General features: G+C 37.7%; 3 protein-coding genes and 1 long non-coding RNA gene across 5 annotated transcripts; 2 read left to right on the top strand and 2 right to left on the bottom strand.

The window, feature by feature from the left end:
• The first annotated feature begins 25,000 nt into the window (after positions 1-25,000).
• On the top strand, positions 25,001-25,607 carry LOC145074879 (uncharacterized). The gene is made up of 2 exons (XR_013692151.1): positions 25,001-25,068; positions 25,342-25,607. It is a non-coding gene; the product is annotated as an uncharacterized LOC145074879 (long non-coding RNA).
• An 8,714-nt stretch (positions 25,608-34,321) lies between these two features.
• Positions 34,322-35,494, bottom strand: LOC145074409 (small ribosomal subunit protein eS25-like). The gene is made up of 4 exons (XM_079020788.1): positions 35,362-35,494; positions 35,184-35,258; positions 34,703-34,837; positions 34,322-34,614 (listed from the first exon to the last, which is right to left on the bottom strand). The coding sequence occupies exons 1-4, from the start codon at positions 35,362-35,364 to the stop codon at positions 34,501-34,503; spliced, it is 327 nt and encodes a 108-aa protein (XP_078876914.1). The 5' UTR covers positions 35,365-35,494; the 3' UTR covers positions 34,322-34,500.
• Positions 35,495-54,849: 19,355 nt separating this feature from the next.
• LOC145073655 (uncharacterized) lies at positions 54,850-55,684 on the top strand. The gene is made up of 2 exons (XM_079020176.1): positions 54,850-55,146; positions 55,281-55,684. The coding sequence occupies exons 1-2, from the start codon at positions 55,053-55,055 to the stop codon at positions 55,553-55,555; spliced, it is 369 nt and encodes a 122-aa protein (XP_078876302.1). The 5' UTR covers positions 54,850-55,052; the 3' UTR covers positions 55,556-55,684.
• Positions 55,685-55,723: 39 nt separating this feature from the next.
• LOC145073653 (uncharacterized) lies at positions 55,724-58,913 on the bottom strand. Of its 2 annotated transcripts, none has more exons than XM_079020175.1 (7): positions 58,778-58,913; positions 57,422-58,211; positions 57,247-57,338; positions 57,046-57,105; positions 56,882-56,951; positions 56,569-56,772; positions 55,724-56,233 (listed from the first exon to the last, which is right to left on the bottom strand). In XM_079020175.1, the coding sequence occupies exons 2-7, from the start codon at positions 58,154-58,156 to the stop codon at positions 55,850-55,852; spliced, it is 1,545 nt and encodes a 514-aa protein (XP_078876301.1). In that variant the 5' UTR covers positions 58,157-58,211; positions 58,778-58,913; the 3' UTR covers positions 55,724-55,849. The 2 variants fall into 2 exon arrangements, with proteins under 2 accessions (XP_078876301.1, XP_078876300.1); XM_079020174.1 differs by lacking the exon at positions 58,778-58,913 and adding an exon at positions 58,431-58,607.
• Between the last annotated feature and the right edge of the window lie 13,176 nt (positions 58,914-72,089).

Raw genomic sequence — 72,089 nt, 5'->3', positions numbered from 1 at the left:
CCAGCGACCCTGCGGATCAAGGATGGCCGTCAGGGCAAGGCAGAGGCTCCAGTGGTGAGGAGTCGGGCATTTCAGTTGACTGCCGAGGAGGCACGCGCCGCGCCCGATGTGGTGACGGGTATGATTCCTTCCTTCTATCTTTTATTTTACGTTGTTATGATATTGATATGTGCTCCGTGTGTATACATGTGTATTAGGATCGTTCCATGTGAACGACATCCCGGTTCAGGTATTGTTCGACTCGGGTGCATCCCGATCGTTCGTTTCTCTTGCTCTTAGCAAGAGATTCCATGAGACTTCAGGCGAGTTAGATTGCCCGTTAGAGGTAGAGATTGCCGATGATCGATCGGTGCGAGCATCGGTGGTGTTTCGAGATTGTGTCCTGCGACTGTTTGAGGAGTGTTACCTGGTAGACTTGGTTCCCATTCCATTGCGTGGGAACAAGGTGATTATTGGTATGGATTGGTTGAGCCCTAATGGGGCAGTGATAGATTGCGCACAGCAGCTAGTGCGAGTCAAGACCCCTAGCGGGGGAGAGTTAGTGATTCATGGAGAGCGGCCGCAGTGTGGACCCACTGTATGTTCAGCAGCGAGGGCTAGGCGCTACCTTCAGCAGGGATGCGCGGGTTATGTCGCGTACGTGATGGACACCCGGGAGGCGGGTAAGGCGACCGTGAGCGAGGTCCCGGTGGTTCGAGATTTTGCTGATGTTTTTCCGGAGGAACTACCTGGGATACCTCCGGAGCGACAGGTGGAGTTCAGGATTGACCTCGTTCCCGGTGCGGCTCCGATAGCCAAAGCACCGTATCGGTTGGCTCCTCCCGAGATGCAGGAGTTGTCTACGCAGCTGCAGGAGCTGCTGGACAAGGGATTTATTCGGCCGAGCAGTTCGCCCTGGGGAGCCCCGATTCTGTTTGTGAAGAAGAAGGATGGGTCGCATCGGATGTGTATAGATTATCGGGAGCTGAACAAGGTAACGGTGAAGAACCGTTACCCGCTTCCGAGGATTGATGACCTCTTTGACCAGCTTCAGGGAGCATCTTGGTTCTCCAAGATTGATTTGCGTTCGGGTTATCATCAGATGAGGGTCAGGGAGGAGGATATGCAGAAGACCGCGTTTCGGACGCGCTATGGCCATTACGAGTTTGTGGTGATGCCGTTTGGGCTCACCAATGCTCCTGCCGCGTTCATGGACCTCATGAACCGTGTATGCAGACCGATGCTGGACCGGTCTGTGATAGTCTTTATCGATGATATTTTGGTTTATTCCAAGACCCGGGAGGAACATGAGGAGCATTGAGAGAGGTGTTAGAGACCCTGAGGAGGGAGAGCTTGTATGCCAAGTTCTCCAAGTGTGAGTTTTGGTTGCGCGAGGTGCAATTTCTGGGGCACCTCGTCAACCAGAACGGGATTCTAGTCGATCCGGCCAAGGTCGAGGCCGTGATGAGATGGGAGGTTCCGAAGTCCCCATCTGAGATTCGGAGCTTCCTAGGATTGGCAGGCTACTATCGGAGATTTATCCAGGATTTCTCCAAGATAGCCGTGCCCCTGACACGGCTGACGAAGAAAGCCGTGGTCTTTCGGTGGGGACCCGAGCAGCAGGTTGCATTTGAGACGCTGAGACAGAGATTGTGTGAGGCGCCGATCTTAGCCCTGCCGGAGGGCGTAGAGGATTTCGTGGTTTATTGCGATGCGTCCATTTCTGGGTTGGGCGCGGTGCTGATGCAAAGGGGGCATGTCATTGCTTACGCTTCGAGGCAGCTCAAGCCTCACGAGGCGAACTACCCGACGCACGATTTGGAGTTGGGGGCGGTGGTATTTGCCCTCAAGATTTGGCGACATTACCTCTATGGGGTTCGGTGTACCATCTACACGGACCACAAGAGCTTGAGGTACCTCATGGACCAGCCGAATCTGAACATGAGGCAGCGTCGGTGGTTGGATGTGGTGAAGGATTATGATTGCGAGATCCTTTACCACCCGGGAAAGGCCAATGTGGTGGCCGATGCGCTTAGCCGCAAGACGGCGCCGATCAGGGACGCATGTTTGAGGATGACTGTGGTGACTCCCCTGTTGGAGCAGATTCGGGAAGCTCAACAGGAGGCTATCAAGGAGGAGCATCGGAAGAGCGAGCGCGTAGTAGGTCAGGTTTCCTCCTTCGATTATGATAGCCGAGGGTTATTGACACTACACCATAGGGTGTGGGTGCCGTATCGCGGGGGCGTGCGCCAGATTTTGATGGAGGAGGCGCACAAGTCCCGATTCTCTATTCATCCCGGGGCGACGAAGATGTATAGGGATCTTCGTCTAGACTATTGGTGGCCCTGCATGAAGCGGGATGTGGCATGGTACGTCGAGCGGTGCTTGACCTGCAGGAAGGTCAAGGCCGAACATCAGAGGCCGCATGGCAAGATGCAGCCGTTGGACATTCCACTGTGGAAGTGGGAAGATATCACGATGGATTTTATCACGAAGCTTCCCAGGACCGCGCGTGGAGTGGATTCGATTTGGGTCATCGTGGATAGATTGACCAAGAGTGCTCACTTTATTCCGATTCCGGAGAGCATATCGGCCGAGAAATTGGCCGACATCTATATCAGGGAGATTGTGGCACGGCATGGGGTGCCAGTATCGGTGATCTCGGACAGGGATGTGCGTTTTACGTCCAGGTTTTGGAAGAGATTCCATGACGAGTTGGGCACTCGTCTGCATTTCAGCACCGCCTTTCACCTGCAGACAGATGGACAGAGTGAGCGGACCATCCAGACTTTGGAGGACATGTTGCGGGCGTGTGTTCTGGATTTCGGTGGTAGCTGGGATACCTATCTTCCTTTGGCTGAGTTCTCCTACAACAACAGCTATCACGCGAGTATCGACCGCCCTCCCTTCGAGATGTTGTACGGTCGGAGGTGTAGGACCCCGATATGCTGGGGTGAGGTTGGCCAGAGAGTTATGGGAAGCACCGAAGTGGTGCTCAAGACGACTGAGAGGATACAGCAGGTCCGGAGCAGGCTTCAGACTGCTCAGAGTCGACAGAAAAGTTATGCCGACAAGCGTCGATCTGATTTAGAGTTCCAGGTCGGGGATATGGTCCTCCTGAAGGTGTCACCGTGGAAAGGCGTCATCCGATTCAGGAAGCGGGGCAAGTTGGGCCCGCGATTCATCGGACCGTTCAGGGTCTTAGCCCGGGTGGGCAAGGTAGCATATAGGCTGGATCTGCCAGCCGAGCTTAGCCAGATCCACAGCACTTTCCATGTTTCGCAGTTGCGGAAGTGCCTAGTGGACGATTCTGCAGTAGTACCTTTGGAGGATATTCAGGTTGATAACAGCCTGAACTACATCGAGCGCCCAGTCGCAATCCTCGACAGGAAGTCGAAGGATTTAAGGAACAAGAGGGTGGAGCTAGTGAAGGTGCAATGGCAGCACCACAAGGGTTCAGAGTGGACTTAGGAGCCGGTAGACGAGATGATGGAGCACTACCCCGAGCTGTTTCAGGATCAGGCAGCAGACTTCGAGGACGAAGTCTAAAATAAGTGGGGGAGATTTGTAGCACCTGGTTTCCGGTATGTGAATTTTATTTGAGCATTGCCCTAATTTAGCCTTAGACTCGGCGAGTCATAGGGTCCGACTCGCCGAGTAGGGACGAGACTCAGGACGCGTTTTAAGTAGGCGACTCGACGAGTCCATATCCTGGACTCGGCGAGTCACCGCTGCGGGATGAAACCCTAAGTTTCAAGGGTTTGCACCCTATTTAAACTCTCATTCCGCCCCAACTCGTCCCCATTCACCCCCAGAACTCCCCCTACATCGTTTTCCCTTGTTTTCTTGAGAGTTTGAGGTGTTCTTGGTGTGTTCTTGAAGGTTTTGAAGAGTAAGAGGAGTAGATCAAGAAGAGGAGAAGGAGATCAGCCATCCTTGTGTCATTTCAACATTTCCTTTGAGGTATAACCCGTTTTCCCCTTGATTCTATGCTTAAAACTTCATTTGGGTCCTTCTTGGTCAATTCCCCAAGTTTGCATGGTCATTATATGTTGTAATAAGGCGTTTGGCCTTTGGATCTATGTAAGATTGAGCTCCAGGAGCTCAGATCTGTTAGCTTTTTGGCCTCATGAGGCTTGTTAGCCCTAGATCTACCATTTTGGGACATTTTGAGCCTTATAATCCATTTTGGTGAATATCCACACGTAAAGTTGGAAACTTTACGTGTGATTCGTGTCCTAGAAGTCCAGATCTATGAATGGCATGGTCTGGAACCGAGCAAATCGGTATATTTAAGGAGTGCATGGCGACGACTCGGCGAGTCGCATAGGCGACTCGGCGAGTCTGGTCGCGAGTCACCAAATTGGTCCCTTCTTCATGTGTCGAGTTGAGCCTTGAGTCACAGGGGGTGACTCGGTGAGTTGGGAGCTGAACTCACCCATGTTAGGACTCGGCGAGTCAATGCCCTGACTCGGCGAGTCCAAGGCAATCTTCATAGCTCAAGAACAGACTCGGCGAGTTGTTCATACAACTCGGCGAGTCTTAGCATAAAGTGTTCATCGGATAAAGATGAACTCGACGAGTTGTTCATACAACTCGGCGAGTAGGATGAAGGTGTTGAATGGCAATTAGAAGGCGAACTCGTCGGGTCATAGCCCGACTCGACGAGTAGAACCAGGGACCCAGGACATTGGTTTGCTAGGGACTCGGCGAGTGGTGATCCACTCGGCGAGTCGGGTCAACTGAAAGTTGACTCCAGCTTTGGCTTAGAGTTAATCCAGGGGTAAAATGGTCATTTTACCTAAAGGACAGTTAGCGGTGTTTGATTGAGTATGTCGTGGAAATTGCAGCCGGAGGACTACCGGAGCAGCAGCAGTCAGTTAGTTCCCGATCAGTTCAGCAGCTACTTTGAGGTGAGTTACCTTCCAGTAGCGGTGGGTCTAAGGCCACAATGCCGACCCACCAGTAGGAGTTGTATGATAGATGATTGTCTTTGTGATATCATCTAAGTTTGCTAGTACCTGACATGTTATATGCTAGCATGATATGCTGTATGTGGTAGTATTAGAGTTTGGTTGTTCGGACCGAAGGGTAGTCAGACACCCCAGATACGTTTGACAGTATGTGACGATATGTATGCATGCTGACTTGTTATGTTATATGTGATCGTAGTAGTAGGGGTGAAATAGTCCCCGAGGATCGGTTGTTAGGACCGATGGGTAGTCAGCACCCCAGAATGGCTTGACACGGGTAGGTCGGCACCCCAGAATGGCTTGACACGGGTGGGTCGGCACCCCAGAATGGCCGTACCGGGTAGTCAGGCACCCCAGAATAGCCTGGCAGTATATATGTTATGTGTTTGTATGGTATGCGGTACGTTGGGGGAAACTCACTAAGCTTTGTGCTTACGTTTACAGTTTTGTTTTCAGGTACCTCTGCATCGAAGGGGAAGGAGCCGGCGCGGTAGCGACACGTCATACACACACTCTTCGGTTTCCGCATTTATGAGATTTACTGGGATTGTACTCTGATATTTTGATGGGATGTACGGTTTGGCTTTTGAGAACATGGTTGCAATGTGTTATGGTGTGAACAAACAATGTTTCTTTTTATTTAGACAATGTTTTTATTTATTAGTGTTTTCTAAGTAATATCAAAAAAAAAAAAAAAAAAAAAAAAAAAAAAAAAAATTGGGTCGTTACAGTTAGCAAACTTATCAATCTTTGAGAGTTCAGTAGGCACCAAGTAGGGGAATAGCTTCATCCTCTCGGTGAATGCGGTGGCATACTCATCAACACTCATCTTCCCTTTCTTTAGGTTCTGAAACTCGTTGTTTAGGTCTATCAGATCTATCTCCGAGCAGTACTGCATTTTCAACTGTTCCAAGAACTCTTCCCATGACATCCTTAAGGCTTCTCCTCGTGGCATCGTGTCTACCAATAGCTTCCACCAGCTCAAGACTCCAGTTTTCAATTGTCTTACGGCGAAGACGGTCTTCTGGTTCTCGCTGCAGTCGCAGCTCTCAAACACCATTTCCATCTCGGAGATCCAATCCATAATCTCAACAGGCTTTGGGCTTCCTGAGAGACTTGGTGGTTTCGCACCCAAGAAATTCTTGTACATCCGCCCATCCTTGTTGTTTCTCCCTTCTGGGCCATCCTTTGCTCACCTTGAGTCCCTACTTGACTCACGTGGCGGCTGTAGTTCCCTTCCTCAGATTGCTCGGGAACTGGCTCCGTCAGTTCAACATGTACGGTAGGTTCGTCCCTATTTTCGTGGAGCATCTCTCTCTTTTCCTCCCTTTGTTCAGCTAGCATAGCCCGAATCATGGCTTGAACTCCAGCCATGGTGACTGGCTTAGACACAACTTCTTCTACAACAGGTATTTGTTGAACCACTGGGGGTTGGTTTCTGTTCCCATTTGCGTTTACGTTTCCGCTATGGGTTCTTGTCATCGTAATCTATACACCGAATAAGGTGAATCTAGACCTTTACTTAGGATTGACGTTTTAAATCATCCTTATCACTCCGAAACGTTTACATGCTAGTTCTAATATCGTAGTTAAACGCTTAGAATCCTAAACACATAAGGTTTCCAGATCCGGTCGACAACAGACCATAGATCCGAACAAATAACAACATATCAGGCACAAGCATTTAGCACATAAAAGCATTTTAGGCACAATACCTATAATAATCTAGTGCTCACACCTCACAATCATCGCTTAGCATTCTAAGTTTAAGTCTAGAAATAAATCCATATTCCTAGTTCGCTTAAACTAATGCTTTGATACCAACTGTGACATCCCCATTTTCACGGCCAGAAAAGACCGATTTTGTTTATGCTTTATAAAAATCAGAGTACTTCTTTTAATAAAAACGTTGCGGAATTTGTTCCCAGAAAAACATGATAAATACGTTAATAAAACATTTTCGAAGAAACGTATTTATTTCATTTTAAAACGTTTGGGATGTCATCGTTAATACATAAACATAAGCATAAACAGAACTTACAATTATTTACACTAGTGATCTACATCTCTTTAATCTCTCAGTGTAATGTCATTTCATATCGACACCTATGATATAAATAAACTGAGTGGGTCAGGTTGGGAAACCTGGTGAGTACATAGGGTTTTCAACCCACAATAATATAATTATTATGTTTAAACAATCAAACAATCAACCCAATTACTCATCCCCATTATCTTCTTTACTCTTAAGGATTTATCCTAAGAGTCATCTATACTGCATTCGTTTATCCTGAAGTCCCTTACTTCCAGGGTTATAGGACTGGCACTAAATCCATAGCTGCCAATGCGCGTTCGTAAAGCACTAATTCCATAGCTGCTATAGTTTATTCATCGGGTACTAAATCCATAGCTACCAGTGTTTATCTAATAGGTACTAAGTCCATAGCTACCAATTCCTAACAGGTACTAAATCCATAGCTACCAGCGTCTAACTAATAGGTACTAAGTCCATAGCTACCAATTCCTAACAGGTACTAAATCCATAGCTACCAACGTCTAACAGGTACTAAGTCCATAGCTACCGGTGTTCGTCCTATAGGCACTAAGTCTATAGCTGCCAATGTATACTCACATCATCTTATATCTCTCATCATTCATCTACCCATCTCATACCCAACATATTCGTATATATAAAATACGTATACAATTTAAATCCTTTAAAACATGTATAAAACGTTCATCCAGCATAGACAACAAGTATTCAGATAATATGCACACATAGCACGTAGTTTATATAAAATACTTCATATCTATGTGTAAGATGAAAGTAACTATGCACTCACTTGATAAGGTGGTGATTCGGCACTCAGACAGCACTTTGTTACTCTTAAAACAATTATCCCTTGACGAAACCTAGTATCATTACCACTGGAGTTTAGTCTAACGTTTGACGAGACTAACTTAATAGTCTATCTATTAATATTATTATATAAGCGTTAAACAATACTTATATAACCCATAATAATATCCCAAACACTCTGTATAAGGTCCTAATAACATTACTATATTGTAACATAAGCTATACTAAAGATAGGATAGGTACAACTCACTTACAGCGGGTTTTCTCGAAAACCAGGCTTTGCTAGAGCAGCGTTCCTGAGCCGAAAGGCTCTTTTATAGGATCCGTCAGGTGCTCCGAGGCTTTCTCCTCGTGCTAGGGAGTTACCCTAGGCTTTGGGGGGTTAGGGAGGCTTAGAGAGAGAGAGTTTAGAGAGAGAAAGAAGAGGGTTGAGGGGTGAGGAAATGAGGGAACCCGACACCTCTATTTATAGGGTGAAATCCTGACGGACTTGCCGAGTCGGTTTACTGACTCGCCGAGTCAGTGCCACGTGTCATCACCTGATGGCTTTCCTTGGGGAGAAAGCCTTGGCCCATATTCAGCCACGTCACCCTTTTTGCAGCAGCACCATGCTGACTTCTAAACCCCGTAAATTTCGCATATGAGCTCTGTTTTTGATGTTATTTATATCCACACATAGGTAAAAACAAGATCTACAACTTTCGTTTAGACTCCGTTGGCTAATTCTCAACCGATCTTAAATTTAACAGTAGGAGGTGATTAGACTGCTAAATAACCGCAAAGAATTCATAACTCCTTCATACGGACTCCGTTTTCGTCTATCTTTTTACCGTTGAGTTCCTATTAATGAGATATTCAACTCTCATTTAGGTCGCATAAGCCAAAAACCACTCGAACTAAAATTCGAGTTTCGGGTCGTGCATTGCTAAGCCGAATCTTAGAATTATCATAACTTCTTCATACGAAGTCAGATTTGGGCGTTCTTTTTATGGATTTTCTCGGTTTAACATATTTTATGACTTTTGTTTAGATCACTAAGGCTACAAAGTCCTCCATCGTAAATTCACTATTTGCGCCTCCCGGTGCCGTGCCGGTTTTGCCGTAAAACTTCGGCGGGTCATAACTTCTTCGTTATAAATCGGATTTCGGCGTTCTTTATATGTACGGAAACCTTGAGACATATTCTACAACTTGGTTAAGACTATTTATTATAAATAATCTTTTGCCGAAAAGTTGTTTTCGGCCCCTATTATCTCTAAATTGACTAGCTCGGATCTACGGGCGTTACAACTGTGACCAACACGGTCATCGGGATACTAATTGCAAACTTCAAAAGAAGGAAAAGGAGGAAAATGTTGTGGAGAAGATAACCAAAGATATTTCTGACATCGATCTTGCTGCAGTTATTTTTCAAGTTAATCTTGTGGAGTCCAATCCAAGGGAGTGGTGGATTGATATGGGAGCTACCCGTCATGTTTGCTCTAATAGGGAATGGTTCAGAAACTTCAAGGTTGTGGTTAATGGTGACAATTTGTTCATTGGAAACTCGGCCACTTCTTATATCCAAGGTGTTAGAAAGATTGTGTTGAAGATGACGTCGGGAAGAGAGCTGACGTTGAATGATGTGTTGTATGTACCCGAAATTCGTAAGAATCTTGTGTCTGGTTGGTTGTTGAACAAGCGTGGTTTTCGCTTGGTGTTTGAGTCAGATAAATTTGTGTTAACCAAAAATGGTGTGTATGTGGGTAAGGGGTATGCTGATAGGGGTATGTTCAAACTATGTGTAATGGCTCTTAAGCCAAATGATAATGAAATGAATAACTCTTCTACTTACTTGCTTGAGTTTTCAAATATTTGGCATGCTAGATTAGGACATGTAAATTTTGATACTCTTCGTCGTTTAATTAAACTCAATCACATACCACACTTTCGCATTGACTCAAAATACAAATACAACACTTGTGTTGAATCAAAATTAACACGAAAATCTTTCATGTCCATTAAAAGGACAATCGAACCACTTGTATTGATTCACACCAATGTGTATGACATGAAATCAATTCCATCTAAGGGTGGAAATAAGTACTTTGTCACTTTTATTGATGACTGCACTAAATTATGTTATGTCTATTTACTTAAAAGTAAAGCTGAGGCTATAGAGAAGTTTAAAGTGTATAAAAGTGAAGTTGAGAATCAACTTAACAAGAAAATTAAAGTACTAAGAAGTGATCGTGGAGGTGAATATGTATCATCATTTGAGGAATTTTGTGCAAATAATGGTATAATCCATGAGTTAACTGCACCTTATTTACCACAACAAAATGACATCGCAGAAAGGAAAAACAGTACCTTAAAGGAAATGATGAATGCTATGTTGTTAAGTTATGGGTTGATGCCCTCAATATGGGGGGGAGCTGTATTGTCGGCTAAGTGCCTTTTAAATAAGGTACCACGAAAGAAATCGAATAAAACACCATATGAATTATGGTCGGGTCTAAAACCATCCTACAAATTCCTTCGAGTGTGGGGGTGTCTTGCAAAGGTCGTGGTACCGGAACCCTAGGTAGTTAAAATAGGACCCAAGACTTTTGATTGCATATTTATTGGATAGGCACAAAATAATAGTGTTTATCGGTTTCTTTTGCATGAATAAAAAATAAAAGACATTCCTAAAGGCATAATAATGGAGTACAGAAACGCATTGTTCTTTGAGAATGTGTTTCCTTGTCTTGCAAAGGCTGAGACAAGTGCTCCAAAATTAGTCGAGCACAACGAATTCTCTCATGAAGAAGAGCTAGAGGAAGCAAAAGAACCTCGTAGAAGTAAAAGGGCACGAGTTGAGAATTCATTTAGAGATGATTTCTACACTTACATGGTTGAAAAAGAGCCTCAAACTTTCAAAGAGGCAGTCACCTCTTCTGAAGGGCCTCAATAGAAAGAGGCGATTAAAGTGAAATGGATTCCATCTTGCAAAACCATACTTGGAAGCTAGTGGATTTAACTCTAGGTTGCAAACCACTAGGATATACATGGATTTTCAAGAAGAGAATGAAAGCGGATGGAACCATTGACAACTATAAGGAAAGACTAGTAATAAAAGGATATAGATAGAAAAGTGGACTTGATTACTTTGACACGTACTCTCCCATCACACGTATTACATCCATTAGATATGTACTTGCAATCGCTTCTATAAGAAATCTTGAAGTACATCAAATGGATGTTAAAACAACTTTTCTAAATGGGGATTTAGAAAAGGAAATGTACATGGAACAACCAGAAGGGTATGTTTCCCCAATACAAGAATCAAAGGTTTGCAAACTAGTGAAGTCATTTTATGGGTTGAAACAAGCCCCAAAACAATGGCATCAAAATTTTGACCATGTGATGAAGGAAAATGGATACAAGATTAATGAGTGTGATAAGTGTATTTATGTTAAAAACACAAGTGATGGTTATGTTATCTTGTACCTTTATGTTGATAATATGCTTATTGTTGGTAGTAACGATAAAATGGTTCGATCAACAAAGAACATGCTAAAGGCAAGATTCGACATGAAATATATGGGTTTGGCAGATGTCATCCTTAGTGTGAAGACCACAAGGACTGCAAATGGACTTACTTTAAATCAAACCCATTATGTGGATAAAATTCTTGAGAAGTGCAACTCCGGTGATACTACTGTAGCTAGGACACCAATTGATGCAAGTCATCATCTAAGTAAAAATAAAGATGAAGGAGTTACACAAGTCGAATATGCAAGCATTATTGGTAGTCTTATGTACCTTATGAGTTGTACCAGATCCGACTTAGCTTTTGCAATAAGTTGACTAAGTAGATATACCAGTAATCCGAGTGTTGAACACTATAAGAGTATTAAAACAATATTACAATACTTAAGGTACACTCACAATTATGGGTTGCACTGTACAAGATATCCCGAGGTGATAGAAGGGTATAGTGATGCAAATTGGATATCTGACATCAAAGACTCCAAGTCAACCACCATATTTTTGTTCACACTTGGAGGTGGAGCTATATCATGGAAATTCTCAAAACAAACAGTTATAGCTAGATCCACCGTGGAATCTGAATTTATAACACTTGATAAAAACGGAGAAGAAGTTGAATGGCTACGATAATTTCTGGAAGATATACCAGGATGGCCTAAACCAGTTTCTGCAATCTCAATCCATTGCGATATTCTATCGGAAATTAGACGGGCGCAAAGTGCTATGTATAATGGTAAGTCTCGATACATCTGTCGAAGACACAACACCATTCGATGACTACTCTTACCTGGAGTTATCTCGATTGACTACATAAGGTCCAAGGATAACATTGCGGATCCGCTAACCAAAGGGTTATACAGGGAGTTAGTTGCAAAATCGTCAAACATAATGGGATTAAAACCCATGAGTGAATAAGTTATTGCGAAGGAAAACCCAAGCTATTTGACTAAAGATCCCAAGATTGAGGTTCAATGGGACAACCTACTTGCATATAACATATGTGGATTAATGTGAGGGTCAATCCCAACCCATTCCTATAAATAACAATGATACATGTTAAGCTTATAGTAGTTGATGATATGTTGGAAATCATCAAGCTTTAGCTTTTAATGATTATGATATAATCACATATGTGAGAGATAAGTGGGGTCGCTTCAAAGGGAATTGAATGAGAAAGTTCCTAAGAGCTCTTACAGAACTAGGTAAGTGTCCACGACCATAACGGACACATCAATGAGAACATAAATAGGTCATGGAATCATATGAGACATGTATTGATTATTTAAACAAATGGCAGAACAGTTCAAGGACATTGAGTCTACTGGTCCGCTAGTAAAATAAATATGTATCTTAAGGGAAGGTTCAAAGGGTCAAACCTTCCTGTCCCGTGTATGATTCAACTGCTGGATTTTTCCTAAAGCAGCTTGGAATTGAAAATGTTGAAACAATTTTCATTCATGTGGGGGATTGTTGGAAAATTAATTTTATTAATTTCCAAAAATGGATTTTCTCCATTTTTTGTAGCACCTGGTTCCCGGTATGTAAATCTTATTGAGAATTTTCCTTCTTTTTAGCCTTGGACTCGGCGAGTCATAGGTCCGACTCGCCGAGTAAGGACGGGACCCGGGACATGTTTAAGTTGGCGACTCGGCGAGTCCATATTCCGGACTCGGTGAGTCACCGTTGTTGGATGAAACTCTAATTTTCAGGGGTTGCACCCTATTTAAACGACGTTTTGTGCCTCATATCAGCCCCCATTGCGTCCAGAACACTCCCTCTCGAAGCTCTAACCCCTCTTTTAGTAATTTGGGTGATTTTGGTGCATTTCTTTGAAGTTTTGGAGAGAAGAAGAAGGTAGATCAAGAGGAGAGGAAGAAGATCCAGCATCTTTGTGCCATTTCAGAACTTCTTGAGGTATTGGACTCGAAACCCTCTCTGTCCCTTCATTATTATCTTGTTGAGAGCTTGTGATAGCCATTTCAAGGCTTCTTTTAGTCTTGACCTTTGTATTAGGAGCTTATAGTGTTGAGAGACTTCGGATATAGGCATGTTTGGGCTCTAAGGGCTCGGATCTGTAGCCTTTATGGACCCTCATTGCTTAAAGACCTTGGATCTACCATTTTAAGTACATTTTGAACCCTAAAATCCGTATGGGTGAATATCCACACGTAAAATTAGAAACTTTACGTGTGATTCGTGTTCTAGGAGTCCAAATCTTTGAATGCCATGGGCTGGAATCGAGCAAATCTGTGTATTTAGTGGGTGCATGGCAACGACTCGGCGAGTCGTTCATGTGACTCGGCGAGTTTGTTTGCGAGTCTCCGAGTTTGTCCCCTTTTCGTAGTGTCAAGTGAACACTGAGTCACGGGGTGTGACTCTGTGAGTCAGAAGCTGAACTCATCTATGGAGGAACTCGGCGAGTCAATGCCCTGACTCGGCGAGTTCAAGGCAATCTCCGTGGATCAAGAACAGACTCGGCGAGTTGTTCATACAACTCGGCGAGTCACAACATAAGATGTTCTTCGGATGAAGATGAACTCGGCGAGTTGTTCATACAACTCGGCGAGTTGTTCATACAACTCGGCGAGTAGGATGAAGGACTTGAACCTCAGTTTAGAAGAAGAACTCGTCGAGTCAACGCCTAACTCGACGAGTAGGGACGGGATCCAGGACAACCGATTGGATAGGGACTCGGCGAGTTGGAGAGCCAACTCGGTGAGTTGGGTCAACTGAAAGTTGACTCTGACTTTAACTTATGACATGATCAGGGGTAAAATGGTCATTTTACCCAATGGACAGTTAGCAGTGATTGATTGAGTATGTTGTGGGATTTGCAGCCGGAGGATTTCCGGAGCAGCAGTAGGCAGTCAGTTCTCGACCAGATTAGCAGCTATTTCGAGGTGAGTTTCCTTTCCAGTAGGAACAGGTCTAAGGCACCAAGGCCGACCCGTGTAGACGAGATGTTAGTACTAGAGTGTGGGCCGAGCCCGTATCTCTGGGTTAAGTCAAGTATGATATATGTGTCAATATGATAGAGTTGCTTATACTTGTTGTCTGTGTGATACTTGTATATTATGGGTTAGCGGTTGAGTGTGGGTAGGGCCCGTATCTCTCCGAGGTTGGAGTGTGGGCTAGGCCCGTATCTCCCAGATAGTAGAGTGTACGTGAGGCCCGTATCTCCCAGCTAGCGAAGTGTGGGCAGGGCCCGTATCTTCCCGAGTGTGGGCGAGGCCCGTAACTCCTAGCTAAACGTTGTTTGTTATATGCTTGCATGGTATGAGGTATTATGGGGGAACTCACTAAGCTTCGTGCTTACAGTTTTCAGTTTTGGTTTCAGGTACCTCCTCAGCTAGGGGAAAGGAGTCGGCGCGGTAGCAGCATGTCACACACACTCTCTTGTTTCCGCAGTTACGAGTTTATTATGGGATTGATACTCTGATATTTTGGTTGATCAAATGTTGTGGTTTTTAATTTGGTTTTCGATGTGAAGTGGTTCAACTAAACAATGTTTTAATTGTTAATGTTTTCTATATAATGTTTTATAAACGAAATTTTGGGACGTGAAATTTTGGGTCGTTACATTTTTAGCACAAATTTTGGACTCTAAATATAATCAAAACGAACTATTGAATATATATATTCTTGTTCTCCTCCGTGATATATTCGTTTCGATATATCACACGTCTAAAACGGATTAAAATGAATAAAAAATTACTTGTCAAAGAAGGGCATTTGGAAGAGAAAATAAAGGAGTTAAGTGAGTTTTAAAATCATTCCACATTGGTGTGAGAATGAAAAGGAAATTGGTTTATAACTACAAAGACTTGCTACTTTTGTAAGACTTATTAAAACCAAGTCTCTCTCTTGCGTGCACACGCGGGATTGCTTTGGCTTCGGGCCACTGAACTTGTGTGCGAGCGCGTGTCCTGCAGACACGAATGCACCACCGGTTGACCAGAAAAGTTCAAGGACATTTTTGCAATTATTTCCTTTTGGTTAACAGTTACAAAACGAATTAAGAATTATTAATCATAAATTTCGGTTTTAATTTCTTGATTAATTGTCTTATTTAATTGTGACAGATACGATTTCGTTTTAATTACATCACTTACATTGGGTAGTATAAATACCACGCCTATGTGACTGATTAGATACACCAAATGAAACGAAATACTCTTCCTCTCTTACGTTTCTGCTTCATCTTTTCTTTATTGCTGCAACCAAGGTATAATCTGAGCCAAGTGAGGGTTCGGGCAATCTAGAAGAAGTGTTTTCTGTTGTTGTATCCTGGGAAACAAACACCTATATAGGGCGAATTTGTTTTAAGGAAACTGTGTTAAATACAGACCTCAATCAACAATTTTAGGGTTTTGTTCTTTCGTACAACTTTTGGGTTATATTTTCCTAACACGTACCACCACATGATACAAACCTTAAGAAAAACAAACCAGACCCCATATTTGAAGCAAACACCGAACAAACTGACAAATCTGAAGCAAACCCAGAAAATCAAACCTGAAGGAAAATTGCTAGAGAAATTAGATCGGAAGAACCTTTACATAAACCAGATTATCACAGATGGTGGAAGAGTCTGGAGAAACCAGAGAGTGTGATGGGATGTCTTTCTATTTCAGCTTCACCGGAGAAGGCATCGGTTTCAATAGCGGTGATGGAGTTAGCTATAATGGATTTTATTGGTGAATCTTCCACGTGGTGGTGTTAGCTCTGGTGGCGATAATGTTAGAGGCGTTGGTGGTTGAAAAATATGAGGTGGTGGCACCTGCCGACGAGATTATCGGCTTCGATGGAAGCTACGATGATGGAGAGGGTGGATGAAGGGGGAAGAGTTCCAGTTTTATTGGAAGGAATAAACGGATTAGGATTGAATGTGTTTGAGTTAGGAGATAAAAAGGTCGAGACATTTGTTTATTATATTATAAAAATAATTAATTAATAAAAATACCAGAAAGAGAAAAACAATCTTTAAGACCAGAAACACAATAAACAAAATAATAAAACCCGTTAAAAAAAATTAAAAACCAATCGTACAACTCCAAACCACATAAACTATTCATATAATTTACCCTCCTTTTAGTTTATTCGTTTTATAAATACATAACATATAGTAATATTTTTCTAACTTGATGACTTAATTGTTTAAATTAATAAATATGTATTATAAGTCTGTTAAATTAGCAATATAATAATAACTAGGGTTTGGACCATCCGCGCGTTGGTGCGGAAGCTCCAGTATGTTAAAAAAACGCAGTTTGACACCATATATACAATGAAGACGATTAAATCATATAAAATGGAGCACAAAAATATCAAAATAAAACATGGATACAAACAATTGACTTGAAAGTGTATCTTTAAGAAATTAATAAAAAAAAGATTATTAAAAAATTATATAAGGGGCCAAAATGTAACTTTAAAATATAGTAAGTGACAAAATTATAATGTATAAAATACTAATAAATTAACTTTAAAATTATAAGGGTTGAAAATTGTTAAATAAAAATTAATTTAGGAGAAATAATATAAATATATATAAATTTTAAAATTATAAGGATAAAAATTGTTATATCAAAAATAGTTTAAGGGTACAAAATATAAAAACAAATAAAAGTAAAGGGTGGAAAATGAAAAAAAAATTAAGGATAAAAGTTGTTACATAAAAATTAGTTTAGGGGTATAAAATATAAAAACAAATAAAAGTAAAGGGTGGAAAATGAAAAAAAATACATCAAAATTAGTAGGGTATAAAATATAAAAACAAATAAAAGTAAAAGGTAGAAAATAAAGAAAAAATTGAAAGTATGAAATTTGCTTACGTGGAATCACATACCAATTTTGGTAATTTATATATATATATATATATATATATATATATATATATATATATATATATATATATATATATATATATATATATATATATATATATATATATATATATAATATCGTATATTTAGCTTTATAATTATGTGCCAAAGTTTAATAGATCGATGTCTTACTGGATCATTTTCCCTATATTTATGGTTACGTGGCATCAAAAGAGCAGCTACGTGTCAGAAAATAAGCATCGTGAATGCACGTGTAACATGAGGGGAAGCGGCTGGTCTCCTATATAAGTGCTTTGTGGTTTCTTTACATTTGTATTCGTTGTGATCCGATTTGAAAATGGGGAAAAGCTTGTTTGTGTTTATGTTGTTCCTTGTTTTTTTCGCTGCAGGTATTTTATTTAATTCCTGTTTCATCTCTTTTGTTTATGAAATATTAGTGTTTTTATGTTCTCTTGTTCCACATTCAAATATGAAGATTTTCGTATACATGTTTCTATCACCTTGATTGTTTTTAACTGTGTAAAATTATATTTTCTTGCTATGAATTAAGATAAAAATCACTAAATCAATGTGACTTTGAGACATTAAATTAATACACGACTGACGATGTTTTTTTTGTTGCAGATGAGACTTTGGTGAGTGTGACAGAAGCAAAAATGTGTAAAACGACGGGCCATATGTTTAGCTGTGCGAATGATTGGAGTTGTAATAGATCTTGCGAAAAACAAGGCTTTGCTGAAGGCAAATGTGATGGTATTCGTCGTCGTTGTACATGTTACAAGCAGTGTTAAACATATATATGCTTTGCGAAACCACTTTTACTATGTAACATTAGTCACGTGACTTTCGCCTATACCATCAGTCATATCTGATGATATATTATTATATCAATAAAGTTTGGCATATATTTATAATATACCTTCAAGTTGCAACTGTCTTATTTTCATCTGGTGTGACAACCTTTCACCAAAGCCCGCTAAAAAAAACTTGATATTCAATGTAATCAACATTACAGTATATTGAATTCCAAGATAATGTGCATAAAAAGATGCCCACAGCCTCGAGAAAAATCAAAACTCAGATTACTCAAAATGGAGAAGTAAACCTCCTGAATGATGACACAAATTAACGAAATTAAGAAACATAGCTTTAGAACTCTAGAAAATCAAACATCATAACACAAAAAATATACATCAGATTAATTAGGTATCTTTAGATGTATATAAGATATCAGAGGTTTAGATAGAAAATATCGCTCCGGAAGTGTCCATAGTCTGAAGTCTCAAACTCTTGTCTTCAATCTTCAAATTCAGGTATCCAGAGATGGTATACAGAATAAATCGGGACAGATGGTGAGAGGTATTCAGAAATTGATTGGAAGATGGATTGGAGGGTATATAAAAATCAGATATCCTTTATCCAGAATTCGGAAATTAAGAATCCATGTGATATCTATTACTATCACACTACTTCATATTATTTTTTTAATTAAATTTAGCTCAAAAATAACGTAGATTTATTCAATAACATTTACATTAATTTAGAAATAAAACTACACTATTCCAAAAAATCGAGAATTATAATAATAATAAAAAAAAAAAAAGACAAACAAACATAAAAATTCCAAAAAATAAAAAAAGAATTATAAAAAATAAAAAAAAATAATTAAAAAAAAAAAGACAAACAAACATAAAAATTCCAAAAACAAAAAACTTAATCTGTTTCTGGTATAAATGCTCGTGGAGACACAGAGTCTTCTCGAAGATTGAAACACGTTTCACTGATATGAATGTCAACTACTCGTATTAAAAATTTCGTCGTTATAAGTACAAACTCTTCAATCGGGATAACTGCGTTGTTCGGATCATACGTGCATATAATTCTACCTTCATGTTCAATAATCATATTATGCATTATAATACATGCATATATCATTCGTTTAATTCTATCCATATCAAATTTGTGTAGCGTATTTCGTTACATGCCATGTCTACTCGAGGATTCCAAATACCCTATTTATATCATTTCTTGCAGATTTTCATCTTTTTGTGAACACCTTTGCCTTTTTAGTTCGATGTACCAACTATGTCTTCATAAAAGTAGAATAATCTTGTAACCTCCCAAGATTTGCCATTTATAGTCCCTGAGGATGGAAGGGTGAAGCCATGAAAAGTCTAAGGGCTAAATTGCAATTATGAGATCAGGAGGAGTACGATGTGTGTACATAAGGGTACGTTGAGCATACTAGGTGCGCCCTAGTACGTTGGGCATATACTTGTGTACATTGGGCGTACTCATGGTAGAAGGAAACCCTAATATTTAGGGTTTGGGGACTATATAACCAACATTATGAGCACAAAACCCTCCCTTACCCAAGCCTCAACTACTTAGAGTCGTTTTCCCCCAACCCTAGCTATTTCCTTGAGTGTTTAAGCTTATTGAGTGTTTCTTAAGTGTTTTAAGAAGAAGGTGTTGCATCAAGGAGTTGGAGAAGAAGATCAAGCTTGTAGATTTGAAGTTGGTTTGTGCCCTAGAAGCTCCATGAGGTAAAAAGCTCGGAGCTTTATACTTGTATGAGATAGATATAGTCATTTTAGCTTTATGGAAGCATTCTTGTCCCAAAAGTCCGAAAATGGTGCATGTTATGATTTGAACGAAATGAGTTGTCCTTTCAGACCTTAGAAGAGGTCCTAACTAATAAAAATGGTGTCCTAATAGCTAGATTGGTCTCATGCATGACGTAGGAAGGTCTTAATGGATTAAGACCATGTGTTAAGAACTTTCTGGACGTCCAAAGTGATAAAGTTCGAGACTTTATAGTCCTATGACACATTTGGTTGATGGATCTGAAATTTAGGCTTAAGTGCTTAAGCCATTAAGCACTTATTGGAGTTTTAAGAACAGGTCGTGTACGCCCCGCGTAAATCCAGTACGCCCAGCGTACTGGGTCAACCACCCCAATGGTGGTCAACATCAGGACGAGTATGCCCCGCGTACGTCCTCTGTTGGGCCTTTGGCAATTGGGCTTCAGGTTTTGGGCTGTTTGTGGACTAGTTGGATTTGGGCCTTTACTGGACTTTATGGATATTATGTTTTAGGCCAAGTTTTGATAATGGATCTTGGAATTAGGCCCAATTAGGGAGTTGGGCCCAATCCGGTAAATTGGGCCAATAATTGGCTTGACATAAGGACCTTCAAGGCTATGGAATTGGCATTGGGCCTTGGCCCAAATAAAGAGAATGGACATGATGAATTGTATGGACTCCCCTTAGTCAAGATTGTTATGTTGTGTATGACTTGGTATTTATTATTTGGATAGTTTGTGATCTTTGGTGAGGCAGCGATTCGGGAGTTCGATTCTTCAGTTCGAATCGGCTTTGCGACGTGAGTTTTCCTCACTATACTCAAGGGTCTAAGGCACCAAGTCCGGCCCTTTTGGATTGCTATCCTGATATTTTATATGCTCGAGTATTGTTATGATCCGTTAGATCAATATCCTGGTAGATAGGATGTTATATGTTGTTATGATCCGTTAAATCAGTATCCTGGTAGATTGGATGTTATATGTTGTTATGATCCGTTAAATCAGTATCCTTGTAAATAAGATGTTATATGTTGTTATGATCTGTTAGATCAATATCCTGGTAGATAGGATGTTATATGTTGCCATGATATGTTAGATCGGTATCCTGGTAGATCGGATGTGGTTATGCTCAGTGACATATAGTTTAGTTTGACTGTCTGTATGCTAGTAGGAGATTACCTGTTATATGTGCACATGATTGATTGGTAGTTGAGGGTATTCCATCCCGAGGATGATAGGACCCTGGTATGTTGTCTTTATAGATTGTTACATGATTATCTGATATAGGTGCACATGTTAGATTGGTTATGGGGGGCATTCCAACCCGATGGTTGTGGGCCGAGAATATTCCATCCCGATGATGATTGGACTCATAGTATGTTGGCATTCCCACCCGATGGTTGAGGGCCTGGGGTATTCCAACCCGATGGTTGATTGGACCCATAATATGTTAGCATTCCAACCCGATGGTTGAGGGCCTGAGGTATTCCATCCCGATGGATGATTGGACCCATAGTATCTGTTATATATGTGTTGTGTGTGGGCATTCCAACCCGATGGTTGTGCGCCGAGAGTATTCCATCCCGAGGATGATTGGACTCGTAGTATGTGGGCATTCCAACCCAATGGTTGAGGGACCGGGGTATTCCATCCCGATGGATGATTGGACCCATAGTATGTTGTTTGTTATTGTATGTGTATCGTTGTGTGTATGGGTATTTTGGGGGTAACTCACTAAGCCTTCGAGCTTACGTTTATCGATTATTGTTTCAGGTACAACGGATGACCGCTGGAAGGCGAAGGCGTGACCGTACACTTCCTCGATTTATGATTTCGATTTCTAGGAACTCTGATGCTTAGACTATTTTGAAAACACTTTGTAATAATTAATGGTATTTTGGATATTTAAAAGTTTTAAATTGGCTTGATTTTTATGGATGTTACAATTTGGTATCAGAGCCTTGGTTTGAGTGAATTGGAGGAACACTCGTGTGAATCCGGTCTCAAATCAAGGAAAGAATCTCAAAATGATTTTAAATGGTTTTCAAAATAAGTAAAAGAGGATGTGAAGTGTACAATCAGTCGGAGCCAGTAAGTAGACCCTAAAATACCATACGGTTATTTGATATTGTGATATGTTAGAACATCATGCTAGTACTAGGCTAGGGATCTTCAGGAATTGCATGATAAATTTGTATGATTACACGATGCCTGCTAGCCTAGGGTTTTCCTTATATAAGATTGACATCATTATTGTAGTTGTTTGTGTATGCATCACGTCTGTACATAATTAAGATCTTATAGCCTGAGAATGTTTGGTTTGGCCTTATGTTCTGTTCTTGTTTAATTGGGGGCTTAGGGTAGGATCAGATATTCAAAATTCTATAGGGTCCAGCGTTATGTATGGCTAGCATACACTAGTGCTACAGGGTTGGTGGAAGTTTCATGGATGAGTGAGTAGTGTGAGGCCGGTAGGTTAGTTATGATATTTAGCATTCCTCTAGGAGTGAGGATTAAGCGCTCGCTATGTTTATGTATATTGTTAGGGTGTTGTGTGATCAATTGGGATTGGCTAGTAATGGAGCACTAGTTGGAAAGAGTTGGTTGTCATCAGATTGATTGTTGGGAAGTCATTTATTGTGAAGGCTTAGTCAAATCTAAGTGGGGGAGAGTTACCCCGGGATGCAAAAGTGGGAGAGGTTTTGAAACGGGGATAAGTTTCACAACCCAACAAGGAGAATGGAGCCCCAGTTCCTACTTGGTTTGAGGGTTGTGTTGGTTGGGGGTTCGGTAAAACCCCCTAGCATAAGAAACACGTCTTTCTTGGTGCTTGATAGCAGAATTTGGGGAACCGGGTTGGGGTTCTAGGCATGAATTGAGTTCAGTTCGAGTGCTCGGTCAAGGGTGTGCTCAACTCTGAGGGTTTTGGATTGATAGATTGAGGGTTTTGTTAGCTGACAAGGCTCGACAATAAATTCAGCACGGGTGTGTGGGTTATTTAGCGTATGTGGTAGATACGTGGGTCAGGGATCAGACCACGGTTTTTCGAGAAGTTGGACGATCGACATGAGGCCTAGGGTTAGGTCGGGGTTAAAGTCCACGGAATGGATCAGGAGTTCGGAACCCTAAGTGGGTGAGAACAGTTTGCATGGGAAAGATCACCAGGAGGGGTGGTCCAGGGAGATGCTTAATAAATTAGAGTTGTCCGGATAGACTGAAGGCCGGTAGAGCGTACCAGTCAGGCTGAAGGCTCGGAGAACGGTCCAAACAGTCTGAAGGCCCGGAGAGGCGGTCCAGACATGTTGAAGGTTCTGAGTGTGGTCCAGATAGACTGAAGGCCTGATGAGGCGATCCAGTCATGCTGAAGACTTTGTATGTGTTTGTAGATCTATGTGTGGGTAATAAGTATGTTGCTATGCTATAGCAATCAGTAGGTTTGTCCCCAAGTATTGAACAAGCTGATAGAGTATGTTGAAGACTTTGTATGGGTTTTGTTAGTAATATGATCAGGTTTTGAGTATATATGTGTTATGGGGTAGCAACTTGTTCTATAAGTGGATAGTGTATGGTAATGTTTCAGCACTGTGACACTTGTTGGTGTTGTGAAGGACATTGTTTATGCCTTCTTGGGCAATGTAGGAGGCGAGTACCTCCAGGATGGAGTGTTGGACATCTGAAGTGGCGACAACGGTGTCGATAGGTTATCAGGAGCATTCCAGTCATGAGCTGAGGGTTGGAGAGGACATACCAGACTCATGCTGTGGGTTCACAAGCAATCCAGACCTATGTTGAGGACCATTCAAGATCATAATATTTTTTAGAAAAGTCTCAATATTTTTGGGACACTTTACTAAATAGTCCTAAATTTTACCGGAAGAAAAAGATCATAATACAACCTGTTTTTTATGATTTCTTTTCCTAAAAGAAAATAAATTGGGACTAAAACCTAATGGATCAAAAATTGTAAGACTTTCATAGAGATTTCTTTATATCTATTAATAACTAAGTCATGTATATATAATGTTTAACGATATAATTTGTTAACTAAAATCATATTATAAACAAAAAATTGAACGGTACGTATATTATCGTTCATTATTTGCACTTTTTGGAATAAAATTTTGAATCTTTTGAGCGGTTAGTATAATGTGTGACTTTACTATATAAAATTTTAATTTTATTATAAGCTAATGTAACGTCACTAAAGATATGTTTTGGATCGGTTATTACATATCCGAATTTATTTTCCTAGATCTGCCACTCGTGTCACTTTGGGGTCGGTTGATATGCCTTCTAACTGAGTTCGAAGATAGGACCCAAGCCACAGTCTCGAGTTAACATGTTTGTTTCCAACCATTGTTTTCTCTCCTGACCTTATTTTTGCTGATTTGGACTTGGTCCCCGATTTTTTTGCTAATTTGGTCCCTATTGTTTTCCCTCCTGACCCTGTTTGCTCTTCATTTTGCTTCTAATGAGCCCCTCACTTGGACTCGGTCCTCATCCATATGTTTCGTGTTCTGTTTTGCTTCTAACTCAGTTTAAACCTTTAACTCAGTGAGTTCTAACCTAATTACCAACTATTAACCCCTTTGTCTTTCATTGCTCAAATGCTGTTGGAATCCGATTGTTCTCACAAAATGTGGGTTTGTAACGTATAAACCTATAGGGGTAGAAACTCCTTTCCATGCGATCATCTACAATGTTGTTTTTAGTTTAGTTGCATTAATGTAATCTCAATTCGTTCCGCATGACGTGAGGAACAATTCTTCTACGACTCTTTCTTCTTGTTGTATTGATCGCGAAGCACTGACTGAGACTTGTGACGGACCTCAAGTTAACAAACAAATAAACTATTAACTTTCTATAAAAACCCAATTAATTACCTACTGTTATATATTTAAGTTTAGACGTGTTCTAATTTTATTATTTAATATTTAATATTTAATATTTATTAATGAATAACATCAAAATATTCATTAATTAAAAATTCATATTAATAATTCAACATGATATAGGAGTACATCAATAACATACCAACATGATTATAATAAGACTTTTACATTGGTAATAAACATTTGCAAAACATTTAATTTGAAAACGTAGAAGGATTGTCCATACTTGTGGTGAGTGGCAAAGAGTATAGGTGGATGATTACGTGTCAGAACATGAGGCATTTAAGCACACGTGTACCACGACAGGAAGCGGCCAGTATGCTATATAAAGGTTTTGTGATTTCTTTACACTTGTAATCAAATTTGAAAATGGGGAAGAGCTTGTTTGTGTTCATTTTGCTAGTTGCTCTCTTTGCTACCGGTATGTAGTTTACAATTGTCTCCAGTTTTACCTTGTTTCATTAATTGTCATTGTGTTTTTATATTCTGTTGTAATTGGATATATGTACATATTCATTCTATCGCTTTTTATTTCATTTTTATTAATTATGTACTTAGGTTATTTGAGATTATTAATGAAGGTTTTGAGTTTTCAGAATGAAATTAGCATTAGGTTGAACGAAGATGATGAAATTAATTAATGTGATTTAAGGTGAATTAATGCGTGACTAATTATGAACTTTTTCTGTTGCAGATGAGACTATGATGAGTGTGACAGAAGCGAAGATGTGTCAAACGACGAGCCATGCATTGAGTTGTGCGACTGACACGACTTGTAATAGCTCGTGCGAAAAGCAAGGTTTTGCTCAAGGCAAATGTGATGGAATACGTCGTCGTTGTACATGTTACAAGCAGTGCTGAACATATGTTCTCTAAAACTACTTACGCTATGTACACTGTCACGCGACTTTCGCCTAAATAAATATCAATAAAGTTTGGCGTTTGTAGCCCTTTACAAAACTTGATATGCAACCTAAATCAACATGTATCGACACATAATGAATTTATATCTTGACAAAGTGAACATAAATGCGAACTTGTTAAAAAGTTGGATTTTAAAAAACAAATAATAGAAGTTATTATTATAAAATGGATACTGATATTACGAACTTGATACGACAAGTTGAATTTTTATTAATTTTTCGTAACATAGTAGGTAAGATACTCTCAAATATGATGATCCGAAATCCAGTTCAAGACATGTATCATTTGGGTCCGTTCGTTACGTTCTGATTTCTTCATCGTCACATGTGCGTTTTGGCTCATTATTCAGTTTTATGACGGCGTCGGTGTCTACGATGAATATTCGAGTGTCGCAATCGATTGACTGAACACACTATGGAATTAATTTTTGTTTTAAGATGTATAAACAACATTTGGAAGTGCATTGCTATTTCTTATATTAACTATGATTAAATGAAAAGAGTTGATGTAAAAATCACAATGTCACAATTATTGTTTTGAGCATATGATAATTAACATTTGAATTGAAAAAACGGCGGAATCAGTTGTTTGTAGTCCCCTACTAAATCAACACATTTGCAAAAAATATGTCCTTCATACCTATTTAAAAAATAAGATGACAGTAGTTTACACCTTTTTTAGAGTTTGAAATGAAGAAAAGAAATGGAGGCAAAATAGTTATTTCAATGGAACTAAGTTTTAGGTACCAACCATGCAAAAAATGTAACATCTAGACTGAATACGTAACTTTTAACAGACCATAGGGATGAATACCGAGAAAATCAGCTAAACTCAAGAACGAAAAATGTAACTTTTTTTTTACTTAAAAAAAAAGTAGCGGAGCACCATCTGTTACAAAAACATTGCGCAAATTTCCTTTCACACAGACCCTAACTTATAAAAGTTATTAGTTGCTTTTTGTTTTTTCTGAGGCAAAATGTCTGCAGTCTGCAGACCACATCTGTAGACCTCTGCAGTAGAAGAGGTGGACCAAACGTCTGCAGTCTGAAAAAAGAAGACTATTTGTTTTTTAACATCTGCGGACTACTAAAATAAACTGAAATCTAAATAAACTGATTTTTTAAACTTCAAAGTGATTTTTTTAATATTTTTTATGACTTTGTTATAAATAATTAACAAATCTATATTAACTTTTATGTATTATTGTATAAAAAATAAAAATAAAAATGGTATTAATTAACGTACATATTTGATAAAAACCAACAACTTTGGTTGCAAAATTATAACTAAACATTATAATTAGTGATCAAAGAGTTTGATACATAAATGGATGGAAATAAACTTCGATTTTTCAATTAAATCCATTAAAAACGTACCATAAATATTTTCTCGAGAAACTAACGATACTGTATTAAATAATATTTTACAAAATTTGGCAAAAAAAATATAAGAATATATTATTATTTTTTTTTCATATTTATATAAACAACTTCAACGACTATTACTGTAATAAATTTTTATTTATAAATTTGTCAAAAATATCATATTTGTATCGTCGAACGTTTTTTATTTTTTTTGAAGTTTTGTAATTTTTTTTTCAAATTGTTTATCATTAATAAAGTTAGAAAATATAAATTAAAAAAAAAACTTAAAAAAAATTAAGATATATATATGTTTTTTTAGGCTAGAAGATATCTGAAGATGTTAGAAGACTCTGGTCCACATCTGCGCCAAGAAAAGGGCGCACAAACATTTTTAAATCTGCAGTCTACAAAAAAAACAAACAGTCTGCATAGGCTAATGTCTGCGTGTGGTCTGCGCGGTGCAGACAGAAGATGCCATGCAAATCTGCAGACAAAAAACAAACACTACCTTAGTCTCTCCTTGCAACAGTTACAAATCAATTTAAATATATAAGTATGTGAGCTGATTTTTTTGTTTTAAAAAGCTTTTCAATACTAAATGTTAAAGCTCCCTCCAATGATTACCTTTTCTGATATTTTCCGATCATAATACATGAGCATTTTGTTGGAAATTATGAAAAAAAAAATAAAGCTATCTACTTACCATCACTTAAACAGATTGGTGGCTCGTGGCTCGTGGTTTCTAGAGAGTAACATAGACTCTGTCCACCTTATTCAAAACATATTAGAGAAGCATGAACCTAAAGAGTTAGATTGATAAACAAAGGTAGCATCAGTGTCCACATCAACAAAACTTTCAATAAACTTCAACATATTGTTGAAAATAGGGGACCTCACCTCAAATTATTTTTAATTATCTTTAACTCAACCTTTAGGAAACAATGCATATTTGAGAACCCCCAAAAAAACATGAAATCGAGCAATCTAAGCATGATAAATATAAAATTTGATTGATTTTACCTTGCAGAAGATGAAGAGCAAACTGCAAACCTTATGTTACAAAAACGAAACCAAATATAAATAAATCGATGCCTCCTTCGGTTCATTATCCGATTTATTATACCTCATTTTGAGCTAAGTAGAAAAGGCATCGCCGAACATAGTCAATCAGGATTTTGATGTTCACACAAGTACGACATATAAACGAAGTGTTTGGATGAGTCATCCATTAAAAAAAAGTGTCAAATTGGAGTTTTGTTCAATAAAATGAACAAAGCATTATGTGCCGGAACAAAGTAATAGCTAGTCATCCGACTGTTACAGAAAGTACTTTATATTCTCACTGCTTATCGTATAAATATGTACGAAACACATAAAGCAAGCAAGTTTACATTCATATGTATAAATGGTTTAAAATGCTTATCATATATCCGATTATTTTGTGACGATTATATGGTAAATTTAAAAATAAAAATAAAAACTCTAATCGAAGCAAGATTGAACAGCTATAAATTGAACCCAAATTCATGATTTTATAGAAAAACATGCACCTATTACATGTAAGGTTGTTTATTATTTGGATAAAAACGAACTATCCAATTGAGTATTTAGATTACACTATTTGGTTCAGATATTCGGATTTTTGAATTGGCTTTTCAACAAAACCGAGTTATTAATTTGGATTTCGGATTTGTTTTGGTTTAAAAAATAAGAATCGAATAGTTCAAAAAACAGGAGTTGCTATTAAAGAACTTGAATTTCACTAGGTTGTTGGTTTTTAGAGCCATCTAAACCATGTGTAAGGTTTATTATTTATTTATTTTAATTTATACATATAATTATATCTATACTGAAAACCAAAGTCGGTATTTTGGTTTTCAACCCTTTTAACTTTTTCACTGTTCAATTTTTTTTTCTTTAATATATTTTACTTTAGTTTTTACCTTTTACTTTTCGAAATAACATTTTCATCCTTATACTTTATAAAATATCAATTTTACCCTTTTATATTTAAAACTTTTATAATATCTTTTTCACCCATTTTATTCTTTAAACTTTATGTTTATCCCGTAATATATATAATTTGACTTTTTATATACACCAACATTTTCTATTCCTCTACTTTGTAAAATTATACTTTTCTCCCCTCTACTTTTAAAATATAACATTTACCCCTCAAAGTTTGAAATTTAAAAAATGTCACTTTCATCTTCTTCGTTTTTAAACTTTTGTGTTTACTCCCGTAATATATATAATTTGATTTTTCTACAGTTACCACCCTTCAATTTTATAATGTCAATTTCACATCCTTTGGATTTGGACTTTATCAAATTCTTTAACTTTAAAAAAAATGTTACGTTTTTACAGTAAAAAGGAACTATGAAATCGTGTTATTGATTTTGTTTATATTTAGTACATTTTGTTTTTCATTTTTCTTACATTATATACCATCTAACTTGTTGAACTTGTTCACATATTACCCTTGCGACCTACTATTGCAGGTAAAAGGGTAATACGTGAACAGTTTTAACAAGTTGGATGGTATATAGTGTACAAACAGAAAATGACTAACCACCTCCTCCATCACCACCGCCACCCTTACCACCTCTGTCGCCACCACCTCGATCATCGCCACCACCACCACCGCTACCACCGCTTTATCCACCACCACCAGCTTCACATTTGTCACTGCCACCACTATCTTGACCTCCACCTCCACCCACCACCACCATCTCTATCACTGCCACCTCAACCTCTTCCACCAACGTTGGTTGTAGTGATGTAGGTGATGTTGGTGGTGGTGACAGAGGCAGTAGTGGTGGAGGTGGCTGTGCTGGTGGTGATGAAGGTGAAGGTAGAGGTGGTGGTGGTGGTGGTGGTGGAGGTAGTGGTAGATGTAGTGGTGGTGGCGGTTACAGAGGTCGTGGCGATGGTAGAGGCAGAGATAGAGGTGGTGGTGGTGGTGGTGGTGGAGGTGGTAAGAAAGGTTCTTTTTTGTTCACATTTAGTCCTTTTCTTTCTCCAATATATATTATCCAACTTTGGACTGGCCATGTGATTTTAAAAATAAAAATTAAAAAAAAAAAAAAAAAAAAGACTCAAACTTGTTGGGTTTTATTTAATCTTTGACAGGTTTAATTATTTAATTAGTATGTTAGTCTTTGTTATTTAGTAAAATAAATACTTTGGGTCTTCAATTGAATGGGTCATGTGGACCAAGTATTAGGAGTTGGAAAAGGGGAAAAACGTGGGCTTGTTCTCATTTAGTTGAGTTTAATTTGTTTAGGTTTCGTTAGGGTATGTAGTAGGCTATAAAAGCCTTTTATTTTCTGAATAATATTAGCAGCAGATTTGAGTCGATAACAAATTCTTCTTCTTTTTCTTTTCTCACATAACATAACAGAGATATATTTTAGTGATTGTTGTTGCAGTGAAGTGAATATAAAGGGTCTGATATTCCAACAAAACTACACTTTTTGGTATACCACAAAGACCAAATTTGCTCTTTACTAAAAAAAAAAAAAAAAAAAAAATCCTAAAACGATATGAAAAAAAACGTTTTCTTTTAATAAAAGGCGCCCTCACAGGTTCTAAGAGATTCATTCGAGTTGTTGGGGCACATTGGGTTAAGGAGTAAATGAAACTGGAAATAAATATAGCCCATTTGTTGGCTCTCTCAGCTAGTCAACTTCAACGCAACGACAAATAGCAATTCACTTTACTCTCCATTCTCGAACGAAACGTAATCTGGTGGTGCAGTCCATCTCTCTATCTTGCTCTAGACCTCCAACCCATTATAAATCAAGTACGCACTTCAAACTTTAATTTAATTCTTGTTTCATAATTTTGAAATCCCAATATTACTTTGGCATTTTTGTGATAAATATTATTATATTTGATTCGGTAATTGTAATTAATTGGTTATATTGTCAAATGCAATAGTTAGGTTTTAACCTAACTTTTGTTTAGTAATTTTAAAATCCTCAAGTAACAATTTCAAATACCTTATTTTGTATCGTGCCATCCAATTGTTGTCTTAACTACAGACATTTTACTTTATTTATACTTTACATTTTTGTTGATATAATGTTAGTGCTTTTATATTCTTTTTGTATCATGTTCAAATATGAATATTTTTCTTATACACGTCGATACTTCATGTTTTGTTTTTTTTTTATTAATTATGTATCTTAGATGACTAATGATGATTTTGGATTTCAAAGTGGATATATTGTAGAAACTATGCCTGCTAGTTGAGATGCAAACATGTAAAATTATATTTTTCTTGCTTGATATGATGGATTGTTTTGTTGAATATGAGATTTTGGTGACTTCAACACAAGAAAAGATATGTGAAACAACGGAGCATGCATTTAGTTGTGTGAATGATGGGCAGTGTGATAGCTCCTGCAAAAAGAAAGGATTTATTAGCGGAAAATGTAATGGTATGCATCGTCGTTATAGGTGTTTGAAGCATTGTGCTTAAACATATGCTCTATATATAAAAATACTTATAATACTAATACAATGTACACCAGTTACGTATGTGACTTAGTTTCGTGTATATCAATAAAGTTTGGAGTTTTTAGTATACCATGCAACTATCCGTGGTTAGACAGAAGTTTATCGAACCTGATATATCAGCATATATTGAGATAATGCATTTTGTGTAGACTTACTATACACAATCAAGATTAATAACATTTTTTTTGTAAAATTCTTAAAAAGGAGTTATAAAAAACAAGTAAGAAATCACAACATTGAAGCACAATAGTTTTGGCATAACAAACATCGATAGTTTGAGGTTTCTATTCATTTTTTGGAAGCAAAATGTAAAAGTGAAGGTAAAATGCAGATCTAGTAGATGTTAGACTATATATGTTCAGGTCTTGGTTTTTGGTCAAAATCACAAGAAAATACATATATAGAGATAGGCATAGTATTTTTGCAGTTATAATGGTTCGGATCCAATTAATGTGTTAGGACATCCATAAGAACTCCATTAGTTGTATTTTTTATACAATTTTATTAGTCAATTATTGAAATCCACAAATTTCAATGCAACATATTTCAAAAAAATAAAACAATTTGTTTAACCTCCACAAGTCAAGTTCAATGCAATATATTTTAAAAAAAATATATATATCTTATGAAAAAGTTCATTTCATATCATCGGATGTCGACAATATAACATCTAACTATGGTTTTGTTTAATCCACGAAAGGCAACCAGACGTGTTCCACAAACTTTTAAAAGTTTTTAGGAGCCTTTAGATTTTAGGTTTTATTGTTTTAAGAAGAAATACGAATAAAAGAAAAAGTTTCGTTCGGAAGTATAAGCTTAAACTTTTAATTGATACAAAAAAAAAAAAAAAAAACTTTGAATACGAAAACCACTTCAAGCATTGTTAACGGAAAAGCTCATGTGTATTCTAACAAATTACTATATTAGCCCTTAGATTAGATATGTTGTGCCTCTTAAATATAAGAATTGATTTCAATTTTTTATATAAATGTACAAAGTGAAGATTAATGGCAATAGGCCTTTTTCTTGCCTACGATCTTGAAAGAAAGTCCACTCAAGCCGATGCCTCTTTCGTTTGCAAAGGAAAGTATGAGAAAATATTGATCGTACAATTTTTTTTTCATTATAATGATCTAGCTTATATTTAAAAGGATTTAAAAATGCAAACCATATGTTGTAGATATAACATCTTATTTATGTAATAAATACAAAGTAAATAGATTATCAACTTACCACCGAATATTTTGAATATATATAAATGTATATCATTACATAGTCACATCCATTGGGTCTGAGTCTAGCATCTCGCTTCTCTTTCGTCTCTCTATCTCGCTCTCGACCTCCAACCCATTCTAATTCTTCCCTATATTAGTTTGACATTTTTTTTCATACATCTTAACATATTTAAATCGGTAACTATAATTAATTATTTATTTTGTCGAATGCAATAGTTAGGTTTCAACCTAACTTTTGTTTGGTAATTTTAAAAGCCCTAAGTAACTAATTCAAACACCTTATTTTGTGTCGTTTCATCCATTGATCCATAGAGTAATATATTGATGTTTACGTAACATGAGGAAAACAACTAGTCTCCTATATATAAAAGGGTGTGGTTTCTTACCTATGTATTGTTTCTTGTGATACTAAAAAAAAATGGGAAAAAACTTATTTGTGTTGATGTTACTCTTTGCTCTCTTTGCTACTGGTATTTAACTTTTATTTCTACTTTACTCTTTTTGTTTATGTAATGTTAGTGTTTTTATATTCTTTTTGTTACATGTTCAAATATGAAGATTTTTCCTATACACGTTGATTATTTTGTTGTAGATGAGACTTTGGTGACTTTGACACAAGCAAAGATGTGTGAAACGACAAGTCATGCATTTAGTTGTGCGAATGATGGGCAATGTAATAGCTCCTGTGAAAAGAAAGGATTCATTAGTGGCAAATGTGATGGTGTTCGTCGTCGTTGTACGTGTTTCAAGCAGTGTGTTTGAACATAATATATTTTCTGTAAAACTATATATAAAACTATACTTAATTTGGTGTATGCCATCGATCATGTATTGAGAGAATAAATTTATATAGACTTAGTATACACAATCAAGATTATTAACATGTTTTTTTTCTGTAAAACTTTTAACAAGAAATTGCAAATTTGAAGCACAATAGACGTTACAAATTGGATATCATCGGTTGTTTGAGGTTTCTATTAATATTTTTGAAGCATAATAATTCTTTAAAAGTGTAGGTAAAATATAGATCTAGAAGATGTTAGACTAGATATGTTCAGGCTTTAAATTTAGATAAATAATATTAGTATTTTGGTCAAAATCACAAGAAAACGCTATGTAAAATATAGTGCTGATCCAATTTATGTGTTAAGGCATCCATAAGAACTACATGAAGATGTGTTCAACGAGATGTTTTTGAAAGCTTTTAAGAGCCTTTAGGTTTTAGATTTTATGAAAGTTTTTAAGAGCCTTAAGTTCCTAAGTATGAGCTTAAAACTTTTAATTCAAACAAAAAATTTTGAATACAAAAACCACTTTATGCATCGTTTATGAAAAAGATCATGTATATTATAACAGATTATTATAGTAGCCATTAAATATGTTGCCTCTCTGAAATATTAGAAATGATTTCAGATTTTTATATTTATGTACGAAGCAAATATTATGGAAGGATGAGAACGCCACTTATGGTTATAAAACAATTCATAACATCATATGATAACAAAAGACATTAATATGGGCCTATTGGCCTTATTTCTTAATCTTTTTATCATGTATAACAAAATAAGCCAAGTGAAAAACTATCAACAAACAACATAAATGAAACAGAAACAAGAAACATTGGGCATTTGGAGAGGGAGAAAAAGCAAAATTTAATCTGAATATAGCATAGTAACAGATGACAAAAATCAAAACAAAAGTATTGCAAAGAGTAAAAAACAGAGCTCCTAAATGTTACAGATGACAAAAATAAGAAGCGGAAATAAGAAAATCATGCCTTTAAGTCTTAAGAGTTGCAGATATCTCTCAAGTATTGGTGGCCCTGGTGTAGATCTGCTGGCTAGCATGAGCAGATACCATCCTGATAGCCCCTCTTGCCATCAAATCCTTGATTGCTTTACGAGCCAATGATCCATTAATCTGAAAGGGGAAACAAAATAAAATGACTCATGTGAAGAACTTGTAAATGTAATAGCAGAAATGATTAGTGAAGATGTGGAAACATTACCCTTAATCTGTCTGATAAGATTGAAGGAGTGATGAGTTTGAACTTTGGAGCTTCGGTAAGAAGCTTGTCATATGTGGCCTTGTCGAATAGAACCATGTTGTTCACCTTCTCCTTTTGCTTTCCTTTGCTCCACTTCTGTAAGTGAAAATGTTAACAATCTTTGACCTAGTTGCGCTTTCTCTTAATCAACACTCAAAGGAGGACAACATATTTCACAAGCATGAATGATTCGTAAAACCAAATTCATATTAGCATTCGTAGGCTACTGACACTACGTTTACAGCGAAATCCATCTCAATTTGTCTTTTGAAAGCTCAGAGTTGGAGATCGATGATCAAACTATGGAGAATTATATTGCTATTATTCGGAAACTCGAATCATGAACAGGAGATTGTAAATCAAAGTATACAAAATCACGAGTAAATTACCACAAAAACATAAAATTTCAAACAGTAGAAGTTTAAGTAAATCGAAAATTGACCTTCTTTTTCTGCTTTCCTCCGCCTGACTTGGCGGGCTTAGATGACGGTGGGGGGGCTTTCTCTTTCTTAGGCGCCTGATACACACAGAAAGAAATTTAAACTCCATGGAAGTGAATATCAAAGACAGAAACTAATATGAGAAACGGAGTGAATGATCAAAAAGTTGTGTTAACTTACCATGGAATCTGTTGATGATTTTGTTACTCTAGGGTTCCAAAGCGCAGAAGATACGATTAGCTGCTGCTGTTGCCGCCGCACGAAATGAGAGTCTGTGTATACTTATAAAATTAGGGTTTTTGAAGGTCGTTACTCAGCCTGCGGTATTCAAGTCGGGTCGGGTTCATATATGGATACAATATCCACAAAAAAAAATATATATATGGTACTCTTTTAGTTTAATTTGTCAGACCCGTATAATATACGGGTTGATTAAAACAAAATGTTAAGTACGAACAATTAAATATAAATTTTATTTGAATTTGAAATTTAAATAAGTAAAAATTATTAGAAAAAAATATGCAAAAAATAAATTAATTAAAATTATGAGTTTAGTGTGTACTAAACGGGTTAATTATAACAAAATATTAAACATAAAGGTTTAAACTGTAAATTTATTTGTAATTGAATTTGAAATTTAAAATTTGATAGTCATTATGGTAGGTTTAATTTATGGAAAGTAAATCAATGATATATTGAAAACGAAAATTAAAGTAATGACAAGTGGAAAATAAATATATTTCAAATTATGACAAAATAACATGTGGCTAATCTTATAAGAGAAGGACATGTGGCAAAGTCATTTTCATTTATTAGAGTAGATTTTCTTAAATAGAAATGTGTAACATTTAATAAATGATTTGTAGGAACAAAAGTAGAAATATTTGGATAGAAGGATTTATAAGAACAAAAGTAGGAGGATGTTTAGGTTGCGGAAAAACATTTTTCATTTTCTGTTTATTGTTTTCCTTTTTCAGTTTTCGTTTTCCAATTTCAGTTTTCATTGAAAATTTTAGAAAACACTTTTAGTTAAAACTTATTTATTTTTCATTTTCAGTTTTAGAAAATCAGAAAACATGTTTAAATGTGTATTTTTCTATCGATTTTCATTTTTAGAAAACGGCAGTGGTAGTAGGATAGCGGTGCGGATGGTGGGGGTGGCCGGGGGAGTGGTGGTGTTGATGATGGCAATGGTGGTGGCGACAGTAGCGGGGTGGCAGCGGTGGTTTTGGCGATAACAATTGTAACAGTGGTGGTGATGGCGACGGCGGTGCTGGTGCTGGTGATGGTAGGTCGGTGATTGTGGTAGCGGTGTTGGGTGTGTAACATCCTGAAATATCAAGAGTATAGTTGAAGGGCTAAAAGAGTAAATTGGGAAAGAGCGACTCGGCGATTCCATGGGTGGACTCGGCGAGTAGAGTCGCGACTTGGTCGCGTGTTAAGTAGCCGACTCGGCGAGTCAGAAAGATGGACTCGGCGAGTAGGCGCTGAGTGGAGAAAACCCTAATTCTCGGGGTTAAGCCATATATACAGAACATAACATCCATTCCCCCAGCCTCTTTACTCATCCTCAAGTCCAGAAACCCTAACCTTCGTATGTGAGTGGATCAAGTTGCATTTGGGAGCTTGGAGAAGCAATTGTTGAGGAATCTTGAAGAGGAAGAGGCTTGGAGCAAGGGGCTTTGCTTGGATTCGAGTTCCATAGCAGTTGGGGCATTCTTTTGAGGTAATATCTCGTCCTTGGGCTGTTACTCTTATGGATTCATCATTTTGGGGGTTTGTGGGGAGCTTATCTTGGTATGTTTTGGAGTTTGGAAGTTAGATATGAGGTTGCTACCTCAGATCTGGAGTGGTGATGGTCTTAATGTGCATAAAGTCCCTGTGTTGAGTGTTGGGTGAAGCTATCATGTCCCAAACCTTATCCCTAATGTGCAAAATGCATAGATCTCTTTGGATTCACGTAAAGTTTGCCAATTTACGTGATGGATGGGTTGTAGGAGGCTAGATCTATGTTTTGGATCAATTGCATGGCCTGGAATGCTTCTGTATGGATTCAGACTGGTGGTACTCGGCGAGTCACATGGGTGGACTCGACGAGTTGCTTGAAGATGAGTTGGAACTCGACGAGTTAGAAGAACAACTCGGCGAGTTGGATGAAGATGGCCTGGAACTCGGCGAGTTGTATGAACAACTCGACGAGTAGGTTGAAGATAGCCTTAGACTCGGCGAGTCTGTTCTTGGACTCGGCGAGTCTTGTCGAAGAGTCCCAATATTTTATGGTTGAGTCGAGAATCGGCGAGTCAAGGGATGACTCGGTGAGTTGTGGGCGAGTGGACTCAGAGTTGTTGGACTCGACCAGTGTTATCGATAGCGATAGCGATGTAATAGCGACAACCTACCTATATGCTACGTAGCGATATCGATGAAATAGCAACGGCTATTTCATTTTAGCGATTGCCTATTAAAAAAATTAATACTAGTTTTACCTACACCTATTTAGCAATTATACATAATAAATAAGCTAAGCACCAATATTCTGGTTAGGTGTACTCAGTTCAAAACCAAATTCCAGCAACATAATTCCACCAATAGCACACTTAGAAACAGAATTCTAGTAGCCTAACAGTCACTTCTTCCAAAAGAGGCCTGCTAGCATCCTTCTCTTAACTTCTTTGGCTTCCTAATGCACCTGGTTGTCTTTGGTCATCATTCTCCTCACCAAGACCAATACAGTTCTCTGGTGCTTCTGTTTCAGTATCTTCTAGACGACTATTTGTCTTGCCAAAAACAACTTTCAAAGAAAAAAAAGTACAGAACGACACAGAATAGAATACTAGAAGGAATTGTAGAATACATGGAATAGGAATATAAGATAATAGGAATGTCACTTGAATCCATTAAAGTACCAAAATCCAAATCGGCGGTGAATTTTTCAGTGGGCAATCAATTTCCCGTCAATCTCTAAATCGGCGTTCCAAAATCCAAATTGACGATCCCAATTGCAAATTGAAGCAATTCCATTCGGTAAAAACACATTCCAATATTCAATTTGGACATGGGATGGGATCGTCAAGTACCGGATAGCGTTTCCCGCCAATTTCCAAGTCGGCGATTGATTCTCCAAATTGGCAATCCCAAATGCCAAATTGGCGAACCCAATCACAAATTGGACCTTTCCGATTGCTAAAAACATGGTTCAACTATCAATTTTGCAATTTGAAAAAAAAAACATCGCTATGTCGCTATTTCCTCGCTACAGCGTACATAGCGACATACCATCGCATCGCCTCGCTATTCGCTATAGCGATCGCTATGATCGCTATTGACAACACTGGACTCGACGAGTCTCGGGGTAACTCGGTGAGTTAGGTCGCGGATTGAGGGAAGTTCTGAGTATGGGGACTCGGCGAGTCATCGGGTTGACTCGGCGAGTAGAGCCAGTCAGGGGTTGACTTTGACCTTGTCCAAAGGTTGACCAGTTGTCTTTCAGGGGTATTTTGGTAATTAAGGGTATTTATTGAGTTGAGTGTGTTGGTGTTCAGTGGAGGAGTTCGTGTCGGAGCTTGGAGCATCAGGATCTTATCCTTTCAGTCGGCAGTTTCGAGGTGAGTTATCCTCACTATATCAACAGGGTCTAAGGCACCAAGGCTGACCCTTATCGGATTGAGATCCGGGTAGTTGTTGTTATGTTGTTGCTGTGATATGTTGCATCCTGAGAGCTAGGATGGTATATGTTAGAGACCTGATTGAAATCGATATCCTGAGAGACAGGGAGATGCTATGCTAGTGACCTGTTAGGTCGGTATCCTGGTTAGGATGATGATATGTTACGTGATCTGTTTGATCTGCTTATTGACTGTGAATTGCTATATGATTGTATGTATATGTGCACATGGTTTGAGGCGGGTCCTGCTTTGTGCTGTAGGCCAAGATACCCAGGGCGGACCGGTTGTTCCGAAGGCCCAACGAGCGGTCCGGATAGGTTGTAGGCCCCAAGAGGGCGGACCAGACGTGCCGAGGCTCGGAGAGTGAACCAGGCAGACTGAAGGCCCGATGTGGGCGGACCAGTCATACTGTAGACTCAGAGAGTTGACCAGGTGGATTGAAGGCCCGGTGCAGGCGGACCAATCACACTGCAGACTCGATGGTTTATGGCTAGACTCAGAGGGTGGACCAGGTGAACTGTAGGCCGGTGCGACGGACCAGTCACACAGTAGACCCGAAGTGCATGGTTGTTTTGTGATCAGATATGTTGTGGCATGTTATGCGTGTATGGTGTATGTGGTTGGTATTTTGGGGATATCTCACTAAGCTTTCGGGCTTACAATTGTGGTGTTATGTTTTTTAGGTTCTTCAGGAGACCGTGGCAAGGCGAAGGCGTGATCGTACCGCTCCTCATGATTTTGTAGTAATGTGATTCTGGGAATACGTTAAATGTTTTGTATTGAAAACCTTTTTGTAAAGATTTAATGGAATCGAGCCGTTTTTGAAAAATTTAAAATTGGTTGTATTTTTCGGTCGTTACAAGTTGGTATCAGAGCCTTGGTTTGAGTGAATTGGAGGAACATTCGTGTGACTCCAGTCTCAAATCGAGGAGAGTTTTCAAAAGAGTATTTAAAATAGTTTTCAAAATTGGTAAGGGAGGACGCGGAGGTACGATCAGCCGGAGCCAGTAAGTAACCCCAAAATATCATGCATGATATTTGTTTTTGAGCTTTGATAGAACAGCATGCTAGTGATAGGCTAGGTATCTTCAGGATTTCATGATAATGTTGCCTGATTTGTGATGCCTGTAGCCTAGGGTTTCCTTGTGGGAGATTTTCAGAGTTCCTCTAGTGGTGAGGGTTGAGATTTACTATGCATGTTTCTCTAGGGTGTTGTGGTAGTACTTCATACAAATATGGGTAGGTGTGGAAGGTAGTATGGGCGCGTACTACTGAAAGCACAGGACCCATACGCGTATCAGGGAAACCATGATCTCTAGGGTTGGGGTGACAGAGTTGGATCCCAGGATAGTGGGAAGAGTCTGAGATTTTGTGTGGTGTTTTTCAGTAAGGAGATTCCGAGGCATGATGAGAGTGGATCCGGATCAGGATCGGGAGCAGGAGAGAGAGTTCCGAGCGGATCGGTACCGCCCGAGGTTATCGGTCAGATGAGCACGTGCGAGTTGGATGCGAGGATTCGTGAGATCCTGCATGATGAGATTGCTGAGTTGTTCCAGGCTGAGTTACCGGAGCTGTTTGGGTCGATCAAGACCGCCATGGTTGAGTATTTTGATGAGCGATATGCAGCTCTCACAGAGACGGCTGCCGCGGCGGCTACAACGGCTATAGCGGCGGCAGGGGGAGGAGCTGGTCGGGGCTTTCAGTATCGGGACTTCGATAATACGAAGCCTCCCACCTTCGATTGAGTTCAAGACCCGATCGTTTGCTATGAGATGGTTATCAGACGTGGAGGGGTGTTTTTTCACGTGTTCATGCCCTGCTGATCAGAGGGTGAGGTGTGCTTTGAACCTGTTGAGGCTCGGGGCGAAGGATTGGTGGAGATTGACCACGGGGTCATATTCGGATGCGCAGAGGGCTGCGGTTTCATGGGATCAGTTCAGAGAAATGTTCAGCACTCGTTATGTTCCGCAAGTTGAGAGGGAGAGATTGGCTCAGGAGTTCCTTGAGCTGAAGCAGGGTTCGGAGTCGGTGACTGAGATCACCAGGATGTTCACTGAGAGGGCGATGTTTTGCCCAGAGTTCGCTTCGGAGCAGGCTCAGATGTCTCGATATCTGAGCATGCTCAAGAGGGAAATCAGACAGTTTGTGTCTGCCCAGAGGTGTGAGACCTTGTTGGAGTTGCAGGAGGCCGCTAGGCGGCGTGAGTTAGAGATTGAGTTGAAGTTGTGTGAGCTGAGGCAGGCTCCGGTGCAATCGCAGCCGGCGCCGAAACGGTCCAAGATCGTTGATGTTAGAATGGGGGATCTGAGCAGCCACACTTTTGGGAAGTGTGGGAGGGGTCACACCAGAGTTTGTAGGTCCGGTGGTGCGTTCCGCAAGTGCGGAAAGGAGGGGCACTATGCGAGGGATTGTCGGCAGTCAGCGCCGGTTCGGGATTTGAGGATTTGTTATCATTGTCATCAGATTGGACATTTGAGGGTCAACTGTCCACAGCTTGCTGCAGGACCGGTGCAGGCTCCAGCACCGGCCACTTTGAGGATTACAGGCGGAGGTCAGGGTGGAGCGGAGCCCCCAAGGGCTCACGGTCGTTCTTATCAGCTTGCGGCAGAGGAGGTCAGAGCAGTGTCGGATGCAACTGCGGGTTTGTTTCTTTCTTGATATCTTGTTATCTTGTGATTATTGTGGTGTATTGTTTATGTGTTGGTATCTTTGTGTGGTTTTCGATGCGGTATTCGTCGTTTTGAGGGTTGTGGTTTGGTTATGGGTTATTGTTTTGGGAATTTCGTTGTTTATCATCCATGAGAGTTATTAGTGGGAACCTGACATTGGTTTGAAGGTCGGGTAGCATCTGCTTTCTGAGGAGTGGTTAGATGCAGATTGAGTTTCTTTCGAGCGGGTTAATCGGTGTTGATGTGAGATCTCATTAGGGTTGTTTATGCTTGTGGGAAGCAGTCCACGTGTAAGTGTTTTCTCTGTGCAGAGTTGTTCTGGGAGGTCGGTGATGGCGACCGGTGGTTGTTAATCAGTGCTACAAGTGGGGGAGAATTGGAGAATTCTCCGGGAGATCGATGAGTATTTGAGGGTGCTTAGATTTTGGGATTCAGCAGTGTTTTGTCAGCCCAGAGTATAGGCTGATAGGAGCAAGTGTCGGGCATGCGGGGCGGGATACAGACTTAGGGCATTTGATTGTGGAGGGTCTGGGAGCAGGCCGGGATCGAGCATGTGCGATTGAGACAGAGTTCGAAACCCTTAAAGGGCTAGAACAGTACGCATAGGAGGATTTCCGGGAGTGATAGCTCGGAATGATGAATGCTAGTTGAGCGGTCCGGATAGACTGAAGGCCGGTGGGCGTACCAGTCAGGTTGAAGGCTCGGAGAACGGTCCAACCAAAATGAAGGCACTGAGAGCGGTCCAAATTGGCTGAAGGCCCAGTGAGGCGGTCCAGTCATGCTGAAGACTCTGCAGGTATTGTTGGATCGGTTCGAGGATATGGATTGTGTATGTTGCAGTGTGATTGCATTAGAAGGTCTGGCCCCGGGTAGTGATCTTGATTAGTTGAGATAGTGCATGGGCTTGAGAGTCCCTGCGATGAGAGTCGGAGTATGTGTGTTGGGTGGATAGCGGATATGCTATAAAAGGGAGGTGTAGCGTAGGGCGAGCACCGTGACACTTGTCGGAGTGACAATGTGGCCAAGTGGATTCCTTGGTAAAGGAAAAGAGAGAGGTGTGTAACTCCGAGAGGGAGTGCAAGTTCACGGAAGTGAAAGCGGCAGAGCAGAGTTATGATTAGCGTAATTCGAGTATGGTTATTGATCAGCGTGTTTGTGGCAGTGGAATAGAAGCTCATCCGGTTTGGGATATCTGCTGAGGTCGCGGAGGGAATTCCGCAGGTGTAGAGCCAAGAGGCTCGGAAGGGATGCAGGGAGAGAGTCTTGGGCTCTCAGTGTGATTCTGATCAGGGTATTGGGTATGTATTAGTGGTTCATCCTGGGGGATGTTTGAGGATATCATCAGTGTATCTGGTTTCCCAACCTGAGGGTGCTAGAGCTAGTTCAGCATGTGTATGTGATTGCAAGAGGAGAACTCGTGGGAGTTGCTCTGAGATTGAAGAATGGGTCTTTCCGTCAACATGGAATGGATAGAGTGGGATTTGGATCGGGGATCCGATGGTTCATGGTTTTCTAGCCCATATGGTCGAGTGATTGTTGAGATTTGGAGCAGTGATGCATCTTGGGTAATTCTCGGTTGTTGAGTGTGATTATCAGAGGGTACAGCCGGTGCCCGGCTCGAGACGGTGGTCAGGACACCGTAAGGAAGGAGAAAACGAGTTTCTGGTTCTATGGTTGTGTTTTGAGAAACTTAGTTGGATTAATGCCAGGTGGTGCATGACAGGAGTATTTTTAAGAGTTGTGTTGTCGTAGGCTTCGAGGACGAAGCCTAATTTAAGTGGGGGAGAATTGTAACATCCCAAAATATCAAGAGTAGAGTTGAAGGGCTAAAAGAGTAAATTGGGAAAGAGCGACTCGGCGATTCCATGGGTGGACTCGGCGAGTAGAGTCGCGACTTGGTCGCGTGTTAAGTAGCCGACTCGGCGAGTCAGAAAGATGGACTCGGCGAGTAGGCGCTGAGTGGAGAAAACCCTAATTCTCGGGGTTGAGCCCTATATAAAAAACATAACATCCATTCCCCCAGCCTCTTTACTCATCCTCAAGTCCAGAAACCCTAACCTTCGTATGTGAGTGGATCAAGTTGCATTTGGGAGCTTGGAGAAGCAATTGTTGAGGAATCTTAAAGAGGAAGAGGCTTGGAGCAAGGGGCTTTGCTTGGATTCGAGTTCCATAGCAGTTGGGGCGTTCTTTTGAGGTAATATCTCGTCCTTGGGCTGTTACTCTTATGGATTCATCATTTTGGGGGTTTGTGGGGAGCTTATCTTGGTATGTTTTGGAGTTTGGAAGTTAGATCTGAGGTTGCTACCTCAGATCTGGAGTGGTGATGGTCTTAATGTGCATAAAGTCCCTGTGTTGAGTGTTGGGTGAAGCTATCATGTCCCAAACCTTATCCCTAATGTGAAAAATGCATAGATCTCTTTGGATTCACGTAAAGTTTGCCACTTTACGTGATGGATGGGTTGTAGGAGGCTAGATCTATGTTTTGGATCAATTACATGGCCTGGAATGCTTCTGTATGGATTCAGACCGGTGGTACTCGGCGAGTCACATGGGTGGACTCGACGAGTTGCTTGAAGATGAGCTGGAACTCGACGAGTTGGAAGAACAACTCGGCGAGTTGGATGAAGATGGCCTGGAACTCGGCGAGTTGTATGAACAACTCGGCGAGTAGGTTGAAGATAGCCTTAGACTCGGAGAGTCTATTCTTGGACTCGACAAGTCTTGTCGAAGAGTCCCAATATTTTCTGGTTGAGTCGAGAATCGGCGAGTCAAGGGATGACTCGGTGAGTTGTGGGCGAGTGGACTCATAGTTGTTGGACTCGACGAGTCTCGGGGTGACTCGGCGAGTTAGGTCGCGGATTGAGGGAAGTTCTGAGTATGGGGACTCGGCGAGTCATCGGGTTGACTCGGCGAGTAGAGTCAGTCAGGGGTTGACTTTGACCTTGTCCAAAGGTTGACCAGTTGTCTTTCAGGGGTATTTTGGTAATTAAGGGTATTTATTGAGTTGAGTGTGTTGATGTTCAGTGGAGGAGTTCATGTCGGAGCTTGGAGCAGCGGGATCTTATCCTCTCAGCCGGCAGTTTCGAGGTGAGTTATCCTCACTATATCAACAGGGTCTAAGGCACCAAGGCCGACCCTTATCGGATTGAGATCCGGGTAGTTGTTGTTATGTTGTTGCTGTGATATGTTGCATCCTGAGAGCTAGGATGGTATATGTTAGAGACTTGATTGAAATCGGTATCCTGAGAGATAGGGAGATGCTATGCTAGTGACCTGTTAGGTCGGTATCCTGGTTAGGATGATGATATGTTATGTGATCTGTTTGATATGCTTGTTGACTGTGAATTGCTATATGATTGTATGCATATGTGCACATGGTTGTTTGGACTGGAGTTGGGTTGAGGCGGGTCCTGCTTTGTGCTGCAGGCCAAGATACCCAGGGCGGACCGGTTGTTCTGAAGGCCCAGCGAGCGGTCCGGATAGGCTGTAGGCCCCAAGAGGGCGGACCAGACGTGCCGAGGCTCGGAGAGTGGACCAGGCAGACTGAAGGCCCGGTGTGGGCGGACCAGTCATACTGTAGACTCAGAGAGTGGACCAGGTGGATTGAAGGCCCGGTGCGGGCGGACCAATCACACTGCAGACTCGATGGTTTATGGCTAGACTCAGAGGGTGGACCAGGTGGACTGTAGGCCGGTGCGGCGAACCAGTCACACAGTAGACCCGAAGTGCATGGTTGTTCTGTGATCAGATATGTTGTGGCATGTTATGCGTGTATGGTGTATGTGGTTGGTATTTTGGGGATATCTCACTAAGCTTTCGGGCTTACAGTTGTGGTTTTATGTTTTTCAGGTTCTTCAGGAGACCGTGGCAAGGCGAAGGCGTGATCGTACCGCTCCTCATGATTTTGTAGTAATGTGATTCTGGGAATACGTTAAATGTTTTGTATTGAAAACCTTTTTATAAAGATTTAATGGAATCGAGCCGTTTTTGAAAAATTTAAAATTGGTTGTATTTTTCGGTCGTTACAGGGTGTGTGTTTATGTGTGTGTTTGTGGGTGTATGTGTTTGTTTGTAGGGGTGAGTGTGGGTGAGTGTGTGTGGCGGGGCGGGGGAGGGTAGGGGAGGGGTGTATTTGTGGGTGCGTGTGTGTGTTTGTGGGGGTGTGGGTGGGGGTAGGGCATGTGTGTGTGTTTGTGTGTGTGTGTGTGTGTGTTTGTTTGTGGGGTGGGGACATGTGTGTGTGTGTGTGTGTGTTTGTAGGGGTGGGGGAGGGGTGTATTTGTGGGGTGTGTGTGTTTGTGTGTTTGTGGGGGTGTGGGTGTGGGTGGGGCAGGTGTGTGAGTGTGTGTGTGCGGGTGGGGGTGGGGGTGGGCTTGGGCTTGGGAGTGGGTATGTAGGGTGTTAAGGTGGGGTAGGTAGAGGTGGGTGGGGTGGGAGTGGGTGTGTGTTTATATTAAAAAAAATGGAATTAGAAAAATATGGAAAACAATGATTATCAGTTTTCCAAAAAATTTCAACTTCTTTGTAATTTTAGAAAACGGGAAATTTTTATTTTCCTTGAAAAATTTTGAAAAACAGACGAACTAAACGTGTATTCAAAATTCTCATTTTTCTTGGAATTTTTTTCGGAAAACGGTCCATTTTTCCGCAGCTAAATGTACCCTTAATTTCTCTATATCCTCATACTTTTTGTTCCTACAAATCCTCATATCTAATTAAATAGTGACATATGTAACATTTAATGCACATTTAATGAAATTTTAGTATACCAATCGGCTAGTTGTAATAGTTTCTCTCCTTATCAAAAATTAATATAAACAAGTATTTGAGTAACTCTACACGTTACGGTATAGAACCCTTTTAAAAATAATAAATCAAAATTTATAAAAAGAAATTACCAAAACTTAGCTTTGATGTACTGGGTAACTCATTTACAATTCATAAAATAAGATTTACAAAAGTCAACAACCCGTATATATCATGGAGACAATTAAATTATATAAAGTGTACCAGAAAAATATCAAAATTAAATTTCGATACAAACGACAAACGACAATAAGACTCGAAAGTGTATCCTAAATAAATTAATAAAAGAAGATTACTAAAAAGAAAAATTTTACCGATTAAAAATGTAACTTTAAAATATAACAAGGGACCAGATCGTAATATATAAAATATTAATACTTTATTTTAAAATTACGAAGACCGTTAAATGAAAATTAATTGAAGGAAAAATATATATAAATATGAAATTTTTTTATGACCATAACCTAAATCACTATTTTCAGAAAGACTTGTGTTTTATATTTTATATGCTTGATAATATATAATATAATTTGGTTTTCGTATATTTGAATTTGGAAATAAAAACTCAAAATGAATAGTAAAACTTCTTGACAAACCATATCTCCTAATATATATATATATATATATATATATATATATATATATATATATATATATATATATATATATATAATTTATTCTTTTTTTTTTGTCATGGAATATCATTTTATTAAGCCTTCTAATTAATGACATATCACTTGTCAAACTATTAATTTTTCATTTCAAATTTCAAAATTACCATTTTAATTACATTAAACTAATAACATTAGAATAAAAATTAATATAGATTATAAAATGATATAATTTTACGTATTTATTTAAATCAACTATTATAATTTTATATAAGTAGAAAAATATCTTTTAATTAAAAATTTATTTAAAATAATTAATTAATAATTTTAAATTTTTACTATAAAAGTTTAATTAATTTGAAACGGTCTATACACATTCATTACTTTAATGTTAAATATAGCATTTTTTTGTCTAGACAAAACTGCAAGAATGGTCCCTGTGGTATGTCCAAAATTGTCACTTTGGACCAAACAGGTTTTGACTAGCACAAATGGTCCAAAAGTTTCCATTTTGTTGCTACTTTGGTCCATTCTGGCTTAAATTTTTATAAAATGGCGACTTTACCCTTTGTATTTTCTTTATTCATTTTTTTATTACAAAAATAAAAGAAGAAAAGAAAAAAGAAAAGAAAAAAATACCCTTTCTCCCTCTCTCTCTCTCTCTCTCACACACACACACACTCTCTCTCTCTCTCTCGTTTCTTCCTCAAAACACTCAAGATCATCTACCACCACCGTTCGATCACCGTCTGCCACCACCACCGTCCGCCACCACCCACAGATGAACAAACACACACGAAATCGGATGAACATACAAACACATGAAATATGAAGAACACGGAAACAAATCAACACTAACATCCATCGATTTGTCAACAGATTCAACACAAACACACACACAAATTAAACATACACACACACAAAACCAAAAATCGATTCTCTCTCTCACATATCTGAAACGCCATTCTTCTTCTTCTTCTTCTCCCTCTCTCACAAATCTGAGGTGGTGCTTGAAACCATACCTAAAATGGTAGTCTTCGTCATAAATTCGCCACTACTAGGGGTTTTCAGATGCGGTGGTTGTTTAGAAGGGAGGACTGTAGCACCTGGTTCATGGTATGTATTCTTGGTTATTAAATCTCCTTATATTGCATGATTAACCTTGAACTTGGCGAGTTGAAGGACTAACTCGCCGAGTAGGAGTGGGACTAGACGCGGGATCTACTCGGTCTACTCGGCGAGTAGGTCTGAGGGACTCGGCGAGTAGACCCTGTCTGGACTTAAACCCTAACCCGGGTGTTTGCACCCTATTTAAACGATCTAACCCAGCATCCATTTCCCCTAGCACTCCCAGAGATTTGTAGAACGAAACCCTAGCCCCCTTGTGTCCTTGTGGGTGATTTTTTAGCATTTTGAAGGTGGTTTGGAGCTCAGGATAAGAAGGAGAAGGTTGAAGAGTGCAAGAAGGGAAGAAGATCCGGAATCTACTCTGTGAAGGGCTTCTATTCAGGTAGAAAAGTTCCTACCTTGATCTTTAGTTCATTGAGTCCCCTTTTTGTCCCTAAAAAGAGGTTTTAAGCCCTAAGAACCTAAATCTCTATGTGTCTATGGTTAATGTTCTGCAAGGACTTCAGATTTGGACCTTTTGGTCATCCTAGTAGCATAAAGTCTCTGTGGTTGAGGTGATTGAGGTCCCCATTGAGTATAGGACCTCTTAAAGAGCTTGGAATTGCATGTTTGAGCTCATAGGGCCATGTATGCACATAAAGTTTGCAACTTTACGTGGTAAATGAGCCCTAGGACCTTGGATCTGTGGTTTTGAAGTGTTGCATGTCCCAGATCTGGCCTACCCAGGAAATGGGTCGAAGGACTCGGCGAGTTCTATGAAGATGGTCGTCGACTCGGCGAGTTTGAAGAACAACTCGGCGAGTCCTATGAAGATTGCCTGGAGCTCGCCGAGTAGTTCTTCAAACTCGGCGAGTCATATGAACATCCACAAAACATGAGGGGTTTAAGCATCGAAGGCTCAACCCTTCGTACCTGTGCGCGGAATTAACTGTGTAGCGTAGTCTCGAAACCCCAAACCCTCGTATGGGGCGTTCTGGTGTGGATTGGAAGTGAGCAGGGGATCTGCTCGAGGAACTCGGCGAGTTGGGACTCGAGTCGGCCCCATAGTCCCGGGTAGCGAGTCAAGGGTGACTCAGTGAGTGGGGAGAGGGACCTGGTGAGTAGGACGGGATCAGTGAGGGATGGACTCGGCGAGTTGCTCGCGGACTCGGCGAGTCCAGTCAATTGGAAGTTGACTTTGACCTGGACTTGACTTGGTAAGGGGTAAAAAGGGTCATTTTACCCTAAGAACATCTAACGGAGTTTGACTAATCGTTTTGTGGGAATTATAGCCGGGGAACGTCCGGAGCAGCAGCAACAGCAGTAGGCAGTCGATTCCCACACAGACCAACAGCCTTTTCGAGGTGAGTTACCTTTTAGTAGCGGTGGGTCTAAGGCCACAATGCCAGCCCACTAGTAGGAGACGTATGATAGATGATTGTCTCTGTGATATCATCTAGGTTTGCTACTACCTGATATGTTATATGCTAGCATGATATGTTATAGGTGATAGTAGTATAATTCGGTTGTTAGGACCGGAGGGTAGTCAGACACCCCCAGATACGTCTGACAGTATGTGATGTTATGTTTATATGCTAGCATGATCTGTTATATGAGTTAGAGGTAGTAGGGGGGAGGGGGGGAAACAGTCCCTAAGTCGGTCGTTAGGACGAAGGGTAGTTCAGGCACCCCAGATATGTCTGATAATATATTATGTTATGATATGTGATACTAGTAATAGTAGGGGTGAAATAGTCCCCGAGGATCGGTTGTCAGGACCGACGGGTAGTCAGCACCCCATAATGGCTTGACACGAGTAGTCAGCACCCCAGAATGACTTGACACGGGTAGGACGACACCCCAGAATGGCCGCACGGGTAGTCGGCACCCCATAATGGCCGTACCGGGTAGTCAGGCACCCCAGAATAGCCTGGCAGTATGTATGATATGTGTTGTATGGTATGTGGTACGATGGGGGAACTCACTAAGCTTTGTGCTTACGTTTTTCAGTTTTGGTTTCAGGTACCTCCTCAGCTAGGGGAAAGGAGCCGGCACGGTAGCAGCATGTCACACACACACTCCTTGATTCCGCATTTATGAGTTTACCCTAGGATTGATACTCTGATATTTCGATTGGTTGTATGATTTGGTTTTTAGACATGGTCTACGTTGTGATGTGGTTTGATCAAACAATGTTTTTAATTATTAACGTTTTCTAAAGTAATGTTTTAAAAACGAAATTTTTGGACGTAAAAATTTGGGTCGTTACAAGGACGACATAAGCCATGACTTGTTCCCCCTCGTTACAGCTGATATTGTCGCCTCTGCAAACCCTAACTTTGTTTCTCTCATTCTCCAACGACGACGCACCCTAGTAATGGATGGGAATGGTGGTGGCGCTAGGGTTCGTTGTAGTTGGGTTTTGAAACAGATCGGAGATGGAGATGTGGGAATTAGGTCAGCGATAGGTGCATTTTATGCACCTATTTTGCATGTTTATTTCCGTCTTTTTATAGCATTCTACTTCATAATTCTTGCATTTAGTTGATTATTAGGGCAATTGCATATTTCATTAAGAATGCCTGGTACTTTACTATTTTTGATTTGTTTTGCAAGCATTATGGAGCGTGGAGCTTGGATGCTTGGAGCATGGAGCTTTGGAACATGAAGAGAAGATGAACCGGTCATTCGATGGCAGAAAACATGAAGATGGAACCCGAGTCATTGTGCATCATTATCATAGCAAAAGGACTATGTTTGAAATGCGGTTCTTGTCACATTGACACGGGTCGTGTTTGTCCTTTATCATCTCATATTTAAGCAACATGACGCCTGGTGAAGCTAGACTGAAGATGGAGCCAACAGTGAAGACTTTTTGGAATTTTAGCAAAAAGCATGGGCCATGCCAAAAACACATGGTCAAGACAAAATGGCCATGCCAAAACACACATGGGAAAAAGGCATGGTCATGCCAAAAACGCATGGCCTTATGGTAAGTCACGTGAACTTTAATAAAAGAGGAGGAGACGTAATTTTGAAGGGGGAACGGTTTTGGGAGCAGTTTCTGGCGATCTAGGGCAATTTTGGGAGAATTCTTGGAGCTTTTGAGAAGACTTAATCATTGCAAACATTTTGATTTCATTTTAGTAAGCATTAAACATTTCAATTCCATCTTTATTCTTGTTTGATTTGTTCTTAGCCATGTGTGGCTAAGAAACCCTAGTTTCCAGTTCTTGTTCAAAACATGTTGATTGCTTGACTTGAAGCATATGATTTGATGTTCGATTTGTGATTCTATTATAGTGATTATGTTTTTGTTTAAACTAGAATCCTTGAATTTGATTTGTGTTTGATTGGCCACTTTCATGAATTGAATTTTTGTGCAGTTAATTAACTTTTAGGCACCTAATCGTTCTATTGAGTTAATAATTGGTAACAAACAATAAGTTTTCTTATTGTAAAACATATATCACATGTTTTCACACTTCCGAGCATATGAGAAGAAATGAACATTGTTAGGAAGCTTGTACAAAACTTAATGCAGTTTTTCAATGCAATCTAAGAGCGTGTTTAGGTTGAATTAGTAAAGCTAAGTCTAGTCAAAGAGCGTGTTTTGGTTAGATAATTTGGCAAGTGAGAGGTATTAGAGTGTGTTAATATCTTTCAGTACCAACTTAGAATAGCAATCATGAATTACATCAAGTCATAATCAAGTTGAACAACAACATTGAGAACTAGAACTAGAAGCACTTTTAAAATTTGTTTACAAATCTATTTCATTTTGTGCATGCTTCTAAAGTAGATTGTTATTTAGTTATTTACTTTTGCAAACAAACCCCCCTATGTGACCAAAGTATATTGTGCAAAGAGGTATAAACTTTTGTCCATTGTCTCTATGGTTCGACCCTGCTTGCCTCGTACTACTTTTTAGTGCATTAAAGCAATGTATTTGGAGTCTATTGTACCCCTATTATTTGTTGGGTTTGACGCCCCTAACAGACAGATTCAAAGGTTGTGTGGTCGTGGTGGTGGCAAGGAGAAACATGATGGCTGGATAGAAGTCAGATAGAAGTGATTCTGGTTCGCCGGAGATGAAAAGGGCGACGGAGGTTGGTGACGACGGTGGTGATGGTGGATGGTGGTGGCGGTTAGGGTATTTTTTAGTGTGTGTTTTCTTGATAGAGGTTCCACCAGTAAGTGAGTGAGTGAGTGAGTGAGTGTAAGAGAGAGAGTGTGTGTATGTGTGAGAGAGAATTTTTTTCTTTTTTTTTTCATTTATGTAATAAAAAAATTAAAAAAACAAAATACAAAGGGCAAAATCGTCATTTAAAACCAAAATGGACCAAAATTGCAACAAAATAGAAACTTTTGGACCATTGGTGCTAGTCCAAACTTGTTTGGCCCAAAGTGACAATTTTGGACATTTGGTATATAAGAAATTATTACTTGATATATATATATATATATATATATATATATATATATATATATATATATATATATATATATATATATATATGTGGTTATTTTCTTTTTTACTTGATGTATATATTTGGTTACTAGATTATAACCCGTGTAAACCACGGTCGGTACATTTAAAATTTTTATATAGATAAAAAAAGTAATAAATATAAAAAAGAAAATCAAGATATTGTCGATCGTAAGTATTATGAATTAATTTTTTAAGCAAAATAAACAAAATAATGTTATTAGGATATGATTTTATATTTTCAAAATTTGATTTGTTACCAAAAAAAGAAAATAATAAAAATCATAGAAAAATATTACGTGTGAAAGAAACATTATAAAAAACTAACACATGTCATTTTTAGGTTTCATTTATTAGAAGATATAGAATGTAGATGTAGATGTAGATTTATCGTTAACGTGGTGATAGCATATATTTAAAAAGATATTAATATGATTCATACCTATCAATATAGTCGGTTTTTATGAATCCTTAGGTGACTATTTATCTCCATGACGACATTTTTTAAAACATTTTCATTCCTTATTTATATCAATATCTCTTTTACGATTTACGAACCTCGCCCCTCACTCACGTACCATAAACCTTTTTTCTTTATCCCACTGTATTTTAAATGGTGTTTCCTGACAAGAAAGTAGCCAAAGGAACTCACCAAAAAAATTTCATGGTGGTTGGTATTTTATTGGAATTAATGTGCAATTAACAAAGAATAGTTGTATTGTTTTGTGTATCTTAATCTATACGGTCACACACTAAATATCATATAAATTATAAATAAAAAAGTAATATTTATAAAATATTAAATTTATAATTACCAACTTCAAATAAATATAAATAATTGAATAATAATTGTTAAATTTATAATTACCAACATTTTAGTTTTTAAATGGGTAAAAGAAAAACACTCATGTACAAATCTAACACATATTTTCCTCTCCTAGGCTTAAAGGAATGGGGATTTCACTATATGGGCATTAGGTTTTAAAAGTTGCTTCATGCAAAATTACAAAAAATAAGAAAATGTCATTGGAGAATCAATATGTGTACATATCATTCGTGCTTGATACTTCTATTTTCCTTATGCCAGATATTATGAAGCTCCTTAAGTATCCAATGGATCATACATAGTAATATGATGACCCCAATGTATATGGTAGTTTAAAAAAATAGTTGTCATCTAGAAAAGGCTAATGACATGGCTAAAATGAAAGATTGTTCAAAAATAAATAAATAAATAAATAACTTTAAAATAAGAGATAAATTAAAATGAAATTGTTCAAAAAAAAAGTAACTGACTTTAAAATAAGAGATAAATTAAAATGAAAGATTGTTAAAAAAAAAAAAAAAAAAAAAAAAAAAACTAACTTTAAAATAAGAGATAAATTACCACCGGAGATGCTTTAATGCAACCAATCAACCATTGCATATAGGGAAGAGCATCGGAACCGGGTACCCGCTTTTGAAACCGGAACCGTCTCGGAACTGCCGGTTTTGGAACCGGAACTGCCTTAAGCGGTTCCGGTTCCGGTTCCTAAAGTTATGGAACTGCCTTAAGCGGTTCCAGTTCCGGTTCTCGTTTTTTTGGAACTGCTACCCGCTGGGTACCCGCCGGAACCGGTTAATATATATATATATATATATATATATATATATATATATATATATATATATATATATATATATATGTGTGTGTGTGTGTGTGTGTGTGTGTGTTACTTAGGCCGATTTAGAATATATGTTGGTCCGGTTTTGTCCGTCTTTGGTCCGAATTAACTTGATTTGAATAGAACTAAATTGCGGTTTTATCGACAAAAGTTAACAAAATTAATGTAACCGGGTTACCCGCTCCCGGAACCGGAACCGCCGGTTCCGGGACTGGTTCCAAACATTTAAGAACTGCCTAGAGCGGTTCCGGTTCCGGTTCTAACTTTCTAGGAACCGCCGGTTCTGGTTCCGGTTCCGGTTCTTGCCAAATGAGGCGGTACCCGCCTATGCTCATCCCTAATTGCATAGCATATACATTCCACCTATGAACACTACATAATTGAGATATATAATCAATCAATAAAAACAAAATTATAGGTGAAATGAAGCTAAATAGATAAAATGAAAGGGCGACATCTTAGAGGGGTAGGGTAAAAGAGAATCCTAGTAGGGTCCATGTCCAGAGACTAAAGAGTTGTGGGCATCTTATTTTTTCCCTTTTCCGAAGAAAACTAGGTTCCAGATAATGGTTTTTCACTTTTATATTACCTACCAACAACAGCTAATGTACGATATTCTTTTCTCAAACTAAATATCAGTTTCTTTTGAATTTAAGTGTGGGATATTATCTTTGTCAAGCAAAATAGTGGACTGGAATACGCAAACGTAGCCTAATCAATAAAGATGACAGTTACTCAAGTGTATGCTTTTACCAAAAGGAATAATCAGATACAGTAGCTTATGCCTGACTGGAAGTCATATGTTGTTATTAGTATTTAATTGGAAGAACACTAAAGCTAAGAATTGAAGGAAAACTGACATGGGTGCTCAACAGTTGATGCTATTAGCCATGCTTCTTTTTTCCTTCTGTTCTCCTGCATCGTTTTCTCTAATCAGCAACAACTTGGTTTCAGGTTATCTTTCTCTTTCTCTCTCTCTCTTTACATTAATATGATATAGATTTTAAAAAGTCATGATTTCAGAAAAACAAAGAGTTTTGTGATCACTTGTACTTTTTCTTGTCGACTGTGTGTGGTTCTTTCTGTAGAAAAAATACAAGACAATAGTATATATGTAAACGCTGTGAGAGGTGGTGGTGGTGGAGGTGGCGGGGGGCAGGAGGCAGGAGATGGTGGTCAGGCAAACTCCTCCCCACAAGGAGGCGGCACTGGGGTGGTACCTGTATATGCAGCCGGAGCAGCTGCAGGTCAACGTAGAAACCACAAAGGTGCTGCTTCAACTTGTAACACATGTTGGAAATGGAGATTTGCAATACTCATAGCCACGTCAGCATTTCTCTTACTACATATCACTAGAAGATGAAATCCCCTTTAATTTCTACAACTCTTTTGACTTCAAGTCTCTTTGTATTCATCTCTGTGTATCAACCACTGGTCTACTTTTATTGTAAAAAACAAGAAATACCAACTTTAATTTTTTTTGTTCACAATATATTAAGGATAAAGCATGCATCAACATATGTACATAGTGTAAGAAAATTCATAACTGGATCAATTACTCAAGTCCCAACAACTAAACATAAAGTTTAAGTAAAGTTAACAGAGCACCCTTGTCTTTCCAAAATTGTCAAAAACAGTCCTTAAACATTGATTTATGTCAGGGCATAAGAACATAACTGTCATAACTACCGGGAAGTATAGCCGAAGAAGTCACTTTAGATCTAAAATCAGATTTCCGAAGTTGTGCATGAGATTCCGCTTGTTGTTGAAACATCTTTACAAGCTCTTGTAACTCCATTTTTCTCACCTCAACTTCCTCTTCCATAACAGGGTTTTTTAATCCAAGGTAAAGTAACCCTATAAAAATCAACACGATTCCTAGAACCCCAAGAACACATGAAAACAAAAGAAATGCAAAAGGTGAATTTTCAGATCCGGGAATCCCATCCACATTTATCCCGAAAAGTCCCGTAATAATCGAAAGAACAAGTCCACATCCCCCAAACACTCCCAAATTATGCGTCACCCGTAAGCTTTTGTCCTGGCAAAAGAGAATTTGTTAGTATGACAGAACAGGTGATACTGCGTTTTGAGACTGAGACTGATAACAATGAGACAAAAATTGCAAATTTGCAAATTTGAGTCTCACGCAAAAAGACGAATAAAGTGAGACCCCCGGCTCCATCTTTTTTGGTGAGATAAAAAATTGCAATTTTCGCAGTACAACTGTACTACACCTGATGTAATACAACTTGTACTACATATAATTGTGTGGGACACAAAAAATCCAAAAAGGTGGGACCACTTGTTCCATCTTTTTGGATTGGACATATGATTGAAATTTATGTCAAATACAGGACAACTTGTTATATTTACCTGTAACCAGGCGCGGACAGTGCTCTGCATGACATCTTGTACTGTGAACAGACGTCCACGTACGGCTTCTTGTTCCTCGATCATTTGTCGAGTGCTTTTTGTTATTCCTTCTAATAAACGTTTTGCTGCGCTACCTCTTAAATGTTGAAGGAGTTCAAAAACGATTTCTTCTCTTGCATGTAAAGACCATTTTACCCTTATAACCTTCATGAAAAAGAGATATAAAAGGTAAATTCATATTGGGAATGGACATGAATATGGAATAAAAAATAGAATCTGTTCTTATGTCAAAATATTTCTATATTAACAATACCTGTGCAGATAGCCTTCTGATTTCTTGGTTTAATATTATGCTGAATAGATGCAAATCCTCATGGTTTCTCCTAAAAGTGAGAAGCTAAAAAATGTAAGAATTTGAGCATTATTATATTACATAACACAAGAAGTGAAAGTTTCATTTGAGTGAATTTTGAGAACCTGTCCATGAATTTCAATTCAACTTCATCAGCTGCTCCAAAGATGTATTTTCTAAATAGTCTATTAAACCCAAAAAGAAACCAAGATTACTAAAAAAAAGTAAAAGATCAAGAAGCCTTTTCATTATTTTTTCAAAAATGAAAAAGTTCATATTGTGAATGCTCTAATTTGGCAGATAAAAGAAAAGAAAGGAAATTCCACCTGTCATCCCATCTGGCAAGGCGGCTTGCTAAGAGTGCTATAACTTCATGAATGGTTTGAGGCAAATTACCACCTCCTGCAGTAAGAAGCTCCTGTTTGAATCAGTTAATAAAGATTAAAATAAAATAAATTCAAACAAAACAGTTAATAACAAGACTGTTGTATACAGAAAAACCTGGACTTCTGAAACTCCTAAGACATTGATGTTTGTTCCAGAACCTTTAACATGTAATGCAGTAACTAAAAAGTTCTGAGCTTGCCATGATCTTAAAACAACCGGAATGTCATCTTCTTCAACATATGGATCACCTGCTGATTGTCCTAAAAGCTCAAATAAAAGTCCACCTGCAACCCTAACAGGAACTTCATAAAGAAGGTGTTTCATTCGCTCACTTATAAGCTTGCTTTCATCTCTTAAAGCAATACTGATAGCTGGATGTAACCACTTTGATGAGTTAGTTAACCATGACTTCACTGAATGATGTTCTGCATCAACATGACACCACCATGTGGGACCCACGGGTCGTTCCCTGTAAGGAACAGCAATGTCTGCAACTGTGACTTCATCATCATCGATTGCAAGCTCTGTGTGTTGAGTTTCCCAGCAGCCATTGACTTGTATTGACTCCACAAGTTGAGTGATTCTTGACCAACCAATTGGTATCCAGTAATTTCCAGTTTGTGTATCATCTAAAGTATCAATTCCATCACCATATGATGAACTGGTTCTTATGGTTTTAGATCCATGTTTCTTTCCCCCAATCGTATCTTGTGGTTTATGCTTTTTGTGTCCACGTAGGGCTTCAAAAGCACAAATTAGTCCATCAGTCCATAAGGTACAAGTCTGCAAAGCATCCTTACAGCTACCAGTTTGGTGTTTATGATTGTCGTACTTCTTCATAATGTTCATGGTTTCGCAAACATCACCAGCTATCCAATCATCGGAAGTTTGAAGGATACAGTGCCTGAAATAAAAAAAGCGGAAGCGTTATGCATCTACGGATCAAACAGAAGATACTTCCAGCGTCGAATTTAAACGAGTTCTCTACGATTTCGAGGCAATTTAGGGCAATTTCATTGAAGTTTGTAACGATTAGAAGATCTCCGTGCTAAGTTTTTTACAGAACTTGTAGCAATTTTGAAATATCACTCTCATAGTTAAAACTGGAGCGATTTCATTATACCATAATACGAAAGCCATTTCAAGTCTCAAACATTGCAATTCTTCACGGCGTAAACTCTATAACTGCAAAATTGCTCATAAACTTGGAGAATTCAACAATGGAACACTTTTCTAATTTTTTAGCACAGAGAGAGTACATACTAGACTTTCACATAAATCTACATTAACAAAACTGAAACTTTTTGAGGTATTTGCCGGAATCATACGAATTTATGCCTATTCTAGCATGGAATATGTGGAGTATCAATTTGAAGTTCAAAATTCCCTAAATCAAATTCCTAAAGCAGCTCCAAACTTAATACGTAGTAACAAATACATTAAATGATGATAATAGAAGCAAGATATTACCGATTTCAGAATGGATAGATGCAGATAGAGCTTCTTTGATGCGTAATTGTGAATTTTTTTCCTGAGGTTTGTGAAGGGTGACAACTCTAACAATCGCCACCGTAACTGACGCACGTATCGTCGATAATCGGTGGCAAAAGTACATATTCATTGATTAATTAAACATATTACAAATTAATTGAAAAAACATACTGTATTACATATTCATTAACCGGTATTCTTATAAACATATTACAAATTATTTGTAAAAATCTGGCTTTATCTAAAAAAAATAATAATAATAAACATGAATATCTATCAATTTCGAAATTTTAAATTTATAAAAAAATTGTTTAAAAGGAAAAATTAAACAAACATATATTACACGAGTTTATCTAAAAAATAAACAAAATTAAGATCTAATAATTTAGAAATTTTAAATTTATAAAAAAATATATATTTAATTATCAAAATTGAAATGTTTATTTATCTTTTAAGTTTAAACTAATAATATAAATAAATAAAAATTTAAAATAATTAGATTCAAGTTAGAAATTATAAAGAAAATTGTATTAATGAATTTGATATATATTTATTATTACATTTAAGTATTATATGAAATTTAATAAAATAAAAAAAACCACAAAATGACACTTGTATATAATTTAATCCAAATTTACCATAAAATGACATATAACATAATACATAAAAAGATAACAAGTGACAAAATTATTTTCATTTGTGAGGGAGGATATAATCACACCATAATAAAAAAAAAATGTTTTTTGTAACGTGCATATATTCACAAATGTGTATATATGAATATTATCAATATTCACAAATGTGCATATATATACACAATGCACATTTATAGTTTTCACATTGTTTTTTTTTTTCATATTTTTTTGATCTACGATTGACCTAGACGTTGATTGTTAAGTTATTTTTGGATAAATCATTATTCATATTTAACCGAGAACCAAATAATATAACTTGAAAACCGATTTACACAAACATTATTTGCTTCAATTTTAATATTTTAGAAGTAAAAATAATAATAATAATAATAATAATAATAATAATAATTAAACCTAATTGAATAAACAGGTAATCAATTAAAATGACGAATAAAACCCAACATACATTAATAACTAGTCTAACAGTTTAGTTCTCCATTATCAAATAAGAAAAAAAAACATGAAAACTATAAATATAAATATATGCAAATTACAATAAATACATAAATAAAAGTCATTTTTTCATTATGGTGGTGTTGGTTTTGAAAAAAAATGGTCAAAAAAATCTCAAGTTTTTACATAAATATTGGTTCTCAAAATAACTTTTAATTTTGTTCACATTTAGGTCTCGTTTGATAGTTGTTAACCGAAAAAGTGCTTACTGGAAAATGTCTGTCCGAGTAAGAAATCCTGACTGAGTAACAAACAATGTTATTTGATTGTAAATCTGACTGAATGTTTTGACTAAATGTAAAATGACCATTTTACTCTGCTGCTTGATTGTAGATCTGACACTTGATTTCAAACCGACCACATAAGAAAAAAAATGAAATAGCAGCAACAAATGTCTAACATACATAATAGATACTTATCTATAATATATAGTAACAATATTGTTCTTCTTATTCACAAGATAAACAGTGCATCTCATTAATATAACGTAATGAATAAGGACATAAGAGTTTCTGACATATATATATATATATATATATATATATATATATGTGTGTGTGTGTGTGTGTGTGTGTGTGTGTCCAAACAAATGCAAAAAGATGAATAATTTAACTTGATATAAGCATAAAAAAAATAGTAAAACGAAGTGAGAATATGGATCAAGAAACACGTTAATTATTTATATCAAGTATCAGATTACATTGAAAAATTTACATGGGGAAAGAGAAAATATGATATACAAAGAACTATGCTATAGATGTATAGAAAAAAAATGAAGCTTGCACCGCTATCCTTGAACAATCCTTGAAATTTCTTGGCAAGATTACCCTTGCGAATTCTGTACATAAAACTTCATTGAGAAATTTTCAGAATTCAGTGAAGAACAAGGTAACACCATAAGGAGCTCAATATATAAGCCTCAATATATAACAATATCTTGTACACATATTAATAAACTCTAAATATTGGTTCATGCGTTTTATCAAACATATAACATGTATCAGGAGCTCCAAAAGCTTAAAAGTTTTGTGACTTTAAGAATTTTCCAATTCCACATCAGTCATCTGTTATAGCACTACCAATAAACTTTTTTTATGATTATGAACATGGATTTATAAAACAAAATATAAAATTGGACATACCAGTAGGTTGCAATCGATCGTCTCTTACCAACAGGTTGAAATTGAACCTATCCTTTCTAACCTCCTTGAAATTGAGCACAAGTCTAAAAGAAAAAAGAAATATGATGAAATTGAGCACATGGCTTAACTTTATTGAGAAATTTTTACAATTTAACGAAGAACAAGGTACCTAATGAGTGATGAGAAGATGAACAGAGCAGAAAAAATTGGGAAAAAAAAAAAGAAGAAACGTAAGTGAAAGAGGAGAAGATCAACGTACCTGATGAGTGATGAGAAGAGGTGTGTCGATTGGTGGGGGGGCAGGCTCAAATCGTCAATCTCAAAGAATCTTGGTTGTCGCTGAAAGAGGAGGAGATGGTATCTTTTCGGAGGCGTTGGAAAGGAATTATAGGGCAAGGGTAGATTAGGAAAAATTCTCAATCAGCTATTGTTCTCAAGCTTTCTCGCTCAGATTTCTCTTATCCCGTCAGCCATCCAAAATCGGTTTAACAAACAATCTCAGCTAACCGAGTCAGCCAAATACTTCTGACCCGACTTGGTCAGACGTATATCAAACAACCCCTTAGTCTTTTTTTGTATACGATATACTAGTTAATTTGTTGAAACTGTTCATTTTACCCTTATAACCTACATCAGTCGTTAACAGGGGTAAAATGCGAACAATTTAAACAAGTTTGATGGTATATGGTGTATAAAAAGTGATTAAACGTGAACAAATCAATAGTTCTTAACCCTCCTAAGTCATTTTTCCTAATAAAGAACTAATATTTTTCCATCCACGCGTTTTGGCTGCGCCAAAATGTTATTATCAAATGTAACATCCCAAAAATCAAGGTAAAATTTTCCAGTTTTGAAACCAATCCACAATCATAAGTGTTTACAATACATAGTTTCCAAAAGTCATAAACTTGAATCAGAGTATCCCAAAATCATAATCTCATAAACATACAGGATGATGTATGTGATCAAGACTTGGCCTTGCCCCTATCCTCTCGAGTACCTGAAACCATAACAATCAAACTGTAATCCAAACCTTACCGAGTTCCCCCAAAATACCACCATATAACATAAACAACATGCATACTAGGTCCACAACCATCATACTGGATTACCCATGAGCCCACAACATGAGTCTGGTTTTCCCACCTAGCCCATAACTCATGTCTGGATTGCTCCCGAGCCCACAACATAGGTCTAGCTTGTCATTCCGGACCACAACTTATGTATGGCTTGCTCCCAGGTTTGTTGGCTTCTGCACAAAGCAATATTGCCTCAACCCAACCGTACTATGTCGACATATGCAATAAATAACATATAACCAACAAAAAGATATTTATGCATATCTAACATATATCACTACATTATAGCAACATCTTATATATCAGGATACATAACCTAATGGGTCGGCATTAGTGCCTTCGACCTACGAGTACAGTGAGGAAAACTCACCAATCACCTCATAGTCTGAAAGATAGCAGAAATGAATGTTGCTCCAAGTGACAACTCTACAGGTCACCTGTACAAAAAACAATGACCTAATATCAAACAATTTCTCAAATTATCCAAAATTACCCTAAGTTAAACTTGGTCAAAGAGTCAAAAAGTCAAAGGAGGTCAACACAGGTCGAGTACGCTCAGTGGACTCAGTCACTGTGCTCACTGTAGTTAATCCCTTCCTGGTTATGGGACTACATCCTGGTACGCTGAGCGTACCACTAGGTACGACCAACGTACTCATCCAGTTTCATTTTCCTTCATTAAGTGCTTATTCCATTAAGATACCACATCCAAAGCTCAGATCTAGTCCCAAATATCAATCTAAGTCATAAACTTTCCAATTTATGACTTTTCATGGCTAGAAGGAATCGAAACACCAAAACCCTGACTTAATACACAAACCAAATCATCATAACTCTTGCATGGAGGGAAGAAAGAGACCAAAATCATATTTTTATGACCCAAAGCACTCAAAAACGTCTGAAATGACAACTCATTTGGATTAGCGTAAGCCATAATCATGAATACCAAGATTATGGAACTAAAATGCATAAAACTTAAGCACTTAGCAGATCTAAGGAGACATTCATCAAGTTTCTAACTTTATACCTTCTAGAGTTGAGGAAAGCAATGTAGGCTCTGGATCCACAAGCTTGAGCTTCAACAATTAATAAGCTTGGACTTCTCTTTCTTTCAAAATGCACCTAAAACACATAAAAAGGCTTAAGATTTTCTCTAGGGGCTAGGGTTTCGAGATGGAGGCTCAAGAGGGTGGTGGTTGATGTTAGGAAAAACCCCAAGGGGTTAGAGTCCTTAAATATATTGGGCTCAAAACAACGAAATTAAGGTTTTAACATTGTGGTAGTATGCTTAGCGTACCATAAGTCACGCTTAGCGTAACACCCTAAAAACATGTCCCCTTTAGCCTAGTACACCCAACATACTACCTAGTGTACGCACAACGTACTACTAGACTCCTTTTTCCAGCTTAACTTCAAACAACCATAACTTCTTTGTTTCAACTCCGTTTTTGATGATCCTTAAATCTATGGAAAGGTATCGACGAGCTCTATAATTCTATCTTGATACGTATGAATAAAAAGATCTCGAACTAAAATCCTTATTTTATGCAAGGATCCCAAAACATAACCTTTCCCATTTTACCCTTCAGCTTCCATCGAACAATACAAGGTTTAAATCACTTATCCAACATCATACACCTCCAATAGAGTCTAAACTCCATTCCATTGAAGCCCAAGGCCCCCATTTGATCCATTTATTGTCCATAATCCTGAAATAAGAACTTCATGAAACAAGATGTTACAATTCTCCCCCACTTAAATTGGATTTCGTCCTCAAAATTTGTCTTGGTTAAGGTCTATGAAGCAACGTCAACATTTTTCATAATCTCTCTCTAACCATCTCGACACCAAGGCATAATGTAAAGAAACTTGAATGAACACTCGGGAAGCCACAGTCGTCAACCAAAAACCCAATAACTTGAAAAATGCTAAACCGCAAAATTTTCCTTCCCTCCTTAAGTACATAACCCCACTTATAGAGAAAACCACTACAACTAGGAACTCTCAAAACTACAACTACAAACCAAATATGATAATATACTCCCCGAGACGGTAACCCATCAGTCTAAACTTCAGAAACCATACCTAGGGATGATGATTGTCCAACAGAAAGAATACTCAAAACATCTTGATCATGAAGCTTCAGTAGATCTAAAGAGATGACGAACCTCAATCATTAACAGAAAACGTCCTCATGAACGATCAAAACAAGATCACATACCTTGATTGAGACTTAACATATCCCATTAATACGTAAGTAGCTCGATAAAACTTTTAAATTTATCCAGAAATGATGCTAAAACCCTGGTTGGATCCATCCAAATACCGACCCTGCCAGCACAACATGCCAAAATTTGATTTTATGCTGATCTAAAGTCACGTCTGGAAAATTAAACAGCACTGCCCCAAATTCTAAACTTCCAATAATCAAGGACATCTGCCAAACTTGAGCCGAACTTGACGATAGGTTGATGCATCCATTAAACTTGGATTGATACAACTTGAAAGTTACAAAGAATCTCCGTTATTGATGATGAACGAAATGACCAACGATCGAGGATGCATTGACAACTAATCTAATGATCCAATACACTACTGAACCAAATCCCACGTGGAGCTAAACATACCCAACTTTGAAGTTGATTTACCGATCAACAACTACCCAACCTAGACTATAAAGGGTAAGTCCTTCAAATAGGGTCCAAGACCCAAAAATTAGTGTTTGACCCTGCCACACGTACGCCCAACATACTTCAAGTACGCACAACGTGCTAGGGTGAATCACCGTGATCATTTAAGCCATGTACACCTAGCGTACATGCCTTGTATGCCCAACATACATGATAAACACTACCCATTCAAACTTCCAAAGACCATAACTTAAGTGTCCCAAATCTATTTTCGACATTCTTTATTTGCTCGGGGAGGTAATGAAAAGCCCTGCAATCCCATCAAATCCCCTTAGACTTAAACCCTTCCAAACTTAAATCCTTAATTCAAGAAAAGGTTTGAAGCATCGCTTTTACCATTACACCCTTGGACTCCCAAAACACAAACTGAAAGCATGGATCCCCCAACTGATATATTCCACATCGAATTTGGTCTAAAACCCAAACCCTAGAATTCCAGGGCCCTAACATGATCCATTTAATGCCCATAATTCCCAAAATAGGAAGCCTCTCGAAACCGGATGTTATAGAAAAGTCCCATAAAGATAATCATGTAATCATCCCTAATAAAAAAAAATCTTTTTGCCACATGTCACATTCTTATTTATTTTGCTACATGTAATTTTGTGGTTATTTAAATTAATTTTTATTCCACATGTCATTGTATGGTTTTTTCATTTTATTAAATTCTAGATATTATTTAAATGCAATAATAAATAGATATCAATTTAATTAATGAACTTTTCTTCTAATTTTAAAATTACTAAATTAAAGATTCATTAATTTTCTTTATTTATTTATCTCATTTATTTGTTTAAGTTTAAAAAAAACACTTTAATTTTTATAATTCAATATTTTCTCACTTTTCTTATAAAGTCAAACTTCTTAAATGTTTAGAATTTGGATTTAGTTTTTCTTTTAAATAAACTCATTTAATATATATGTTTCACACCTAGTGTTTATCAAGGGAATTGGAAACCCTTGAAGTTGTATTCATCATTATTATATATAAATATTTATTTTGAATACAAGTAGTAATAGACAAATAAACATAGAAATCCTTCCAAAATTCCACACCAATAGCAAGATAAAAAGTTTAGGTTTACTATTGATGTAAAATAAATATAAAATCAAAATAGAATTTCAAAAGACAAATGTTAGATTCTAAAGATAAAGTTGAAGAATTAGAAGTATGAACCAAAAAAGGAAATTTAGTTGTCCCAATAAAAAGGAAAATAGTCGATCATTGATTAAGAAATTGGTATCCCCTAATAAGGTTACCTTAAGGTACGAATTATGGTACAAAATTCCTAAAATAGAGGGAGAATGTGACAATTGGGAAATTCTCATCATCGACCGTCATTAGAGATTAACATCGACAAATGATGATAATAGAGCTTCTCGTATTCCAGGAAAAATATGATTAGTTAGATGATAGTAATAATAATAATAATAATAATAATAATAATAATAATAATAATAATAATAATAATAATAATAATAATAAAGTTACACCACTTTTAATAATGGTTAGTGTACTTGAGAAGTATACAAGATAGTGGTCCTAAGGATATAAACGTTGTAAAAATATGACTCCGATTGGAGGAGTTATGATTTTATAAATCATTTCCTGCCATGGGCCAAATCATGGTATTTCCTTGAAATGCCGAGGGCCAAATTCCGGTCTTACATACAAGTGTTAGGGGTCGGATCCTGGTCTTTCATACAACTACCATGGGCCAAATCCTGGACTTCCATACAATTTCCAGGGGCCATATCCCCGTCTTCCATGCAAGTATCACAGAGACAACTAGCATTCTACATGACAACATAATAGGTCGGCATTGGTGCCTTCGACCCATGGATCTAGTGAGGAGACTCGCCTAACAGTCTGAAAGAATAACTGCACCAATGACTTCTCTAAAAGCTATCTCTATCGGCCACCTATACAATTAATAGGAAGCCAAATCTCAAACTATAAATCAAATTACCCAAAATGCCCTCAACTTGGCCATCCCTGGTCAAAGTCAAAGTCAATGGTCAAGGTCCAAAAGTCAATATTTCTTCTCAGTGGAGTATGTCATGCGTACCAAGAAAGTACGTCCAGCGTACTCTAATGTTGACCAAAAACGAGGCGTTGACCGTATACACACAATGTACCACCAGGTACGCCTAACGTATGCAGCCCAATCCCAAAACACCATTAAGAGCTTATTCCATTAAGACGTTACATCCAAAACTCAGATCCAAGCCCAAAATGATATCCTAAGTCATAAAGTTTCCAATTTTATGACTTTAGATGGCTAGAAAGTGCTTAATGACCAAAACCCTAAGTTCTTAACCCAATAAGACATCACAACTCTTGTATGGAAGGGCCAAGATCACATTTTTATGGTTCATAATACTTTCATAATGGATAAAGTTTCTAAATTTATCCATTAAATAGGTCCCAACAACCAAGATCTAGTCTTTAAGTCTCATAGGGACCCAAAAGTGCATCTTTTTCAACTCAATCCATTAAGTCCAAGTCTCTAACCTTCAGATCTAAATCAAATCAAAATGATGTTTAGATGGATAAAGTTTCCAACTTTATCCATAATAAGGTCACAAACCTTCAAGATCTAAACTTTATGCACTTAAAGTGACCAAAAGCTCATAACACTCAAAACTAGCCAGATCTAACAATTTCATCATCAAGATTCAAACACTATACCTCTAGGAGAAAGATCAAGGTGAACAAAGTCCGTATATACAAGCTCCAATGCAACCAACAATTCTTCAATGAGTTCCTTCTTCTCTAAAGTACACCAAGAATACTCAAAAGCATTTAAAAACACATTCTTTTTGCTTACAAGGCTCAATCTAGGGTTACAGTTTGAAGAGGGTGTTAGAGAGGTGGAGATTGAGAATAGAATGGGTTTGGGGAAGTTAAGGAACTTAAATAGGGCTCAAACCACGAAAATAGGGTTTGACACTGATTGTATACGCTCAACATACTCAATTTACGCCCAACGTACTTAGGCATACTCAGTACCCCCATCGTACTCAATTTACGCCCAGCATACGCGGTTGGCCCAAAAATCATCGTAAGTTCTTTATTACAACTCTGTTTTCGATGTTCTTTATATGAAGGAAAAGGTATTGATATGTTTTATGTCATGTTACATATTTCAGAAATAATAATTAGTTTTGTGTCAAATGTTTTTGTACAAATAAAAACTCTAGTTTTTAACTTGCAATTATGAACTAGTTTTGTCAGTATAATAACAATAGACACCACATCTTAACAAATGATAGTGTAGGATTGTTCTATTCCATATTTTCTTCTTAAAAGTGGATTGTTATTGGAATCCTGATATAGAATTTCTTATGTTTTGACACATGGATTGGCACGTTATGTTCTACTTCCTCTGTCCCATATTAATAGTCTATGTTTTTTTTGTCCCAAGTAATAGTCTATTTCTAAAAATAAATATCAATTACCAAAATATCCTTCATTAATTGTTAACCTATCATTAAATTAAATGCAACAAAAGAGTACGATTGTCATTTCATTTAATAAACTAAAAGGTAATTAATATTTCCTTAATATGTGTGTTTTTTACAATAATTTTGGGAAAGAATGAGTATTTCACATGTGATTGTTTTTTTAGAAGTGGTGTATTTGTGTGGCCGACAGAAAACTTAGGTGTTGTTTGTTTTTTTGGATAAAACCTCTTTAGACCTCTTATTGCTGCACGACGCAGCACACACACATCACTTTTCATCTCGCAGTTGTTTGTTTTTTAGAAGCTTTCGGAGTCAAAAACCTCTGTGTGTGCTCTTTTTGGCGCAACACTTGTACTGTCTCTTCCAACTTCTTCTTCTTCTTTTTCATGTTGAAATTTAAATTATATGTTGTTGAAATTTTATTTCACCTTTTATTTCATTTTTTTTTGTTTATTCTTATTGAATTTTTTATTTCGTTTTTTTTATATTCAATAATGATAATTTATTGATGAAATATCATTATTTTTTACTAAAATATCTTTATTATTTTTTTACTGAAATATCATTAATTATTGCCGAAATGTTATACATTATTAAATTTTACGTATTAAAAAACTATTTTCGGTTTATAAAATTCGTTTATTTTAATTTTTTAATATCTGCAGCAGTATGCAAAAGTTAAAAAACAAACACGTTTGTTATTACAGTCTGCAGCCATTTGGTCCACCTCTTCTACTGCAGAGGGTTGCAAAGGTGGTCCGCAAACATCAATTTTTGCTTCAGAAAATCAAACAACACCTTAGGCTACTAGGAGTGGGCACTCCCATTACCATCCTTAATAACGCCTAATAACACCTAAGAACATCGTCCCTCTCCACCGTTATTGCGCATTATAGGTATTTATGTTGCTTCCCGTTACCACCACAACATCCGTTAATGGCGTTTTTTTTTTTTTTTTTCCTGCTAATAACGCCCGTAGGCGTTGCCCACTCCTAACGCTCTTACTCTTTAATTTATAAGTTTGAATTATGTTGTTTGATAAATATCAAAATATCCATCGATATACGTAAAATTATTTGCATGACTGCTCATTAATCAAATATTACAAGACCTTTTGCTTCGATTTTCTTTTTCGTTACTCCAAACATATTATTAATATTAATATTATTATTTTTAAAGTAATCATAATTTATCCATACAAAGAAAAAGAAAAACAAAACATGACTATAAAGAAGTTCGTAAAAGATAGTTGCTATAATAAGAAAGTCTCCCAGAACACTTTTATCAACAAGGAATAACACTTGGAATATATAGTTGGTATTGATTCGAGAATTTCAAACTCTTGGAAAATGTTTGAGCCTTCGATACAAATATATTCCTTTTTATTGGTGGTCCAAAATTTCGAAAAGTCTTCTTGCTAATACGATTGTTTCTTCTTTATATTTTGATTATTACAATAATATATATATATATATATATATATATATATATATATATATATATATATATATATATATAGTTAGGTTCAAATATTTTCACTATCTATTGTGTACCTGTATGATTGATTCTGGACCAATCATTTTAGTTATTTTAAGAAAGTAATTAATGCATATTAAATGCTGAAGATGTAATTAATACCTATTATATCTTCAACATGTAATATGCATTAATTACCTTCTTAAAATAACTAAAATGATTGGTCCAGAATCAGTCATACGGGCACACAATAGATAATGAAAACAAAATAACCTAACCCTATATATATATATATATATATATATATATATATATATATATATATATATATATATATATATATATATATATATATATATATATATATATATATATATATATATATCAATCATTTGAGAACCTATAATTTTCCGAAACCTGAGAACTAAAAGTGGAACGTTAGATCAAAACTTTTAATCACTTAGATCAAAGATGGAATATTTGTAAATGTGATCAACTTAAATGGCATATTAGGTTTTTTGAAAATTATCATGAGGGAAAATCAGGTATATGAATTATTTATCCCAAAAATCATTTAAAATACACACACACTCTCTCTCTCTCACACACACACACTACACAACCCCTAGATATGTATATTCTCTACATCGTCGCTTCTCTCTCACATCTTCTAGTCGATTCGTTCCCCCAAACCACCACCATATGACGGCGCCACAACATCACCGCCTCAAGAACACCTGTCATCGCAACCGAAGAGTAAGCCGGGAGGTGGAAGACAGTGGTTGTTACGAACACAGGACATATTCTGGTAAACCTCTGATTGCTTTCTCTAGCATCACGACATCATTGTTGATTCGGAAGGAGTGAAATGGTACAATTTCCATATCATAATGGACAACCTCTTCACATCAACGATTATGTCTAGATTTGAACTAATCTATCGTTCCTTCATCGATCTAATCGAGGTGAATACAGTGCACAAAATGTGGGAATTCACTCAGCTTTGATGGACCTCATAAGCTCGTCTGATGACACTGCTAGGCTTGGGATACTCGCTCTTACCAACAGGTTTCTTCCTTCTTGTGTCTCTAACAATTTGATTCCTGATTTTGATGTTTTGAAATACAACTTTACTGTTTAATATATTCTTTTTTGTCTATATGCTACTGATATGTTTAAATGACTAGGAAAAGAATTACATATGGAAGTTGTTTTGAAGGTAGTTTATTCTGATATCTTTGTAGTTTTTAGGATTAACGATTGATTTAGTATTGTTTGGTGAAAATCTAAACTTAATTTAGTTTAGCTAGATGATCTATCTGCTTAGTAGTTAATTTGATTTGATTGTCTAATTAGAAGTGCCAAGATTTGACCAGTACTTTATCTTCACTTGCACTTATCTTAACCAGGTACTGAAAGATGGATTGACTGCCATTCATGTGCCATATTCCTATGGATTTGCAATTATGTTGTTGACTGTTCTTGTCAAGGTTGCAACCTTGCGATTGACAAAGCAACATGTGATCCTCCTCTCTCATTCATATATTGATGATGATGATATAATGGTCTTCTACTACTATTGTTTGATGAGTTCACTTCTTTAAAAGGTTGAGTCAACTCTGGCAATGCAAAACCTCCAGCTAATGCTCAAAGCAATTCAACAAAGATATGAAGGAAATTAGGTGCGACATTATTTATTGAAGTTTTGTATGTTACACTTATAAGAAATTTCATTTATTATATGCAAATGTGAACATATCATGTAACAACACTCTTATGTGCATTCGTCACTTCATTAGGAATGGTGTCCATAGCCTGATTACCCTGTAAAATGTTAGGATTCATGGAGAATTTAGGTTAGAGACTTGATAGGGGACTGATTCATCTAAAATTAATTTGTCCAGCTAAGAGGTGGAAAGATGCCACTAAACCAATAATAACAAACTCAAGCATTCTACTAAGCACTTTTGTTACTTATCATGTGGAAATATGCCCTAAGGGTTTAAAACAGCAAACATGCATACAAATTCTTCATCCTTAGAAGCATTCTAAATTTCTAATGATTTCGGAGCAAACCTGAATATTTGGATGATTAGTGATGCAAAAGTAAAGTGCTCATTGTAAGATGTAATAATGTTACCTGCAAAGATTGATAAAGCTTGACCTTTAACATAAGAACCAAATCATCTTGATTCATGCACACTAGTACTATAAATTTATGTTAGGGTTCATTTTGGAAATCATACTTTGAAGGATCTATGGTTTCAAAAACACACTTTAGGGCTTAA

Source organism: Lactuca serriola, chromosome 9 (genome assembly GCF_051521515.1).
Source record: "Lactuca serriola cultivar US96UC23 chromosome 9, Lser_US96UC23_V15, whole genome shotgun sequence".
NCBI classification, from domain to species: Eukaryota; Viridiplantae; Streptophyta; class Magnoliopsida; order Asterales; family Asteraceae; genus Lactuca; species Lactuca serriola.
Note: the sequence above shows the minus strand (reverse complement) of the source record. Positions and strands in the feature narration are given on the sequence as shown.

Excerpts from the sequence above, each read along its gene's own strand:
- LOC145074409 (XM_079020788.1), bottom strand. Across the intron at positions 34,838-35,183 it reads GAGGAAAGCAGAAAAAGAAG|AAGTGGAGCAAAGGAAAGCA; the intron begins GTCAATTTTCGA and ends TTTCACTTACAG. Across the intron at positions 34,615-34,702 it reads TCTTATCAGACAGATTAAGG|ATTAATGGATCATTGGCTCG; the intron begins GTAATGTTTCCA and ends TTCCCCTTTCAG.
- LOC145073655 (XM_079020176.1), top strand. The coding sequence starts at position 55,053 with ATGGGTGCTCAACAGTTGATGCTATTAGCCATGCTTCTTTTTTCCTTC. Across the intron at positions 55,147-55,280 it reads CAGCAACAACTTGGTTTCAG|AAAAAATACAAGACAATAGT; the intron begins GTTATCTTTCTC and ends TTCTTTCTGTAG.
- LOC145073653 (XM_079020174.1), bottom strand. Across the intron at positions 56,773-56,881 it reads TCAGAAGGCTATCTGCACAG|GTTATAAGGGTAAAATGGTC; the intron begins GTATTGTTAATA and ends TTTTTCATGAAG. Across the intron at positions 56,234-56,568 it reads CTGTCCGCGCCTGGTTACAG|GACAAAAGCTTACGGGTGAC; the intron begins GTAAATATAACA and ends CTCTTTTGCCAG.